Source organism: Cricetulus griseus, chromosome 2, assembly GCF_003668045.3.
Source record: "Cricetulus griseus strain 17A/GY chromosome 2, alternate assembly CriGri-PICRH-1.0, whole genome shotgun sequence".
Classification (NCBI taxonomy): domain Eukaryota; kingdom Metazoa; phylum Chordata; class Mammalia; order Rodentia; family Cricetidae; genus Cricetulus; species Cricetulus griseus.
This window is the reverse complement of record NC_048595.1, coordinates 397,595,697-397,656,644: the sequence shown is the minus strand read 5'-3', so window position 1 is coordinate 397,656,644 and position 60,948 is coordinate 397,595,697. Positions and strand designations below refer to the sequence as shown.

General features: G+C 46.2%; 1 protein-coding gene across 1 annotated transcript; it reads right to left on the bottom strand.

Moving 5' to 3' along the window:
* Window positions 1-5,304: 5,304 nt before the first annotated feature.
* Acvr1b (activin A receptor type 1B) lies at window positions 5,305-44,695 on the bottom strand. Its single transcript, XM_027396623.2, has 9 exons — window positions 44,543-44,695; window positions 23,052-23,291; window positions 21,984-22,232; window positions 18,408-18,638; window positions 14,684-14,851; window positions 13,649-13,805; window positions 12,263-12,387; window positions 7,552-7,682; window positions 5,305-6,544 (listed from the first exon to the last, which is right to left on the bottom strand). The coding sequence occupies exons 1-9, from the start codon at window positions 44,631-44,633 to the stop codon at window positions 6,419-6,421; spliced, it is 1,518 nt and encodes a 505-aa protein (XP_027252424.1). The 5' UTR covers window positions 44,634-44,695; the 3' UTR covers window positions 5,305-6,418.
* Window positions 44,696-60,948: the final 16,253 nt, after the last annotated feature.

The following is a 60,948-nucleotide window of genomic DNA, read 5'->3' as shown; positions in this document are numbered from 1 at the left end:
CCCATGCACTAGGGTCCTGGGCTCCCTAAAAAGGAGAAACAAAGATGAGCACAAGCTGTCATTGTAGTTCCCGAGTAAGCAATGTGACCAGCTGCATCTCCAAGTTCCTGCCATCAGGATAGACTGTGCTCTCAAACCGTGAACCTAGATAATCTTTCCCTAAGGTTGCTTCTGTCAGTATTTTGTAACTAAGAACAGGTAACTAATACAAGGGCATATTCCCAATGACTTCCGCCTGTTGGACTCTTCCCAGTAGCACTGGGGCTGGAGACCAAGCTTTTAACCATGGACCTTTAGGGGACATTTACCTAAACAACAGCATTTCTACAAATGTGGGTGGGTTTTCTATAGTTGAAAGCCTTGAACTGAGGTTCCCAAGGAAGGGCTCTGCCTTTAGGTTCAAGACTTTAGGTTCATTTTTTAAATTTTTGATTTGCTAGCCCTCACAATTGACTCGGTGCCTTAAAATCTCTCTCTCACGCGCATGCCTCTAAAAACTTCCTGTTATATTGGTTGTTTTTCTGCAGAACCCTACTTCCATCATTACTGGCTTAATTCAAAGCCTTTTCACTCACTTTTGTCACATCCCTTTTATGGCCCCCAGTCAGTGGCTTGAATTGCAATTACTTCTCATTTTGCTTTGTGTTTAGCAAGCATATTCCCAGGACAATAAAAATCCAAACATATATGACCCAGGCGTCAAAAATTGCTGCGAAACAAAACACCAAGTGAATCACCCTTCAAATAACTTCAATGTCTTTGGTGTCACAGGTGTTTTTTTTTGGGGGGGCGGGGGTTTCCGAGACAGGGTTTCTCTGTATTATTTTGGAGCCTGTACTGGAATTCGCCCGGCCCAAAATCTTTATGTATTTTTTAGGTATGAGTGCTCTGTATGCATGTATGCCTGCATGCCAGAAGAGGGCATCAGATCCCATTATAGATGGTTGTGAGCCACCATGTAGTTGCTGGGAATTGAACTCTGGACCTCTGGAAGAGCAGCCAGTGCTCTTAACAGCTGAGCCATCTCTCCAGCCCCGTCACAGGTCTTACTAGAAGATGTGCCACAATGTCTGCCATTCTGATTTTCAAGTTGGCAAAGCTGACCCTGCAAACCATGCCTAGGTCCAAGACAGGCAAGAGACTGATCATCCATGGGATGGGATGCAAGGAACTACATCTAGGTCCAAGATGGGCAAGAGACTGGCCAGCCATGGGATGGGCTGCAAGGAACTGCACGAGGCCAAGGTTGAGTTCATACAAACCTGTCTTTCCTTCTAGGAGTTAATCGATCAGACTATCTTGAACTTCAGCAAGGGCCTTGGGCTTCTGCCATGACCTCTGATGAGAGAAATGCGGTTAGGACACAAGGACAAATTAATTACTAGCTGACTGGGTTTTATTGGGGCATGTAGCAAACTTAAACTTCTAGAGATTGGTTACTTCATTTTTTCAGCTCAGCTATCACAGATGGGAGAACAATAAAAAACCCTGGGTAACAGACAGGCGGTAGTGGCACATACCTTTAGTCCCAGTACTCAGGAGGCAGAGGCAGAGACAGGCAGATCTCTGTGAGTTCAAGGCCAGCCTGGTCTACAGATTGAGTGCCAGGACAGGCTCCAAAGCTACTCAAGAGAAACCCTGTCTCAAAAAACCAATCTATCAATAAATCAATAGAACCCGGGTAAGAACCAGAACCCAGAACTCTGAAACTGTGAGAAGCTGGAGCAATGGGCAAGTTCTACAGGGACATTTTAATGAAGAGATAGGGACCTGGTCACGTATAGAAAGGGGAGAGGGCTAGATTGTCAAGAGGTGAGCTGGAATTTCAGCAGTGGCCTTGGGAATCAAGCAGTCTGTAGTGTCCTGCTCTCTTATCTGACAGTGACTACTTGGGACAGTTTTCACTCTTGCCAGCCTCGGGCTCTAGTGAGGACCAGGAAAGCAGCCATCCTGGGTGAAGACGGCTGTATGGGGCAGGACCATGAGCTAAATGGTCTTGGTCAATTTATTTGACTTCTCTAAGAACTATCCACTTTATAATCCATAATGACAACAATGCCTGCTTTGTGTGGTTGTTTTTTAAGGATTAAACAGTTAACACATAAAGCAATATTTGGATTTGGCACAAACCATGTTTAGCAAATTTTGTTTTCAGACAGGGTCTCTCTATGAAGTCCTGGCTGTTCTGGATCTTGTTATAAAGACTAGGACAGCCTTAAACTCACAGATTCTCCTGCCTCTGCCTCCTGAGTGCTGGGATTAAACTAAAGCTTTAGCTTTTATCATTATTTTAATTTATTGTATTGTGTGTATGTTTGTGTGTTTGGAGGGATGGTGGTGTGTATGTGTGCAGTCTGTAGGTGGAAGTTAGAGGACCCTTCTCCTGTTTCAATCTCCTACCTCACCATGCAAATGCTTTGACCTACTGAGCCATTTCCCTGCTACTCAATTAAGTTTTCAACAGGCCTTTGCAATATTAATTGAACAATATGACAGTTACCTTCAAATGTTTTTATGGGCTTTACTTAGCTAGAAGAGAGAACAAACACGCTGGAAAATCTGCAGGAGGCACACAGGAGTTACAAGTCCTTTCTACTAAACAGTACAGTCTAGAGATGGAAGTCGTGGTCCTGGATGTTAGAACATGATGCTACAGTCATCTGTTGGGACAGTGCAGGCTAACTGGGTGGAAGGAATCCTAGGGACCATATCTAAACCTGAGACTATCCTTCTTGCACTTACTTTTTTGGATCTCCTTAGCCCAGAGGTACAGATCATTTACACACAGCCTGTTCGAACAAGTCCAAGAATGGAGCTGGATGAGAATTATGAGTGCTGGTGAGAAAACTCAAAGAAAATAAGAGTCGTGGGAACTCAATTTCTTCAAAAACTTGGAATTGTTCTTGGAATGTGTTTATGTGCCCCTCCCAAGTGTAGCAGATAGAAGTGAGTGTAATTCAGACTATTTGTCACAACTGGCTGCTGTTATTTGCTTACATGCCCCTATGTAAAAACATGTTTTGTCAAATGCAGCTTGTCCTTGTGATTGTATATAGGCTGACCTCAGGAGAACTTTACTCAGGTGACCTTTCTTAACCCTCAGAGTATAAACTGTCTGATGCTCTGAATAAAGTGGGCCTCATTTTTAACCTTTGCCTTTTCCAGGTCCAACCACCAACTAGAGCGATGAATTATCAGCCATGCTCTGAAAATTCCAGCAAAACACTGAAGTCTCACCTGAGTCTCCTAAGTACCCCAGAACTTAGTTACCTTTAGTCTAGGTGATGGAAATGAAACTAGACAAGCTCTTATTTTGCCTTGGAGAATCAATGGCCTGTGAGCAACCAGGATCAACATCCTTTTTTGTAAATAGCCAAGACACTAAAATATAACACAAAGCAGTCTCTGATACCTCAGGCCACTTTGGTAACACAGCAAGTCCCAGAAGACATAACTGCAGGTCAGTGCCACACATAGGGGACCCAGCCAGTCATTACATGTGGAAGGCAGAAGGCGGCAGAGCAGTTCTGTGAATAAAACTTTAATGATGTACAGCAGAAATTGGACAGGCTCGTTCTTATATTAAAACAAAAAATTTCCTATATTACAATATATTTACATTTGCATACTGAAGAGGTAAAGTGTCTAAGTGGCTATTTTACAATCCTTTCTAATAAATTGTACAAAAAACAAACAGAAGTACCGAGAATGCCGTTCAAGGGCCTTGACAGCGGCAACCTAAGAACGGGCTTGGACTTGGTCTGTGAATCCAGAATCCAGAATCCAGAGGTGCAGGTAGCCCTGTGGATCAGGGTAGCCTCAGGGAACCAAAACACAGCTTCGGTTTCTCCCAACTCTCAGCTTAATGTAAAGAGTAGTGGGACAGGGGTGGAGTTTCCCCAAAACCTGCTCAAGTCTTCCTGAGAGGCGGATGAGCTGGACTCCACAATGGGGGCAGAAGGGCCCCCAGGAGTAGGGTGGTGGCACAGGAGTCACTGTGTGGGTGTATGCTGAAGGACAGCAGAGGATTCTACAGTTCCATCGTCATCTGTAATCATGAAGGTGCAGCTGCAGGGTGGGGGTGAGACGTCAGCAGGGGTGGGGTAAGAGGTTCCCCCAATGACACAATTAGGACTCAAGGGAAATTGTTCAATGGCCAGTAAATTGGCCCAAAGAATTAAAGGAAGATCCCCTTTAATGCAAGGAAAGAAGTTATACATCAGGAAATAAATAGAAAGGCTAAGAGTATGGGGGGAACAAGGCCAGAGAAGTGGACTGAGGCAGTTTCCCTACAGGTATATACATACTCATGCCTCCCCTGGGGCAGGAAGGGCACACAATCAAGGCAGTGCTTTGGGGTCTCACCTGGGTTTCTCAACTCCAGGCCTCATTGCTCACCAACGGGTCTCTCTGCCCGAGGGGATACAGGCTCCTCTCTCCTCAGTGGTCTTAAGAACAGTAATCCTAAGCTCATAAAGGCTCTCAGTACCAGCCATGGGCCCTTCTGGTCTCAAAGTGGGTGCTCATCCACTCATGATTCCGTTTCTCCTTCCATGCTCCAGGTGCAGCACCCAAACCTGTCTCGCTCGCAGAGGTCCTCCCAGCTCCAGCACTCAGCAGCACTCAACCCAAATATGCTGAGCAAATGTCTGGAAAGGGAGCAACCAGGTGGACAATGCACGAGAGGCTGAGGGTGCTCAGGGATGGGGATGTGCATGGAATACAAGCCACCAAGTCCCCAGGGGGAGGAGGAACTCACTGCTGAGTGGAAACAGGCTCAGGTGCAAAGACAAACATTTCCAGTGACTGAACTATGTGCGTTTGATTCTAGAGAATTTTTTTTTTTGTGGTGTTTTGTTTGTTTTAGGGATTTCTTTAAAAACAAACAGACTAAGAGGTAATTGTCACATAGAGATGGTTTTCCTTTTACAAAAACTTAACAGTATTAAAGTTAAAATCCTGACCCTCCCAATAAAATAAAATAAAATAAAATGAATTAAAATAAACCACTCCAGTTAAAAGTTATGGCTTCAAAGTTATTATATACCTAAGATATGCTGACCAAATCACCACCCACAGCCAGGCTTCTAGAATTCATTAAATACTACATTTAGGTTAAACACCATATTCAACTCAGATTGCTCCCTTCAGTGGGGACCCTGAAGTGGATGCGAATCTCTCATCTTCCCTCTACCCTCATCAGAGACTCCAGTACAAGAAGGCTCATGCAGATGCCTCCCTCCCACCCTTGGCTCCCTCCCCACCCCCTGTAGCCCATCCCTTCCCACCCCAAACCCACCACCACCACCACCACCACCACCAAAAATATACACTGCAGTTTGCAGAATCTGGGGTGGGACAAACAGATGTCACATTCCAATCTGAGTTCTAAGATCTGGCTTCAGATCCCTTGGCCCCTCCTCACTGCGGTTGAGGAAGATGCCCTTGGGCTGGCTCATTCCCATGGCTGATGCTGAAACACAACACCCAAGACTTGCTCAACATTCTTCCTTCCTCTGCTCTTCCCCCACCCCCTATTGTGACCCAAAAGCCTCTCCTACCATGGACAAGTGGGCCAGCTTTGGTTCTGGTCTGAAAGGAAGAAGAGGGCCTGTGACACAGGGCGGGCAATCAGCCTGCTGAGAAGAGGGCCACCCTGACAGGAGCTAGGGACAGGAGGGACCTTCAGGAGGGCACCAGGTTAACGAGATGCCGCTCACTGTGACAGGTGCCAGCACTCAGAGACAGTATGGCCACCACACCCTGGCCTGCACATGCACAGAAAGCTCAAGCAGATAAGTGTGCACCTACAGACACACAAACACACACGTGTAAGGGCGTGGCACAGACCAGGCACAATGTGGGACACACCTCGGCACATGCACACTTGGCTGGACAGACAGGCAGCAGGTGGTATCTCTATTGGCAGTCCCTCCAGATGTCCATGAGGAAGGGGGTGGTGTGGCTCAGGACTGCCTGTGAGAGGGGCTACACTTCCGGTTCCTCTGAATACCTTGGTGCCAGGTTGACTGGTCCCTGGAGGAAAACCTGCAGTCCAGCAGACCACAAGGTATAGGGGCTGCTCCGGGGAGAGCCCAGCACCCCTTCACATTCCTGGCTACAAGCCAGAAGCACTGGGTTTTGTGTACTTCCCACTGCAAGCAGTTTGACTTGTGGCATCGAGTTCTCTACATAATTTGCTCTCAGAGTCTCCATGCCATCAGGAGGTAAATATAAAAAGTGTCTGTGTCTCAAACCCAATATGGGAGTGTGCGAGTCTCCCAGGCTCTGTCCCTCTTGCAGGCCAGGGCTCTGGCCAGAGGGCTGGGCAGAAACAAGAGGTAGGCCTCCAGTACGCTTGCACGGTGGCTGCAGTCACCCTCACTGCCCAGGTTCGTTGTGCAGGCAGAGGAGCAGCTTAGATCTTCACGTCTTCTTGCACACTCAGCTGGGACAGAGTCTTCTTGATGCGCAGTGCCGTCAGGCGGGCTGCACCATTGGCATACCAGCACTCCCGCATCATCTTCCCCATCACCCGCAAAGCCTGCACAGAGAAACGCACAGTGACCCACAGAAGCCTTGGCCACTGGCACTGGCTCCTTGCTGCCTCCCTGTCAGTCAGATCAGACCCGCCCACAGTGTTTTGGATGCTTTCGTCTTTCGGCTTTTCCTTCCCCAAGGGGCAGGTGTACAGGGAAGAAAATGGCAGCATCGGAAGGCTGGTCCTTTCAGCTCCACACTCAGCTAAATCCACTTCCAGGTGCCCAAGGTACATTCTGGGAAAAAGCCCCCTAGCGGCCAGGCTCTTTAAGAGCGAGGCGAGCTCTCTCTACTGGCGGTAGGGTAAGTATATAGGGAGAGAAAGCCTTTAACCTGCAAGCTTTGTAGAATTAGCAGAGCTTAGACCTCAGAGGTTCTTATTAGCAGTCTTAAAGTTAAGTGGGTAAATGAAAGGGGTGTTAACTGGCTTGACTGTGGTACTGTTCACAACCTACTCTGGATGTGAAGTCAGCACAGGAAACCTCAATTTTAAGTTTGGCAAGAGCTCCTTTTCTTCTAGGCTTCTCTTCCAAGGGAATACTCTAAAATGGCCAGAAAAATGACTATAGCAGCAAAGAACTGAGTGGCACAAACTGAGCACCCCATGTCTGAAATGCGTGGGACAGGAAGTGCTGTGGATTCTGGATCCTCTCAGAGTCTGTAATATCTACATATACATTTACACAGAGAAGGAACTAGAGCCACTTCTGAGCAGGAGACTCACCCATGCCTCCTATCTACTTTAAACTCACAGTCTCAAGGCGATTCTGTGTTAATATTTTCAATGTGTCTGCATATGACTATGACCCATTACATGAAGCTAGGCAAGGAATTTTTCTAGTTGCAGCACTATCTTAATGATCAAAAGGTTTTATATTGTGGATTTAAAGACAAAAGATATACTTAAATGCAAACCTGGGAGTTGGCCCATTAAGAAATAAACAAAAACCCTTCTTCCAGTAGAGAAACTCGAAAGATGGAGGAAGTCACAGGAGTCAAGCAAGCGCCTACCTCATAACTCTGCCACCAGTTGGGGACATTGGGCCGTAACTTCTGGTCACAGACGACCTTTCTCATTTCCTCAATGGAAGGGTCGGAGGGCACCAAGTCATAGTATGGCAGTTGATATTCTTCATGGACTCCTAGGAGAAAAGAGAATAGCCTCATTACCACAGAAGGACCCCATGCTGTGAGCTGTGTAACCATTTCTCACCAAGATGAACCCAGTTCTTCTATAGAAGGCTGCTGACTCCAGGCTGGCAACACGCAGCACCCCAGAGCACAGCCACATGCACGCATGCACGCACACACGCGTGCACATACACACGCGCGCGCGCGCACACACACACACACACACACACACACACACACACACACACACACACTGGCCTTTAGTTCCAGCATGTGGGAGGCTAGAGCAGAGTACTGTGAGTTTAAGCTAGTCTCATAACCCCATCTCAAACAGAAACAAAGTAAAAACAAAAACTGACAAACATAGCCAAAAAAGGTCTTAATTCATAAAAAAAAAAAAAAAAGGGCACAGAAAATGTCCTATTACTAGGGTCACGTGAACATTTTCCAATGGGCCAAGTTCAAAACATCTAAATAGACTAGGAAGTCTGATAGAAGCAATATTTGATTTTATTTGATTTTATTGGATGTTGAGGCCGGTCTGGCTTTGACATCTGGATTGCCAGGGTTTACTCGGCTGACCTGGCTGGCTAGGTGAGTGTTCCCTTCCTGCCTTACTGCTAAGCTGCACACTTTCCCCATATGGAGGAGGACCAGTCTTCAGTCAAGTGTACACAAGTAGCTGATCTCCCCTGCTTGAACCTCCAAACAAGCTTTCAAGGTTCTGTTCTGTTCTTTTCTTTTGAGACAGGGTCTTTCTATTTAGTCCTAGCTGTCTTGGAATTCACTAAGTAGACCAGCTGGCCTTGAACTCAGATCCAGGGAACAGTATTTTAACTCATCAGTTCACAATAATACTAGAAAAAGAAAGCTCTGTCTCTCTGTCGGGTGCTGAGAGTGAAGTGGCTCTTCTGAAACCCCCGGGTGTTGGGAAGGAGTACATGCCTCCTGCACTTCCTATGCAAGCATACAGTGTGACAAGCAAACAGGTAAGTGGGTCAGGTAAAGCTGCATTTCATTATTTTCCCTTTTTTTGGTTTGAGACAGGGTCTTATATGGGGTTCAGGCTGGTCTTGAATCCAGAGTCCCCAGCCTCAGTTTCTGAGATGGGCTAAGGGTGTGGGCCAGCATATCCCCTGGCAGTCTTCCTTCTTCACAAGAACAAACACAGTGGACTCACAGGAGGTAAAAATCTGTAATGAAATGCTGGCATGTTGGATTTTTAACCTCTGATTGCCAACATCATAAAGGGAAGGACCAACATTCTGTACTTTGTATTAGAAGCCCAAGCTAATGCCCACAAAATATTTTTGCTCCAAATAAACAAAAAAAAATTTCCAGCCTAGATGTGATTCTAACTGATACCAAACTACCAATCCACAGGAAATAATCTGGAACAGGAGGCCACATGGACTGCACGAGAGGTGAGACATCTGACTGGGTTCTCCAACAGAGTGAAGTAAAGAAGGAAAAGTAGAGGTAAACTTGAAGAGTAAAAAGACTTGAGGGTGTATTAGCTGCAATGATGGCGTCTGCACTCCAATCTGAATTTGTGTGTGTTGTCAAACCCAAAGCCTCACACAACCCGGCAAGCACTCTACTACTACTTTACTACAGACATATGTCCTACCCCACTGTTCCCTTTTGTTTGCAAGATAGAGTCTAGCTATATGTAGCCTAGGCTGGCCTCAAAATCTGAATCCTCCCGTCTCAGCCTCCTGGGTACTAGGATCATAGGTCTGCACCACCACAACCAGGCAACAGGCACGTGCTCTACCACCAAACCACATCCATAGCACTCCTTCACCTCCTGACAGGGTCTCACTAAAATCACAGGGGGCCTTCAACAATCTGTAATCTTCCTGCTTCAGCACCCCATGATTCACTCTTAAAGTGAAGCAACTGTAGTGTTTTAAACCCTTATCTTTTAGATTTACACTTAAGAATCCACAGTGCAGGGCAGTGGAAGCACACGCCTTTTATCCCAGCACTCAAGAGGCAGGTGGATCTCTGAGTTCTGAGACCAACCTGGTCTATAGAGCAAGTTCCAGGACAGCCAGAGCTAAACAGAGAAACCTTGTCTCGAAAAACCAAGAAGGAATCCATAATAAAAAGTTACAAAATCCAAAGCTGGCCACAGTGATGCAGACTTGCAATCCTAGTACTGAGGAGACTGAGGAGAAGTAAGGGTTCCAGGTCAGTCTGGGGTGGAGCGAGACAGCTGTACTCTTCTCACCTTTGTCCCCATTCAAACAACAAACATCCCACTGCCCTGTGCTAAAGGGATACCTGGTTTGTTTATTTTTAGTGCGTGCGTGTGCGCGCGTGACTGTTAGAGAGAGAGACGGGGAAGGTGGTGCACATGCGGAGGTCTGAGGACACCTTTTGGGAGTTGGTGCTTTCTTACTTTGGGTTCTGGGGCTTAAAGTGAGGTTTTCAGGCTTGTAATAAAAGTAACTTTATCTTCTAAGACATTTTGGCAGCCCTCAGGTGAGATTTATTAATTTGATTGTTTGTATATTTATCAATTGTTTTTTCAAGATACAGTCTCTCTGTGTAGCCCTGCAACTCACTCTGTAGGCCAGACTGGCCTCGAATTCAGAGATCTGCCTGCCTCTGCCTCCCGGATGCTGGGGATTAAAGACATGTGCCACTACCACCTAGAAAGAATTTTTTCTTGAAGATTTATTTATTTTAGATGGTAGTGGTGCATGCCTTTAGTCCCAATCTTGGGAGAGAGAGGCAGACAGACCTCTGTCTTGAAACCTGGAAAGGAAAGATTTATTTTATGTGTCTGAGTGTTTCCTCCATTTGTGCACCACATATGTGCCTGGTGCCAGAGGAAGGAGTCAGATGCCCTGGATCTAAAGACAGGGATGGCTGTGAGCTGCTACATGAAAGCTGGAAACCCGGGTCCTCTCTAAGAGCAGTAGGCGCTCTTAACCACTGAGCATCTCTCCAGCCTGAGAGGTAAGATTTTTAAACAGAGAGTTTGCTTTGATAACAACTATCTGAGGAGCACTTGGGAGCTGAAGCTCATGCCTTGACCTGCTAGAGTTTCAGCTACGTGACCTTCATACATTACTTAACCTTTCTTTGACTCATTTCCTTCATCTACAAAATAAGGATAACATTTGTATTTACTTCACAAGTTCGCAGTGAAGATATTAATGAGTGCATGAGCCAATGGTGAAGACACGCTGCAGTTACTGGACATTGAACCTTAGTTTTTGGATGTCACTAGAAAGAACTTCTTCACAGTGTAAGCGTTGTATGACAGGGCTAAGGAGACGGCTCTGGGGTGATGGGCCTGTGTGTAAGCATGAGGAACTCAAGTAACAGCTAGGGCACATAACATCCAGGACATGCCTGTAACCCCAGTGCAGGAGGAGAGATAAAGACAAGAGGATTCCTGGAAAACCTTAGCCAATCAGTCTAACTCATAAGCTCCAGGTTCAGTCTCAAAAACATGAGATGAACTTCTGGCCTCCACATACACACACATATGCACACACATACCTATGGGAACATGTACATCATGGACATACATCACACACACTCAATAATTTTTAAAAAGACCCGTGACAATTTTCTTTGTGGAAAGAGGGATGCTGGGGCTTATACTATACATACATACATACGTACATATACATACATATGTATATATTACATTCTAGCACTACCATTGAGCTACACTGTATCTCCCGAATTTTCCTAACCAGCTTTACTTAGTCACACTGATTACAATCTAAGAGGCCCAAACCCATGAATACCCAAGTATCTCCTCCATTACTTGTATCTAACCACACACACCATGGCCAGAAAAGGGTATGAACAGAAAAAAGGGCCCCACTGGAAAATCTACCAGCTATTTTTAATCCAGCTACTTCCACTGCCCTAGGACCTCTCATCAGAGGTGAAAGGCTGAGGGGGAGGGCTCTAGAGGCTCTGGAAATGGAGCACATGCTGGAATATTTGGAGGCCATCATAAAACACATAAGCTGACAATAAAAAATTTTCCTGCTAAATCTGATGCTACCTTTTCTCCAAGTTTTGACAGGAGCAAGCAACTGTAACTGTCAGGTTTTTGTTTTGTAGTTAAAGAAACTCCTAAGCACTCCTGTCAACCAGGAAAGTTCCACTCTTAGTGCAAGGAGCAAACACAAAGGTTCTCCAGAGATGTGGCTAGGAATGTCTGGAAGGCCTACATGTTAGAACAAACTGCCTCTGATTCCTAAGACCTTCCCTTAAGCCTGGCCCATGTGCATCCTAGGGATTCTCTCCACTGTGACTTAAAAATAAAGACAGTGAAGGGGAGGGGAGAGGGAAAAAGAGAGAGTGTGTGTCACATGTCTAATGAGCTATCAAAATGGTTATCACAAAAAACAACACTATTTAACAAGCTGGTCCCCGGGCTTGGAGAGTATGGAAGAGTCTTGTCTAGTATGAACAAAGCCCCGAGTTCATCCTTAGCCCATGCAAATGAATAAAACACCAGGCTGCCTCTCATTTCAGCACAACTGGCTGTGGAGAAGTGGGGCACCATTGAGTAATTCATAACATTGAAAGCCGGATGAAGAGTAGACAGTACCTCCAGAATTGCATCTTCGAGCAATCTCCCAGTATACAAGTCCAAGAGCATAGATATCAGCACACTTGAAGGAGTCAAAGTGCTTCATGTTGATGGTTTCATCAAGTACTTCAGGAGCCATGTATCTGGAATGGCAAGAGACACAGTTATGCACAGTATATGAGGTCTGGATGTGTAAGAACACTGCTCCAATGCAGCTATCTGAGAAGCAGCAGTGAGCACTTGTCTCTACTGCACAACCTACTTTGGATTCAAAGCTACAAGTTTCAGCATAGATGACTTTTATCGGAGCCTGTTTGGATTTCTTGACACAGTGTGTGTTGTGGGACCATACACGTAGTGACAGCAGGTTGCTACTGGAGCCTTCTCTTTACAGGGGAGACACAGTGATGGAATGAGCTTAAATTCATTCTGAATTTCTGTTCTCTTACCCAGTTTCAGATAGGTGCAAACAATTCTAGAGATGATCAAAATCATACTTGGTGACTCTGAGCAGCAATTGTGTGTAATTATATAATAGTAGGATGCCCCACCTACACTTTGGAGCCTGGACAGATGCAATCTCAGGTCAAAAGGACAAAAAGCAGCATCATAATTAATTCACTTAGCTGCAGCACAGACTTTCTCTTCCAGCCTCCATCTTATGATGTCAACTACACAGTTCCTCCACTTCTTAATGAAGTGGGAAGCAGGCCATCAACCTTCAGTAGCCAGTCCCCAGTCTTCATTAGTTCTGCTCCAGGCTGGTACCCCTGTTCTGTAAGCTCAAACAGGGTACATTCCCTGCCTCCTTCAAGGGGTTCTGCAAGCCACCCTCTGTACTGCAGTGCTGCTTGCTGTCCCTAGGCAGGACTGGTGCCTATCATCCCAAACCCTGCTCCAGAATCTATATTTTGTTTTTTTAAGACAAAGTTTCTCTGTGCAGGCCTTGGCTGTCCTGGAACTTGGTCTATAGACCAGGCTGGCTTCAAACTCAAGAGATCCATCTACCTCTGCCTCTCAAGTGCTGGGATTAAAAGTGTGCACTACCACTACCCAGCTTCTTTTTGATTTTTAAATAGTTATCTTCATTTTGTGTGTGTGTGTGTGTGTGTGTGTGTGTGTGTGTGTGTGTGTGTTGGGACTACAGGCATGTGCTACCAAGCCAGGCCTCCTACTCCAAATTCTTTCTCCATTGCCCTTTGCCAGGGCATAGTACACAGTTCTGTGGAGCTTATACTCCTGGCACTAGTGCTTGTTAGATACTGCTGTGCAGTGTTCCAAGTGAGGCAGGGAAGACCAACATTAGCCATTCAAGGACAAGGAGATGTCTCCTCCTTCATCTCCGCCTCTGTGGGGCATCCAGGCAAGCTGATGAGTGAGGGCTGGAGCCTAGGGCCTTCCTACCGTTTGGTTCCCACCCTCTGATTTGGAGCAATGTCAATGGTGTCAGTAACCGCATCATGACGGACAGCCAGGCCCAGGTCTGCAATGGCACACATGCCATTCTTCTTCACCAGGATGTTCTTTGACTTTAAGTCTCGATGAGCAATTCCGGGCTTCCCTGGCAGGGACAAAACCAGGTACATTTAAGGTTGATGCATACATGGAAAATGCATAGATTCTGAGCCAGACTCTGTGGGCCAAGTCCTGGCTCTGCCTCCCACAAGCCAGTGATCCCACGAGCAGCTGGACATTAGAATAATGGCACTTCATGGGAATGTGGGGAGGATAAAGCATTCCCAGAAGGAGTTGACATGCCTCAGAATGACATGGTTATTACTGAACACTAAACCACTACCGCTCACCAGCCGCAAAGAGCCCACATGGGTCAGGTGGACAACTCAGCGCACAGAGCTGATGGCGCTGAAGACTGGGAGTGCCATTAGTCCTGTAACACTAGGGCCTGACTGCCACGCTAGTTTCCTACCTCACCTAGTAAGAGCCACTGCCCAGGGTCAACCAAGTTGCTGGGGCAAGCCCAGTATCTAGAGGGAGATTCCAGTATCTGGAGTGGACAGGACCATGTAGCATAAAGCCTGGGTCCTCTCCAGGAAAACCTGCAGAGAGGTGGGCCCCGTGTCTTGTCACTGCCCAACCTCAGCACGAGATTACTACACTCCTGCTTCTGATGCGCAGGCCTCTTCTTAGTTCCACTCCTTCACAGTGCACCCCAGCATGCTGTTTAAACCACACTGTGCCACATATTAACAGCAGCCAAGCCTTCACCTCACACCTTCCCTAGGGGAGGGTTAATGACAGAGCCAATGGAGAAACCCCCTTTGGCTTTTGTTCCTGCTCAGATAGTTTGGCACTCTGTTTCTCAGATGAAAGTACCATTCCCAAAGTTTGACTCCAGTGACCTCAGTGAGGAGGACCAAATGGCGATGGACAGGCCTTTTGTCTCAAGCTTCCTGCTCCTGAGCTGAGTTCACTACCCACCTTGAGTGCCCACAATCTCCATGTGCAGATGTGCCAACCCACTGGCTGCAGACAGGGCCAGCTTAATCATCCCCTCAATGGTCACTGTGTAGCGGTTCAGATAATCAAACAGGGAACCATGCTCGTGATAGTCAGAGACAAGCCACAGCTGGGTCCAGGTGCCATTGTCTGTAGAAAACAAAGAAGGTCTGAACAGAAGGAACAGTAAGCAATAAGGAAGAGGGCCTGTCATGTAAACAAACAATGCCAGGTTCAGGAAGACCCTGAATTTACATTTCTTGCCTCTATATTTCTGGCTGCCCCTTGAGCCCAATTCCCTATAGCAACCTCCAGGGAAGACAGGGGACTTTTTTTAGGCCTGTTCCCTTATCCAAGTGTGGTTGTATGAATGAGATGTCCCCCAATAATCTTGGGCATCTGACTGCTTGACCCCCAGTTGGTGGCTGTTAGGGAAGCCTAGGAGGTGGGGCCTTGCTTGAGGAAGTTATGTCATTGGGGGCAGGCTTTGAGGCGTTCAAAGTCCTGAGCCACCCTTCTGCTTGTAGTTCAAGTTGTGAGCTCGCAGCTTGCTGCCTGCTGCCCCTGCGTCATCATCATGGACTCAACTCTGAACAGTGGGCACAAAGGAAACTCTTCTCTAAGTTGCTTTGGTTGTAGTGTTTTATCGAAACTACAGACAGACAAGTGACTGGGACAGCTGGGAACACTGAAAAGAAGCAGGGACAATTCTAAACAATATAACATTTTACTGCAAAATTTGTAATGTGGGGCATCCAGGAAAGAACAATCTGTGATTAGGGAAAGCAACAGGTTCCAACCCTGATGTGAGGCTCATAAGGCTACTCGCACCACTGCCAAGAAGTAACACCTCAAAGGCCTCTTCCCTCCCCGAATGCTGTGTGACCTTTTGATTATAACCCAGCCCAGCACTCGTCTCACTGGAAATGTTTCTTTGCAGCCTATGGCCATCCTCAGGCTAGGAGCCACGGTGACAGCAGGAAGATCTCCTTTGTACTGTTACAGAACCAAACATGCTTTTCCATGCATGAATAGCCCACTCTGAAGTATCCCGGGAAGCCCAACTTGTCCTTCAGAGAAGCAATGCAAGGTGGACAGCATGCATTGCATTTTCTCTCTTCTCCACAAGCGGCAGCAGGAAGGTGGATGGCAGAGGAAGGGAGGGAAGAAAAGGGCCAGGAATCAAATGAGGCTACGCTGTTGTCACTGGGAAGATTAGAAATTGGACTGACTAAGAGCTTCCAAATTCTAGGCTGGTGCTAGTTCCAGGGCATCACCCTACACAGATCATGGTAAAAAGGCAAAAACAAAGGAGCCTGACTTCCCTCCTCCTGACCCTAATGTGGCGGCACCAGCCGAGGTCACAATTCACATAATAATCAATGGACAACAACTGCTGGAAATGTCTGCACCTCGTCACCTCTGACTACAAAGGCCACACTCTTAACTAGCAACTACTTCCTGAAGGCCCACTGGTTTGTTACAAGAAGATGGTTTGCACCTTCTAACGATTCTAGGACATTTGGAAGTGGAGCTGCTTCCTCAGAGGGCTGACACACTCCCTTCTTCCCCTATATTTGAACCCACAACTCTTCAGCTTGGGGGCAGCTGGGGCCATCACCAATCCCACAGCATCATGAGGAATGAGCTCTGTTGTTGCCTTAGCAAAACCAAAGCTGAGCATTTCCCACAGGCTCGGTGGCAACTAGCCTCTAAAGTCATTGTGACACAGAGCAAGAGCTGTGTCTCAAATGCCAGACACTTCTAAAACATGGCCAATTACCTCACAATTTCTGTGTCACAGGTATATTACCTGCCAGGTGTCTGTCCCCTTGTCCCATGAGAGCTCTGTGTATTTCATTTTTATGATTTGGAAGACTGGTAGAGGCCTCTTATCTCTTTTGGACAGTGTTCTAATTATTACCTCTGTGATCAGTATCAAATACAATCCTCTCAGTGTTTCCTTAAAGTGTTTGTTGTGCAAACTTGAGGACCTGAGTTCGGATTCCCACCACTCATATAAAAATATGACATTGTTATGATATGATAAAGTGTGAGGAACCTTGGCAGATTCCATGGCAGGTGAGGGTGACCGAGGTGGGGTACAAACATGCCAGGCAGACAGAGCTTAGTGAGAAGTTTTATTAGAAAGGGAAAGGGGCAGGGGGAGAGGAGAGAGAGAGAGACAGAGAGAGAGAGACAGAGAGAGACAGAGACAGAGACAGAACGGAAGAGAAGAGGGAGACAGGAAAAGTCCTGTCTGCCCAGGGGAACAGCAGGAAAGAGAGCCAGCATAAGTAGGCAGGGTCTTTCTTTTAAAGGGGTCCTTTGCACCTGCATGCTGACCAGGGTACTGCCTGAGTACATTCTGCCAGGTGACAGGGGCAGGCCTGCATAATGCCTGAATCCTTACAGGCATGATACATGTTCCTGTAACACTAGCATTGAATTGGGGGTGGAGATAGGAGGATCACAGGCTTGTTGGCAGCTAGTCCAGCCAATCAGTGAGCTTTGGGTTTTGTGAGAGACTATCTCAAAAAATAGGGCAGAGAACAATACAGGAAGACAAAGACATTGACTTCTAGCCACCACACGTGGGCATGCGCGAGCTTGTTGCGTGCACACACACACACACACACACACACACACACACACACACACACACACACACAGACAGACAGACACACACACAGACACACACACACACAGACAGACAGACACACACACAGACAGACAGACACATACACAGACATGCACACCCCCACACACCCCTACACAAAAGCCCAGCATAACCTGGTCTCTGTCTACCCCTCCACTGTTTCCCTCATGTTAACTGCAGAATCCCAAACACACCTCACCTCTGTACATGTACAATGTGCTTTTCCTTTTTGTCCAGTTTCTGCCACCTTTGTCAGGCTCATATGTGACCTGCCTTCGGTATCACTCATCTAGACTGGCTTGTGCTTGCCGCCTACCATCAGTTGTTAGTTTATCCATCAATGAGGTCCTCAAAACAGGGATGCGTCTGGGCACAAACAAAAGCCTCAAAACTGTAGCCAGACAGCTGAGTGTGGTCCACACATCTGTAAATTTCAGCACTTGAGAGGCTGAGACACAAAGGCTACATCTGAGGCTAGGCTGTACTGTACTACCACCCTCCCTAACAAAGAAGCAAGAAGAGAGAGAGGAGGGAGGGGGGCAGGGGAAGGGAAATCAGCAGCAGCGGCAGCAGCTCAGGGGCCTCAGACATACAACAGACCAAAAACCGAGTTCCACAACTACTAGGTAACACTGGGGACAGGAAAGTCTTTGTTCTTGGTGGCTGCCATGACAAGTGTACACAGTGCTGGTTGTGTTGTAGAATGTGACTGTGTGCATTTCTGTCACCGTTCTTCCCTGGGAGGGCGAAACCATAATTCTTTATTGTAGAGATTTTCAAAATAAACAAATGGGAGCCCCGACAGTGACCACACTGGGAGCAGGTCTGAGAGAAAACCGAGGCGAAGCGCTTGCAGGGTGAGGGTGAGTCCCTTACTACCTGCTAATAACCCAGGGTTCCATGGGAGCGTCTCTCGGCAGAAGAAGCTCCACATTTTAAAAGGGTTTGAAATGATGGTCTTATCCAGACTTCCTCTGTGTGCTGCAGAGCAGCAAGGTCTCTCGAGTGCCCCCGGCCCCATGCCACTAACTTTAGGACATTTTGTACCTTTATTGTCAGCAGCAATAAATCCGAGGATGTTTTCGTGGCGCAGCATGACTGTCTGGTAGATTTCTGCTTCCCGGAACCACGACCGCTCTTCACGAGAAGAGAAGATTTTCACAGCCACATCACCTCCTCGCCAGCGGCCACGCCATACTTCCCCAAACCGGCCCTTGCCAATAATCTCTTGTAAAACAATGGTTCGGGCTACCGTGCGCTGGACAAAAAGGGGTAACCCTGTGGGCCAAAGAATGAAGAGAAATCTGACATCACAAATCTGCTAATCTTTGGGCCTGCCACTCAGTATATGTCTCCAAAAAAGCCCTCAACAAGGTGCCTCTCCAGTCTCCCCTTGGCCCAGTAGCCCTTACAGCAAGGCTCGAGCCTTGTGGGCTAAGTGTAAGTCAACATAGAAAAACACATGTGATTAGCTGCCCCTTAGCCAAGAACTTCTCAGGTCTCTGTGGATGAGAAACCCGCATGTAAATCTTTTACCACATTTACCAACGCACCAGTATCTGCTTTATTCTGATGGTAGCAGGTCTCCTGAGGTGGACACTGCCTTCCTGGCCACCCTGCTCACTAGCCACTAGAGGGCGATGCTGTGTGGCCAACAAGACCTAAGGTCTCATAGGGTACCCAGCTCTCTAGAGAGAGCACTAGTCACTGAAAGGCCCCAGGTGTAGACTGGAGACTACCCATATTAATTCAAGACTCACTTTACTGTCTTGTAGGGCTCATCACTGCTCCATTTGACTCTTCCAGTGTCTATCTCTCTGTCTATCCGGTCACCCTTACCATCATGCCTGACTTTATCTTCTTCCATTCCAATCCCTGGGTTTGATAGATTTGCTGTGTGCTTATTATGCATGAGGCTCTATGCCAAGGGTTTTACATAAATTACCTCATTTCTTCATGTTCAGTAAGGCAGGCATTGCCATTATCCCCATTGTACAGGCAAGAAAACTAATAAGGCTCAAAAGGGAATAATATATAACTCGATCAAATTAATACAAACAGTTAAAGGCAAAGCAGGAATTAAACTCTAGGACCTGACTCCAAGGTTCATGCTTTTTAACTACGCTGGAAAGGACTGCCAAAAGCTTCTCTAGTCAGACTCAGCCTTCCCCTCAAGCTTGTGCCCTGTCCTTCTCTGCTCCTTTTTAAAGACTACCAACTGGTCTTTCCACCTCATCGTACTCTGCCTTTGCCCAAACACCCACATGCAGTCCTGCTTCACCCCACCCTTTCTTACAGGAGACTGGTAAGTAAATAGATCTATCTTCCACACCACTGCCAAAATTTCATTCCATCCAAAGGGAAAAAAAAAAAAAAAAAAAAAAAAACAGCCTTCATTTGCCCATGTGAGAACTTTCAGGAAGCTCTGACCTACAAGACAAAGTGTATCTGGCCAGCCTGCTCTAGGCATACCATGCCCGACTCCTTATTGTGAGTCTCTAAACACACTGCGAACCTTCATGGCTTTTGTTCTTTGCATTTAAAGTCTGTTCTGCGGCCTGGAATGTTCCCTGCCTGCTTACCTCACAATCTCAACCTGTTCTTCAACACTTCCTCTAATGTACATGCCTCTGTAAGATTCTTCAATCATTCCATCAGCCTATCCAATCACAGGCCAGCTTCTTTTCAATCTTTGTTTCCAGAGGGCATTCAGCATACATTTGTTAAAACAAAAAACAAAAAACAACCCAGAAGTCATATCCATAAAGACAGCATTATTAAAAACTCAAGAGCCAGGCTAGTGATGGTTCAGTGGTTAAGAGCACATACTGAGCCAGGTGTGGTGGCACACAACTTTAATCCCAGCACTCGGGAGGCAAGGATCTCTGTGAGTTTGAAGTTAAGCTGGTCTATGCAGGGAGTTCCAGGCCAGTCAAGGTTACATAGTATGATCTTGGAAGGAAGGAAGGAAGGAAGGAAGGAAGGAAGGAAGGAAGGAAGGAAGGAAGGAAGGAAGGCAGGCAGGCAGACCATTATTCCAGAGGATCCAAGTTCAGTTCCCAGCACTACAGTGGATGGGTCACAAAGCACAGCTCCACTAGATCTGACCCTTCTGGTGACCCTCCAAGGGCAACTACTCACCTGTACATACCTCCTCCTCCAATACACACACAATTAAAAAAAAAAAAAAAACTAAAAACAAGACCAACACCTTGGAAGCTGTCTCTGTACACGCTGTACCAAAAATGGACTGAATTACCCAAGGGGAAATAGTCATTAACTATTTTAGTCTAGACAAAATGTACACCAAGACTCCCCAACCTCAGCTGGCTCAGAACTCAAAAACTCTGGAACACTAAGACTATCTCTCCCAGGCACTTCCAGCCACTGCCCTGCCTTTGGTGGAAAAGCACATGCCAGATATTTTCTAGGTTTCTAAAAATATGCAGCTTTTAAATATATTCATGTTGGTGCTCTCTCCTGCCGAGCCTCATAACGGCAAAACCACTGACATTCAGGAGATGTCAGGCCTCACAGGACTCCCTGTGTTCTCGAAGGGCATCTGGCCATGACTGATGGCACAACCTCCACCATAACCACAGTTCAACCCATGGCAGGGAAACAGAGTCACAGTGAGACCTGTGTTCCAGTTCACATGGCAACACACTGCCCTCTCAATGTTTTTCTGTGCCAGAGAAGAATGGGATAGCTCTAAAATGATCACTTATGTCCATTACAACAGCAACTACACTCTTAGTCATATTCACATCTGAGTTAGTTGGGCTGGGTTTTTGAGACAAGGACTCACTGGGTAGTCCTGGTTGGCCTGATACTTGCTAGGCAGCCTGTGCTGGCCTTGAGCTTGAGGCAATTCCCCTGCCTCAGCCTCCTGAATGCTAGTGCTGGGATTACAGATGATTTCAGCTATGTTCTGTCACACCCACATATTTAACTTTTTCTGTTTTTGTTAGCTGAGCTATTTCCTGAGACCTGAGCAACCTCAGCTCTCTCCATCCTGAGTTCTGGTTTCATGTCAAGGTCCAATGCTGAGTTCAATGCCTCATCTAAGAAAGCCTTGGACAACAAAGGCACTACAGGAAATGGAGGCCAAACTATGCTGGAAGCCCAAGCCGCCTTTCCGATAACTCTCACCAAAAGCCCATGGGCAAGGGAACAAGTCAATGATTCACCAAATCTTCATTCTAAGCTTTGCTCGGTGTCCTCAAACTCCCCTTGTGGCAGCTCAGAGATCAATGATTAGCTGTCAGCACCTCACAGGAATCCAGCACACTCTTGTTTCTCAAAAGGAGCCCTTAAACTGAGCATGCCACTGCTCAGACAGAACCAGCTCAATTTTCACAGACACACAGCTGCAAAAGCTGCACAGGGGCAGAATCTCTGCAAGAGAAAGTTTTGCACTTGACCTCTGGAATCTTGGGGAATGAAAGATTTTCGGTGTAGCCATTATCATATCGTATTACATGTCAGACTCCAGATGAGGGGAATTATGAAATCAAATGACTCAACACAGCAGGGCCCCCCCGGGCCTTCCTCATAAACACTCTCTGTTGCTGGGAACCAGTTGTGAGGGTCAACAAGCACAGTGCCCAGAGAACCCAGTACCTGAGCCAGACCCTGACGTGGAGAGATCGTAGACAAGATCCTGCAGTGTCTTGTCTTTGGAGAGGCACATCTCACACGAGGGGTCCTCCATGTCCAGTCTCTGGCGGTTGTGGTAGACACGCTGGTGATAGTTGATCACAAGGAAAACGATGATGATGATAAGAAACAGGAGGAAGACTGGGCCAGCAATGATGCCTACCAGCTCCACAGGGCCCCACATGGAGGGGTGCTCAGGCTCCTTGAGGTGCCCTGGGAAAAAGAGTGAGAGGAGGGAAGAAACAGTAAAAACAAGAGAATGCTGTGTCCCGATTTATCCCTGAAACTGTACCTCACATAAGACCCTCAGTTGTAGGTTTCCTCTGCTCTTCCTGGGCTAGCCTATGCCTCTCCTCTGATCTTCCTGGGCTAGCCTGTGCCTCAATGTTCTCAAATGCCACCTTTCACTAAGTGAAGCACCCCTCCAACAGTGGAACCAAAACCACTCTGGAAGTTCAAGGCACATCAGAATTGCAAGCTTGGCCCAGGCTCCTCCAGGCTCTGGTTAGTCTCTTGTAAGAAAGACCTGCTATGGCAGACCTGCCCAAGGAGGTGTCTAACACTGCTCCACTGTTATCACCACCGTTTCTTTTCTTTTCTTTTTTTTGTTTTTGTTTTTTGAGACAAGGTTTCTCTGTAGCTTTGGAGCCTGTCCTGGAACTCGCTCAGTAGACTGGGCTTGCCTTGAACTCTCAGAGATCTGCCTGCCTCTGAATCCCAAGTGCTGGGACTAAAGGTGTGCATCACCACTACCTGGCCATCACCTTTCTAATTCTGGCCTTCCTCACACCAACTCATCCTGTCTCCAGAGCAGAGCCCTTCACATGGCCCTGCTGCTAACATCCTCTACCCACAAGTAGCTGGCAGCTCTAGGACTCTAGGAAATCTGCTCTTCTCATCTTCTGGGCAAAAGGCCTGACTAGGAAGGAAGCCTAGCCTTTGTCATCACCTCAGGGAGCAGCTAAAGACCACCTTTCCCTATCACTGAGCCAAGGGACTGGGGAAGAGCAGAGAAGAACAGTGTCCACTCACCACTGGGCACCCTGAGGTCAATCTTGTTGCAGAAGTCAGTATAGCAGCAGTGGGTGTTACGCAGGTCCTCAGAGCTCAGACAGTAGAAGGGCTTTCCAGCAGGAACCAGTTCTACCTTTGGGATGCAGGTGCGCACATGGTGCTCCATGCCATCCAGGTTGAAGATGGAGACCATGCAGGCCCCATCTGTTTCACACGTGTAGTTGGTCTGTAGGCAGCTGGTACAGGCACACAGCAGAGCTAAGGACATGAAGGAGCAGATATTAACAGAAGCCCTTCCTTCAGTTCCTCTTCCAGACTCAGAATGACCTGTTGGCATACTTCATAGCCCCCAAATAAGTAGCTTTTATAGAAATGGGTCAGGAAGACAGCCTCAGCAGAGGCACCTCTGCACCTCATTCAGCTCATAGACAAAGCTTTGTAGGTCCCACCATTCCTAACTGCTCTGTTCTATGCCAATGAAAGACAAATGAGCCACCGACTCCTTCCAAATGATCCTGCTGGGTGGACAGAGTCTTCCCTTTGGAGAACAGGTGCTCCCCACACTCCACACAAAGCTACCCAGGATTCCTTGACGCCAGTCTCACCTGATCTGTTCTTGGGGACCAGGCATCCCAGTTTCTGGGACATAGCATGCATGCTCTCATATATCCTTCCACTGCAATGATAGTGTTGTTTTGTTTGTTTTTTTTTTTTTTTTTGCCTAAATCCTTCAAAATTCTGCTCAATTACCACTTCCTTTGAAAAGCTTTCCCTGGCCCTCCATTATCACCTCCTCCCTTTAGTCCATGTTTAGTACCCTTCTCGTGAGGGCCAAAGAACATGTTCTCCATAGAGAATTTGAATGTCCACTTCACAAGGTTACTGTGAGGAGGAAATGAGATCATGTATATAAAGTGTGTAAAAAATTTAACCCATACCAAAAGGCCCCAGGCAGCACTTGGCATACGTATGTGCACTCATGTGCATGTGTGACACTCCCTCCCCCTCCTGTCCCCCCTTCCTTCTTCCCTCTCTCCTTCCTTCCCCCCATCCCCCCCCTTTTCAACTAGGCAGTGTACACAGTCCCCACTGGAACTAATGAGTTTTGCTGGGTATGTACCACACATGAGTGTGTACCACTAACAGGAAATCACTGTAAATGAATTTGGCACCTCTGAAAGCTGCTCAGCAGTCCTGGAATCTGCAATCCTTTATTTATCTGGCTCACAAGAATAGCACAGACAGTTGGTACTCCTCTACTGTCTCCCAAGCCTAACCTAGCCCTGACCTCCTGGGATGGGCAGGAATGTAGCATTGGCTACAATACTGAAGCTGGTACTTGCAGTGCTGAATGAGGCACTCACTAACGGGGGAGAGAAAGAAAGGGTGCCAGACTTCCATGGCACACTCTGTGGGAAGACCTGCACACTAGGCCTCTAGAGAAAAAAGGTTTGGGGCCAATCCAAAGAAAAGCCTAGGCTGCAAAGAGTTTATCTTTACCTACTCACTGAAGCTTTGCAAATCCAAATCCAACCCAACCTACCCCACACTGTCTATAAATGAGGCAAACCTTTGCTGGTCCCATTCAAAGACACAAGAGACAGACGGTATGGGGGAAGGGAGAGGATGAGAGGCAAGCAGGTAGACAGACAGCCCTTCCATGCACGGCCTGTGGGTTTTTTTTTTTTTTTTTTTTTTTTTTTTTTTTTTTTTTTTTTTAAACAGTGTTTATGAGATCTCTATCTTCTGAGGCGAATTCCCAAACATGCAGCTACCTGCCAACAGCTTGGGTCATACTACTTCTTACAGGCAGAGAGTTTGAAGTAGGTAATTGTGAGACAAGGACTCAGATCATAAAAGGAGCTTTGGCAGCAAGTTTCCCCTCAATCGTAGTTTTAACTTTCTAGTCATAAGACAAAGAAAACCTAAAATTTTCCTCCCAAACTTGCATTTGAAAATTCTTTCTCATTCTGTTTCTGTTTGACACCAGTTCACTAAGTAGTTCAGCTGGCCTTGAACCCTCCACTCTCCTGTCTCTACAGTACTAAGATCACAGGCCTGGGCCTCCAAGCCAGGCTCTGTCTTATTCCTCCTTAAGAACTTAAAATTTATTCAAGTCTCAGAAAACTTGGCAGGTCCCCCCTTTCTTCCTCCAGGAGTCCTGCTAACCCAAGAAGGCGCCTTTGATGACTCCCTTTTGTGTCCCTTCGGGGTTCCCTACAGGGAGCACACCTCTTAGTACCCATGTTGTGACGTCCAGCAAACAGAACAGCATTGGGTCTATTTTGGGAGCTAGAAAGGGAAATTAACAACTTCAAGAGATGACTATTCTGAGCACAGTGAGACACATGGCCAACCAAACCCACAGCCGCCTTTTAGAAAGCAGTCACTTCAGAGTCCATCAATTAGGGGCAGAGTAGTCAAGGGTCCCTGGTTTCTGCCATTTGTTCTTCTTTCGCTGGTGCTGGTCTCATTCACAGTGATTCATTCTGGAGAATGAACACACCCACATGTGGCTCATTATTTTGGGGAAGTACTTAGACAATCTTGGTGAAAGACAGAGAAGAGCAGAAGTGGCAAAATCTATGCTAGCAGGGGCTGAGGATAAGCTAGGAAATGGACCATGTGGGTTTGTGATAAAGAGCTGGGCAAGTCCCTGAGCATAGCTGGGCCTCAACTATCCAACCAACAAACACCATTTATCTTACAATGACAAGAAAGAAATTAGCCAACCACCTGCAAAGTGCTGGGGCTCCCCTGAGCTAGGCCCACTCCACCCACTGTGTACGTCTTTGCCTTTTGCAGAGCAAGTGATAAGTCCAAACAGACCCACTTTGAAGATAACCATCGCCACTAACCACACTCTGAAAAGACCTAATTTACATCACTAGGAGTGACAGTGAGTATCATGGAGCAACAGGTCACAGAGACAGACCTGAAGCCTAAATGCTAGTTTTAATACTGGCCCCATGACCTGGAACTCACAGTTGGCACTCTTGTACCACTCACACTACTGTACTGGACCGACACAGTAAAGTAGGACTGTTAATGACTGGTTCATAGGACTATATAAACATTACACAAGGTAATATACTTTAAAAGAACTTGAGATAGAATGCACTTGATAAACATGAACTCTTTTAATGTAAAAATTGAAATAAAAAAAGACACAGGGAAAATGCCTCTTACATTAACTAGGAAGTGCTAGTCGCAGTCTCAGGAAGAAACTGCTCATCAGTCATGTGGCCTGTGTGGCTTTGGGCAAATCACCTAACCTCTCTCAACCTCACTTTCCTCATAATAAACCGGAAAAGGATACTGAAGGAGACAACTTCTCAAGCCCTTTCCAGCAACAAGTTCTCTTCTGGGTTTGCTCTTCAGAGCACACCTTGTATCTCCAATTGCTCTGCTCTGGGTCCTTGGCCCTTTCCTAAATGCCTTTAAAGACACATGTCTTGGCTACTTGCCTGCTAATATTTTTCACTGAAACAAAAGAAACAATAATAAAATTACAAGCATGCTCTGAACTTACTATAAACTTAGCATCCTAAATTTAATTCTTTCTGAAAAGCTAAATCTGGGCTAATGACAACAGCCCCTTGTAATGTTTCACAGTGACTCATGAGGTCAAAGTCTGCACATGAGTATAAACAACACGGTGCACCTAAAACACTCCTTATTCTCCTACCAAACATGATATATTAGGAGTGACAACCACAGGGAAGCCACCAACTCACTCTGTGTGTAAACAAGTCAGGGGCTGGGAATTTACTCAGTAGTAGAGGCTTGTCTATACATGCAAGGCCCTGGATTTAGTCCTCAGCACTGCAAATTAAAAAAATAAATAAAAAATTAAAATAAAATGAAGTGGTCAGGACACAAGTAGCCCTCCCCAGAACAGACTTTCTGTTATTAACGAGTCTAATTAGTCAAACCTGAACTGAAGACAAAACTGAGGTGGCAGGACTGGAGCATGGTTAAGTCTGTCTGACTGGAAGGTGGTTTGTGGTAGGATGTCAATGCAAGTTCAATTCAGAAGAAAGGTTGTTTAGAGAAAAGCAAAGTCCCAGCTTGGGCAGACTCTGGGCTGCTGTATGGTCTGCAGATCCTCAGGAGGACAAAGATGCCCAAGCCTCTGTTCAGCTGGGAAGCTCCAGGAATCACCAAGAACTTAGACTCACAGCCTCACAAGACATCACTAGATGCCCACAACCTCAGGGAGTCAGGAGCATACTGCCCAGCAGCCTGCTCTGTCCAGGAATCAGCCATGAACACACCTAAACAGTCCCAAAGCTAGAGCAGCCATGATTCTTAATGTATTCTTTACTCCTTAGGGATGACACACCATGGAGCACTGTCCCGGAGAGGCACATGTCAGATCCAGCAGTCGTTAGGACTCCTGGATGCAGGTGTGGTGATCACATCACTGGGAAGTCCCTACTAAGCAGCATCTAGCCCATCACTGTATGAGCGAACAGCAGTGGTCTATAGTACAGGACCTCACCCAACCTCCATACAGCTTTTCCTTTTTGCTATTGATGCATCCATCAGGGTTGTGTCTGGTGGGTGCTCTTTTCTGATAAGCTGGTACTTTATACTTTTAGAGTCCAGGGCCTCATGCATGGTAGGTAAGAGCTTTACTACTGAGCCATGCAAGTAAGTTCCATAGGGTCAAAACAAAGACACTGGCTTTTGAGTATGGAGGGATGTGTTCAGCTATTACACAGCACAGACTGGCTCCGTTATTCTGTTAGACTCATTCTCTTACATGGTCCCCACAGAACTCAGGGCTGAGGCAGATGTAGCTGTTCCACTTTATGAAGAACAAGGCCTCAGAAAAGGTAAGGGGCTTACAAACGGTATACAAGCGAGAGATAGTGGCACATCTCCAGTCTCCGGACCTTACAAACCAGGAGTTCCCAGTACTCTCTGATGTTCCCCTGATAAGGCCCAGGGCCCCTAACTTTCAGAACCACTGGAAACACCTTCCCAGTTAGCCTCATCATCCTGCAAAATGTATTCTCACCCCACCAGGTCAAATCTGCTCTTGTTTTTCGGAGCAGGGGACCCTACCAAGTCTTCCTGCAGCTTGCCTGACCCTCCTGCCTTCCAGGCAGTGGGCTGTGACAAGCACATCACTGTAGCTGGTCATCTCTATTTTTCAAAGGTAGGTCTGTATATACAGTAAAAGTTCCTTTTTATTGTGAGACAGAAGTCACATGACACATGTCGGTCTTTAACGGTTTGTATTCCATCACCCCACTCTCTTTATTCATAGACATTTTTACCTCCTTAAAAAGCTCCAAACTAGCCAGGCAGTGATGGCACATAACTTTAATTCCAGCACTCGGGAGGCAGAGGCAGGCAGATCTCTAAGTTCAAGACCAGCCTGGTCTACAGGGTGAGTTCTAGGGTGGCCAGGTCTACAAAGAAGCTACAAACTTGTCAGGTCTCAGAGGACCCCCCACAGCCCATAGTCATCTGTCATCAGTGGCTTAAACCTCACTATGGATCCAGTAAACAACTAGGACCAGGTCACTAACAGTGTTCTGGCTGAAATTGACCGGGTTTCATTCACCTCTGTGTCTCCAGGATTGAATAGGAGTAGGCTCACAGTAAATATTTGCTCAAAAAATGGCCATTGGGCTGGTGAGAGGGCTCAGCAGGTAAGGGTGCTTGTTGCCAAGCCTAATGACCCAAGTGTGATCTCTGGAACCTCCACATCTCAGGAGAGGGATCCAGAAAGTTGTCCTCTGATCTAAACACTTGCTGTGGCATACCTTCTCTCAATACAAAATAAATTAAATGACCAATTTATCATGACAATGCTAAAGCCCTTCAGGAGAGAATGAAAAACAATTTTGCTTCAGTTACTCTGGGGGTGCTAATGGACTGCCCCAAAACTCTGTCTACCATCTGTGCCTGGATTCTAATAGCTAAGAGTTTGGGCAGAGCAGGGCTTGCTGGTCCCAGGGTAGCTCTGAGAATCTTCTACAAGGTGCATCTTACACTGTTCATCTTTGTCATTATGACATCAAAATAAAGGACAACACTCCTAACATCTCCTCTTGCCTATCAGTGCTCACAAATCCATTATAATAAGAGATACTTTCAAGAGTTGGTTTGTTCAAATCCGGACCAAAAAAGTTTTCACTGTACTTTGCCAAAAGCTCTTAAACCTGTTAGACCCCAATGGTATTACTTTCAGGAAAAATCACTTGCTTAGGAGGCCAGGTGGTTTATCCTGGAGTTTCCCACATTCTGGATTCTGCTGGCTCTGAGTGGCGTCCATTTAGCATGTACTGCTTCTGAAGCTTCTATAACTCACAGTTAGATCTGAAGGTCTGATTTGCATTAATTCAATAGGTTTTTTTTTTTCCCCCTATCTTTCTTTGAGATAGGGTCTCACACAGCCCAGACTGGCCTTGAATTCCTGATCCTCTTGCCTCTAACTGCTGAGCACTAGGGGGGTATGCATCTTCTTTTAAGATTTATCACTTTCATCACTTTATGTGTATGAGTGTTTGTCTCTGTGGATGTATATATATGATGTATGTACCTGGTGTCTGTATAGGCCACAGGGTGTCAGATCCTCTGGAGCTGAAGTTATAGATGTGTGTGAGCCACCATGCATGTGTTGAGAACGGAATCTGGGTCCTCTGCAAGAGCAGCAAGTGCTCTTAACAGCTGAGCCATTCCTCCAGGACCCATCTTTTGGCTTTTTTCAAGACAGGGTCTTGCTATGTAGCACAGGTTAGCCTTCAACTCCTTCCGCCTCAGCCTCTTGACTGATGGGATTAGTGTATATAGCGCCATGCCCAGTGTCAGTTCAAATTTTAGCTAGAATATTAATGACACATATAATTTTTAGATGTCTTCCTTTGTGACAGGCACTACTGCCAAGCACTGTGTTCTCAGCACTGACCTCCTCTAGCTCAATAGGCACAGTCTTTGGCAAAGATAAAGCATTCCCTCTCAGACTACCAATCTACTAGATTCTATTAAAAATTCAAGACTGGATTCAATGTATTATTTCCTTAGTTGCTCTAAGATTTAAAAGTGGGCTCTTTAAAATGTTTCCCGTGTGTGTGTGTGTGTGTGTGTGTGCGTGTGTGTATGTGTGCGCATGCGCGCATCTATGTATTTTCCTGTGTACATGCATGTGTGAATGTAAGAGGGGAAGAGGGAGGAGAAGAGGGGAGAGAGAGAGAGAGAGAGAGAGAGAGAGAGAGAGAGAGACAGACAGAGACAGAGAGACAGAGAGACAGAGAGAGAGTGTTTGCTCTCACACTTGAGTGAGTTCACACCACAGTGTGCTTGTGGAAGAGAGGACAACCTGAGGGTGTCAGCCAGTTCTCTTCTTCCCCATGTGGGTCTCAGGATATCAAACTCAGGTGGTCATGCTCAGTGGTAAGAGACATCATGCCCATCCCTACAAACAGGCTCCTCCTCGGCCAATTAAGGCCTGCAATCATTCATGTCTGATCTAATTCTGTGGCTTGACCAGCCTCATTATACTGGTCAGGAGGTCAGCATCATATCCGTCCCCCCTAGCCCAGTTATTCCATATATGGACAAGATCTTGTAAGTGGTTTCCAATGTCCCGTCTTTACCAGGTCAGTCTACTTCCTGCTGTGCCTCATGCAGCCCATCTTCCCAAAGGTCTGCAGTCTGACATCGCCACACTATGAGTTGTCCCTCCCAGTTGCTAAGAGAGCCCTGTGCTGTTGATCACGGCCCTCACTTGCTACTAAGCTTCTCAACTCTAGGACTGCACACCGCAGAATTACTTAGTAGAATATCCAGTCACTGTAACACTTACTAAGGCTGTTAGAAACATTGTATGTTTTTATCTTTTAATGCACTTTATCTTTTGAAAAATTTTGTTATTTGTTTGTTTGTGTGTGTGTGTATGAGAGAGACAGAGACAGAGAGAAACAGAGAGAGACAGAGAGACAGAGACAGAGAGAGAGGCAGAGACATAGACACACACACACACACACACACATACACACACACACACACACACACACACACACACACACACACACACACACACACACACACACACACACACAGAGATAGTATGCCTGAGGACAACCTTCAGTTTTCTTCCACTATGGGCTCTGGGGACCGAACTCAGGGTGTCAGGCTTGCATAGCAAGATGATGGCAGCTCCCGAGCCATGCCCCACTCTGAGACAGCATTTCTCTGGGTAGCTCTGGATATTGTGGAACTAGCTCTGTAGACCAGGCTGGCCTGAAGTTGGAGATCTACCTGTGTGCACCACCACCAGGCCAGTACACTTTTCTTGACTAGGGTTGTCTTATTCTTTGCTTTACACAATCCAATCCCTTTCCTTTCTTTAAAACTTTCAAGATGACGGAGAGATCTGGCACTAGGGAGATTTCCAGAGACCTACAAGGATGACAGGAACTGACAATCCAGGCAATGGTGGAGAGGATAACCTAAACACCCTTCCCCTAAAATGAGATTGATGACTACTTTTTATGCCATCCTAGAGCCCTCATCCAGTGGCTGATGGAAGCAGAGGCAGACATCCACAGATATACACTGAACTGAACTCTGGAACTTAGTTGCAGAGAGGGAGGAATGAAGACCAAAGGGGTCGGTACCAGGGTGGTGAAACCCACACAAACATCTGGCCTGAACAAGGGGGAGCACATCGACCCCAGACTGCTCTCTGGGAGGTCAGTACAGGACTGAATCAGACCCCTGAACATGGATGTCAATGAGGAGGCTTCTGCACTCCAGGGGGCCCCGGGTAGTGGATTAGTATTTTTCCCTGGTGTGAGAAGGGACTTTGAGAGCCCACCCCACTGAAGGGATGCACTCTTGTCCTGGAAACATGGGGAAGGGCCCAGGCCCAGCTCAGGATGATGTGGTGGACTTTGCGGAGCCCTTTGAGGGTCCTACCCTGCCTGGGGAGTGGAGGGTGGATGTTGTGGGGGGTAGGTCGGGGGTGGGGGTGAGGGGAGAGAGAGGGAGAAGGGATTGACACGTGAAACAAGCTTGTTCCTAATTTGAACTAATAAAAAAAATAAAAAAAAACTTTCAAGATGTAGATAAATGATGATGGCAGCTCCCAGAACAGGAGCCATAACACCAGAAGAAGAACAGCAGTGCAAACAAAAGCAAGAGTTAAACATCACCGAATACAGGGTGCAGAATCTGGGAGCTCCTAGTTACTAAGGATTTGAGGTATATTTCTGCAGGGTTTCTTTAATGTAGTTATAAGAGGAATTTTCAGAATAAATTCAGTAATACGAAAAAATTGGGAACCTAATTTGTTCACCAAGATAAAATTCTATATAATATATTAAATACATCACTGTATACATATTTTATTTATTTATTTATTTTGTTTTTTCGAGACAGGGTTTCTCTGTGGCTTTGGAGGCTGTCCTAGAACTAGCTCTTGTAGACCAGGCTGGTCTCAAACCCACAGAGATTCACCTGCCTCTGCCTCCCAAGTGCTGGGACTAAAGGTGTGTGCCACCACCACCCAGCCATTTTTTTTTATTTATTTACTAACTCCTTATTTATTTATCAAGACAGGATCTCACTATGTAGCTCTGGCTGTTCTAGAACTCACTATATAGACCAGGCTGGTCTCAAACTTACCTGCCTCTGCCTCCTGAATTCTGGGATTAAAGGCATGAGTCTATGACTAGCTATCATACATACATATATATATATATATATATATATATATATATATATATATATATATATATATAGTGAGTGTATATATATGATTTATTTTACTTTTAATTATGTGTACTTGTATCTGTGTGTTAGTATGTGCTCATGAATGTAGGCATTCTCAGAGGCCAGCAGAGGGCATCAAATTTCCTGGAGCTAGAGTTACAGGCTGAAGTGGGTGCTAGGAACCAAATTCAGGTCCTCTATAAGACCAGTACATATTCTTCTGAACTTATCACTCCAGTCCCAATTATCCTATGTTATACAAAAATATTATATACAAGACAAAACAATACAATTACAATTAAAGTAGCAATGTCCCCCACCCAGTGATAGAAATGCTGACAATAAAATTCATATAAATTATAAGGGATCCTGAATAGTCAAGACAATCACAGAGGGTAGAAATAAAAGGACAAAGTTGAAGGACTCACATTTCCCAATTTCAACTTTCCACAAAGTCATAGTTATGAACTGCTGGCACAAGGACAGACATATATACCAAAGAAATTGAGAGTCTAGAAACATCTATAACTACTTTTCAATAGTTGTGCCTAGAACATTCAAAAGAAAAATTTGTCTCTTCTGCAAATTAACTCAAGGGGGAGAGTGGGTTAAAAAAATAACTAACTCCACTTGTAACCCCATACTCAGGAGGCTGGACAGGAGGGTTGTAAATCCCAGGTCAATGTGGACTACATAGCAAGACCTTTGCCTCCACAGGCAATGTCTGTGAGTTTGAGGCCAGCCTGGTCTACAGAGTGAGTTCCAGGAAAGCCAGGGCTCCACAGAGAAACCCTGTCTGGAAAAACAAACAAACAAACAAACAAACCAAAACAAGCCAGAAAAATGGCTGAGTGAGAATAGGAGCATGCTGCCAAGTCTAGACACCTGAGTTTAGTTCCTGGGACCCTCGTAGCAGAACACCAACTCCCAAAGATTGCCCTGTGACTTTCACATATGCACTCCCACATCTACCCAAAACCAATCAAAATACAAATGTTATTACAGCACTATAGAAAAACAATCTGATTGTTTTTGGTAAGAGAAACAGAACCACCATATATAGTCCAGTAGAATTACCACCCAGTCAAGTGTACTCCTAGCTATTTACCAAAAAGAACTAAAAACAAAAAAAAATATGTACATGAATAGAAAAAATTCCAAATACCTATCAAATGATGAGCAGGTAAGCAAAATGCAGTGTATTCATACAGTGGAATCATTACTCAGCCATAGGAAAGAAGCAACTACCTGACAAGATGGATGAATCCTGAAAACACTATTGAAAAAAGAAACCATGCCATGTTGGTTCCTTAAATGATACACCCAAACACGGACTCAGGGTTAGAAGGCGTTACTGAGGGTTGAGGCACTGATTAATGCGTTTTCTCATTAAAAGTTTTCTTTCATAGTAATGAAAACCCTTGAGAATTCCATAGTGGTGATAGTTTGGATATTATGAAAGGCTTTAATGCTACCAAGTGTATACTTTCAAGTGGTTAAAATAAGTGAATTCTGCTACATGTATTTTATAACAATTTAAAACTACCGTAAATCCACACACCCAAGGCAAACTGTGTAGTATAATCTCAAGTACAAAAACTAAACAAAAATCCTAGTAATATGCACAGGAAAAAGATCTGGAGGCACAGTATTTTTCCAAGTGTTATCTATGTCTTCCACCATGTCCCAAGAATCTCTGACCTCCATGAGGAGGGAAACCAGGGTCCTGTCACCTTGACCCTTTATCTAGCATAGTATTCGGTAAACTCAGTAATACCAAGTCAGACCAACACTGTGTTTGATAAATCTCAGCCCAATAAGTTACATGCATTTCTAGATTGTTATGTTATTTATTTATATATCTATTAATTCTTGTGTTTTGCCTACACACACACTTACACCCCTACCTACCTACCTTCCTGTGTACCAAATATGTGCTTGGTGGCCATGGAGGTCAGAAGAGGGCATCAGATCCCCTACAACTGGAGGAGTTACAGATAGTTGTAAACTATCACATGGGCACTGGGAACTGAACCCAGGTTCTTTACAAGAACAAATGCTCTTAAACACTGAGTCATCTCTCCAGCTGATATTGAGATAGGGTCTCACTGGGTAGCCCTGTCTGGTTCAGAACTTGCTATTTAGGTCTCGAACACACAGATCCACCTGACCCCAAGTGTTATTCCCTACTCAGTCTCTTTTGAGAGAGGATCTCAGACATCCCAGGCTGGCTTGAACTTCTGACTGTCCACCTCTGGGTGCTGGGATTACATCATGTACCACACATGTAGTTTTATCAGGTGCTGGGCTTTCTCCACATCAGTCAAGGACTCTACCAACTGAGCTATGCCCCCAACTCCTATACTGACATTTTCCCCACTGCTTAGAATATGAAAAACAATTAACTACAGATCTAAACAATTGCCGAAATATTTATGAAAACCTTGAACTGGGGGAGGGTGCGATGACTCAGCTGACCTGATGACCTATGACCTGCAACCCTCCTGGAAGAAGAACTAACTCCTGAAAGCTGTTTTCTCCTTGGTGTGCTCCTCCCCCACAAATAAGCAAATAAGTAAAATGACATAAGGAAATCTGAACAGAGGTATCCGACTCACAAATAGAGGTAATGTTTGGTTTGCTTAGGGGAGAAGGGTAAGAAGGCAGTAAATGGGGACAGATACTGAGCCTCACAGTTCTAACTACACTAAGTAGAAAAATCTCCTTTCAGCAAAACAGTTACATGCTATTGGCTACCCCCTACCAAGTTTCATTTTCATCCTTCATAATGACCAAAGGTGAATTTTAAAACAAGATGAAAAGTTCTGAGTGCTGAGACAATACAGCCAAAGGCCACAGTGAACTTGGTGGGACCAAGAAAACTGCTGGGGAAAAAAAAAAAAAAAAGCACTTAGGAAAAAAACGTAACTGGATTAATAAAGGAAGTTTTTGGACTGGGGGCAAACACCATTTGTTTGGGGTTTAACAATAAAGACATTCGATAAACTTGGCATTTAATTCCAGATTTGGAAATGATCTTGGAATGGAGTTTGCATAAGAGAAAGGTGTCTGGAAAGCCAGCCTCACACAACACCATTCTGCAAGCTGCCCTTTCTGAGATCAACTTGGAGACAAACCCAACCCTAGAGAGCTGTTTAAACAAGTCCAACTGTAAGCCTTGGGTGTAGAGAACGAAGCTTTGTTCTCACTCAGAAGAGATGCTTGATGTTTATGCTAAGGAGACCTGTCACTGCAATTCAATTTATGATGGATGGTAAATACCCAAACTGCACACAAGGGCCCACCTGCTGCCCAGGAGAGTGGCAAGAGAAAACTAAGCAGGCATCACTAGGAGGGAGCGTGTGCAAAGCTCCCAGACCTAAACACACAGACTCAGCTGTCGTATTTAAACATTCAGTAACTTGGTTTATTCTCCTTAACTTAGTTTATAACAAACACAGAAAGCAAGTGGGTTTTTGTTTGTTTGTTTTGGCTACACTTGTGTAGACACACTCTGGCTCATTAGAGCTGGGGGGGTTATTTATCACGGGTGTTCTCTTCCTCACCCATTTACTACACTATAGCAGAGAGCAGGGAACCTCACACTTGTGAGGGAGAAGAATGACAGGGACGACTGTCTCTGCCAACTAGGGTAATGCAGGAGAAACAAGAAATCAAGCAAGAAGGAGAAACTAATGAGGTTGAGATTAAGTTCATTTGGCTGCAATAAAATGGATGTGTAAGATCACACATAGAAATCAAAGAGGTGAGGTAAGAAGACATTATTATGTCCAGGTAACTCACAAAAATCACAGCATTTTTGAGTGACTAGGATCCAAAAGATCAAAACAGAACATGGGGCAGGAGAGATGGCTCCGAAGAGCCCTGGCTACTCTTACAGAGGACGTGTATTTGGTTCCTAGCACCCACGTGGCCGCTCACAACCACCTGTTACTCTAGTTCCAGGGGATCTGACATGCTCTTTTGGCCTCCAAAGACACCAGACAAACACACCTGAAGTACATATGCAGACATTCAGGCAAAACGTGCATGTACATTAAAAAAAGTAATTTAAAATCTATCAGGAAATAAATTACAACAAGACAGAATTGGAATTATTTACGTAGGATTTTACTGAGAGGATGGAAAAATGAACAAATTCAGTTAAACAAATTTATTAAGTCCTTAAAATCCACAAGGCTCTATGCCCAGCTGAAGGACCCACTGTTTAAAGGTCAGAGGAGCAGAGCCCTAAGCAATGTGCCCCCAGCACTTCCAGCACAAGGAAAGGTGCTCACTGGAAAACACAGGAGGATAAGAACCTTGTATTAGAGAAGAAGGGAGAGGAACAGGAAAGGCGTAGGGCGATGAAGATACAAGACATACTAGGTCCACACTGAAATGGCAATGCCAGCAACGGTGCCACGGTTCCAGCTAGAGACAAGGGCTGTAAGAAGACCAGGGCCAGATGAGACACATGATGCCAATTTTAGTGGCCTGGAGTTGATCCTCGAAACACACAGAAGCAGCAGGCAATGGGACAGAGCCGGTAAAACCTTGCAGTAGAAGTCAAGGAAGACTGAGGCGGCGGCTGGGTTAGAAGCACCTTAGCAGGGCACATGCCTTACAGTTCTACCACCCAGACGCTGTCCACCTCACAACATGGAGCTCAGCGCAGTGCCTAGGCACTATGCTCCCACTAGATGAGATGCCTTTATTACCACCATCACCCCAGTGCATGAGGAGGTTCTGAACTCCTGCAGTTCCACTAGAATTCCAGCAATGGAAGAAAACTGCTGAAGGGCAAGGATATCCCTTTAAATTCAGCTCCAGGCCAGGCATGCCCAGGTTTTCAGCAATGGACACTGCTGCACTGATTCAATCTTACCTACTGAGAGTGTTAAGTGAAACATAAAAAGGCATGCTAAAACAATGCCTAAGGACTGGGGACAAAGCAGCTCCCCCACAGATTCTCAGAAACTCCTTCAGTCAATTCAACCCAAGCTAATCTGGAAAGCACACAAATCCCATTTCCCCTCCATATAAATTCTAAGCCAGCCTTGAACTTGGGGTGATCCTCCAGCCTCAGCCTCCTGGCTGCTGGGAGTACAGACATATGCTATCACATCACTGAAAGGGCTTTCACATCTAGCAATGGGATGCTGAGCTGCTAGGCCACATCCTAGAACCCATCCTGGGTTACTTCCCATCATTCCCCCATTGCTTCACTTTCCCCACTGCTGTCTGACTCACCACACTTGCACATGTATTAAAAAAAAAAAAAAAAAAAAAAAGCAAAAAAACACTTCTTTACTATTTCAGTTTCTACAGGTCAGAGTCCAAGTCGGATTCTCCTCTAAGATGGCTGTTTTCGAGATCCACTGCCTGGCAGATATAAGAACTCAAAGCTCTATTTTTCTCCTACTATCAGAAAAGGACTGACCACCCTCAGCTCTTAGTCTGTCTGCCACATGCCAATTGTGATAGACGTTCATAACATGGGTGTTCGCTTGCTTCCAAGCCAGCTGGGTCATCTCTGACTTCCTTTCCGAAACAGACTGAAAAGCCAGCCTTTAAACGGCAAGTTCAATGACATCAAGCCTACCTTCCTGAGCATCACTGACTGAGACCTATCTGTCAAATCCCCAGGCAGTAGTATCAACACCACCAGTGTTAGAGTGAGTAACTGGGTACAGGTGGATAGACATCAAGTCCCAGGGCTCCGTGGGAAACAGAGGGTGGCAACAGGAAGCACAATCCCCTTGGCTGTCCATCTCATTTGGCAGAAGGTAGGCATCGTGAGGAAAAGCACCCCACCAGTGCTAAAGGAATCTGTGCACCAACAAAACACACTCAATAAGTATATGTTTATCTACTTATGGGACTTCTAGATGTATTACAATTCTGGGGGCTAGGAATGTAGCCCAGTGGTATAGCGCTTGACCAGTATTCACAAGACCCTGATTTCCATCCCCAGCATTGCCCAAAACCAATAAAGAATTCAGGTGCAATGACACCAAGAGGAACCTTAGGGACTTGGAAGACAGTCCACTGACTGAACTGTTCCCTGCCTGGTCATGAGAACCTGAGTTCAGAACCCCAGCACACACATAACACCAGGTGTAGGGGCACAGGTCTGTAACCCAAGGACTGGGAAAGGATGAGGTAGGGAAACAGGCAGACCCTGTGGGCTTGCTGGCCAGCTAGTCTATATGAGAAACCCTGCCACCAAAAATAAGGTGGACAATGATGGAGAAAACCCTTGGCATCAATCTCTGGCCTCCATAGATGCATTCATGAACAAGGGTGCCTGCTCACACATATGCACACACTACACACACACTACACACACACACAAAAAGCAGTTCTTAACATTTTACGTAATGTAATTTATCTCTAGAACATTTGTTTAACTAATGAAATTGAACATCATTATTCTGATTCCATGCATATGAATTTGCCTACTTGCTAAAAGTTATCTGTGACCCCGAAACACAATGCTTGCAGTCCTTTCCTGGTCATTCGAGGACATGCACAGAGAATAAAAGACTTGAGCAGCCCAACACACATGTTCCTACTGGAGGTCAAACAAGGCAACACTCTTTCTTTCAGCTCTCATACTATAAACACATGTTCTCTTGGCAGTATACTTAGTGCCATACTTTTTGTTGATGATTTTGCTGTGTAAAACGGTCGTCCCCAGGCACAGTGCTGAAGTGTTGTCTGGTGTTCCCAAGCACAAAAAGGCAGTGACATGCCTTAGAGAAATGATGCGTTAGGTAAGCTCCATTCAGGCAACAGTAGTTACAGTTCTTGCTTGAGTTCTATGTTATGCCCAACAATATGTATTAAATAGGGTGTCTGCACTGAAGACAAGGTCATCTATGGATCACCTAAAGACAAGGCTGTGATCAGCAATGGCTCAGTGGGCACTTTATAGACCATAACTCCCAAGCAGTCTCAGCCAGGCTTTACGGAGCACACAGTGAAGCAGACAGAGGATGGAATGGCCGTTCTGGGCATGCTCTAGCTCATCTTCCTCAGAGCACCCAGCCAGTAATTGTGTTTACTTATTTTTAGTTTAAGCCACAGTGATTTTAAGTTCCACACCAATAGGGATTTGGGAACTTTCGTTCATCATATTTTGTGTTATCTCCTTATGCCAAAAGCTGTTCTAGGCATATACCCAACTGAATGAATAAAGAAATATCCTATATGTAACTATGTAGATATTAGAGGTGAAGTGATATTTACTACTTTCATTGTGTTAAATCCAAAGTATTCAGTAGGACAAATGCAGGCTTGAGAGTGGATGGGAAGAAGAAGAAAGAAGAAAGAAGAAGGAGAAGTAGTAGAAGAAGAGGAAGAAGAAGAAAAAGGCGACCACAGACTCAGGAGACAGAGGCAGGCGAATCTCTGTGAGTCCAAGGCCAGCCTGGTCTACAGAGCAAGTTTCAGGATGGCCGAGGCTACACAGAGAAACCCTATCTCAAACAAAACAAAACAAAAAAAGGTGACCACATGGCCTCAGGTGATGCTACCTCTGCGATCTGGAGAGAGGGTAAGATCTGCTGGAATGGAAAATTTCACCACTAAAGCAAACTAGCAGTTCTAGAGTGGGAAAGGAGGCTGCTCGCAGGACCACTGGTGCTCCAGGTCCCATTTTTCCTGGATGGAAGCCAGCAGGTATATAGCAGACAAGAGTGGAGATGGTGCCTCTGGAGTCCAGGCTCAGAGTAAGCCATGCATGGGGTAGGAACACTGAGATGAGCAAACACGGAGAGCAGGTATTCAGATCCAGCCATGGGTCAAATGGAGAGAAATTCAAGTCAGACTGTAGAAGCCAAGGTGCCAGAGAGCTGATGCTCCAAGGCTGTACATCCCCAGTCTAGGTGGGATTGATGGCTGAGGATCCCTGTGGCTCAGCCAGCACTGTAGACTGGATGAGGATGCTGGCCAGGACTTTTTGTAAATATGGAGGAAAACAAGATGATGCCCCATAACAGACAACGCAAGAACTCAGCACAAAGAGGCAGGGTCCCAGAACTACTGTTGACTGCTGTTCCAAGGCAAACTTCAGAAATAGATTTTAAAATTAAAACACAACAACCATACCAGTATTCTAATTTAACCTTCAGAAATAAAGGGGATCTAAAGTGCCATGAGCTGAGAATTCCATTCCCCCATGACACCCTGTACTCCCGAGTGCTCAGGGGAACAGACTGCAACGCAATTCAACTCATGTTCCAAAATGCAACAAGCAGCCTCAACAGGACATGCTGAAAGCAGCAGCATGTCCCTCCTCTCCAGATCTTCTTTACTGAATCATATTGTGATAGCAAGGTTACAATTAGCTCACCGGTGGAGAATAAACCTATTTATAACATGGCAATGCCCCCCCCCAACACTCCCCGGAAAAGCACAATCATCTAAAAGGGGTTCTAGAGGGAAATAAAGTGCAGCTTCTTCCCCTACTGTCTGCAGACTCCCAAGTCTAACCTTCCTGTGTTCACAGTCACCATTCTGGCCACCTCTCAGGCTCCATGTTCTTATGTAACATTTACATAGTACCATAAACACACCCAGAGTTGCATAACATTGCCAACCAATAAAGCCTAAAGCAGGTCACTCCCTCAGCCTGTCTTTGATTAGCCCAGGTATGCTGCCTGGCCTATGAGGAAAAAGCCTGCCAAAGGCAGAAATCAACTGGAAGAAATATGAACCCTGACTATCAAAAAGCAGAATAAGAAAGGAGCCACACTGACATGTGGTGTGTCTATCAATCAAACTATGTTATTCTGCCCCATAAGATAAAAAGTAACCCAACATTGCTTATTCACGGAAGTCAGAAACTGTGTCTAAAAATACCCTCCCTGCCAACTGGCTATCAGTAAGTCAGCCTCACAAATGTCCCAATAAGAGTGGCACACGGGATTTTCTTTCCAGAGGGAAAATTGTGGCAGTAACAGGTTAAGTTACTTGTTCAAGGACAACCTGTAAGGAAACAAAGTTCCTGAGCACCAGCCTCCTCCCTCCATCTGGTTCTAACCTTTAACCAGAGTAGCCATTTTCCTGTGCTTTATCACATCTGCCCCAGGAGCTGTGTGAACAAACTCATCCGAGGCTCCCTTTCCCTCCACAGGAGCTCTCTTTCACTGCCCACTCAACAAAGTTACAAGGCTCAGGTTGGGATTACATTTTCAGGCTGTTCACAGAAATGGAAAATGTTCCTATCAGAACCTCAAATGCCTCTCTTGCTGCTTTTGTCTTTAAAAAAATGAATGTCATGTTCTGCTACTAACTTAATTTTACATTTTATAACACTAATGTGGAAATTCCTGAAGTAGGTCTTAAAACACATACACCTATCACATGGACACTGTTTCTAGGGTGACACCACTCTCCTTATCACTGGCTTTGTACTAGGCCCCAGTTTTCATTAATTAATAGAACACCTATCTCTTGCTGCCCTCACATGGTGTCCACACCCCAGGCATGAGAACCGCCTTGCTCTGTCACTTCTCCAGCCCACACAGAGGAGCACTGTATAGGAAATGCAGGGGAGGGAAAAAGTCAACTTCTTGTTATCCCAGCCTCTACTTTCCCAGAAGTGATGTTTCACTTTAAGCCTTTTGCAACAGTGGTCTCTGTAGCATGCACTGTTGGCAACTAGATGTGTCCGGGGGAAAAAACTGCAGTGTCTGGCCAAGAAGTTTAAAGGCCTTGCAGAGTGTTTGCTGGACACACAACCGAATTTCCCATTTACCAAAAAAAAAGAACCCAGTTCCCTGCTATACCCACCCACCCTCACCCTAACAAACATCCATTTTAGGGAGGGTGCAAAACAAAAACAACACACTGAACTCTGCTGCATTCTAAACCAGCCAGATTACCAATTAAACGCTCTGAACTATGTTAGCAACAAGAAAAACCCACAGGCGGACTCACCAAATCAGTAAGGAATGACTACTTCAATATCTTGGAGATGCTAGAGGCAAGATATGAACACCACTGGAGGGACTATAAAGATTTATTTATACACACATAGCATGACAAACCTGAAGAGACTCCTTATTTTGACTATCCTACTAGAGAAATAGCACTGTCACACGTTCCAAAAAACACGGCCCGTAAGGCCCAGCAAACATTCTGATTTATGAAAACCATTCTCTTCCCACAAACCTAAGGCTCTGTCCATACACCTCCAGCTTGTTTGCCAGTCTCTAGTGCAGTTCATCACCTATGTCAGAGAGGCAACACGGAGAACAGGGCACAGTGCCTGACAGGAGCATTAGCCTGTGAACAAAGACCCCGATGCACAAGCCCCACCACCGTGGGAGAGAACACACAGAAGCAGGAGATAATGAGCTTGTTTTTGAGACTCCAAAGTAGCATGGTGTCTTCTACAGAGGGTCTGAGTTACTAAACCAAGGCCCACCTGAGAATCGAGTGTGTGTGTGTAGAGCTCCAGACACACACCCTTGATCTCCCATTGCTGGAAGGTTGGGGGCCGCTGAGACGTCAAAGTAGCTGGCTTTTGTACAATGGGAGTATAATCCTAACTGCCCCACCATCTCCATCTGTGGGTCAATAATCACTTCAATGTATCTGCCAAATATAACCTTCATCTGCAACCCCAATGCCAAGACACATTTGAGAATACTACCAAATGAAATATGTTAGGGTTTCATGTGCTCTTCCCAGCCCCAAATGCCTCATAAACAGCACAGCCAGAGGAGTGTCTCACAGAAACGTCTCCACCTTTGTAGTGGGAAAGGTGGGGGTGGGCCTGGCCAGCACAAGGCCCTGCGGGTTGGAAGGTAAGGGGTGTATGTGGTGGGGTACTGGGAGGAGGGGCTGTGTGCCATGGCAAAAGTACTAACCAAGGGCCAGGGAGATGGTCCAATGGTGGGGTCTTTAAATATTTGGGGGTGGGGGGGAGACGTTCCAGGGTTTCATCTGAAAACATTCTCAAAGTGATTAGTTGAATAGGACCCCTGTGGCGGGGTGGGGGGATGCGAGGGAGGAAAGCAAATACAAATATACCTAGATTGAGATTAACAGCTGGGAAACTAGGGTTTCACAGGGTTGGGGTGGTTTCTGAGGCCAAGCTCCAAAAAAGATTTAGGGGCCTGCTTGCCCCATTTCCTCCAACAGCTTTTACAGGCATTGATATCCGAGGTGTGTGTGTGGGGGGGGGGTGCCCTGCAGAACCCAAGGGAGTGAGCGAAGGAAGGGGAAATGTGTCTCGGGTGCCTAGAACAGCAGGGTGGCAGGGGAGGGAGGGTAGGGGCACCCCAAGCTGAAGGGAAGGTTAGAGACCCCCTACCCTTGTAGCCTAGGGTTCGCATGGGCTGTCGGCATCAGGTCACCTCCGAGAAACAAGCCCCCCCCTTCGCCAAACCCCACAATCTTGGCGGGAGAAAAGGCGCCCCCAGGAGCATTTGCTGGCAGGGAATAACCCCCCTCGCATGGACGTGCTGAAGGGCAGGAGCCAGGGACCTCCACATCTCCTCGAGGAAGCCTGGGCTGTGAAAGGAGGGAGCTGAGGGTGCTGGAAGCGCGACCCCGGAGCGCCCTGGTCGGGCTCCGCCTGGAAGAGCGTACGGGTCCCCAAGGCTGACCCCCGCCACCCCGGCCCTCTGCGCCCCCCGCCCGGCCATATTGCGCCGCTGGGGAGGGGGCGCGCCCGCTCGAGCCCCGGGGCGAACGCGAGGCCTCGCCTGGCCCTCTGCATCCCGCGCCGCCCCCTCCTCCCCCCGCAGCCCGGGACTCACCCTGGATCCCCCGGGGCCCAGACCCGCCGCTGCCGGCGAGCAGGAGGACAACAAGGGGGAAGAAGGAGGAGGCTCCGACCGACTCCGCCATAGTAACCGCCGCCGCCGCAGCCCAGCAGCGCCCAGCGCGCGCGCGCGCGCCCCCGGCGCCTCCCTCCTCCCGCCCGCCGGCGCTCGCCTGCTCGCTCGCTCGCACGCGCGCGCGCGCGCGCCCTGCTCCTCCGCTCCGCGCCGGCACGTGAGCTCCCGGGAGCCGGTGCGGCGGCCGCCGCGCGCGCCCCCGAAGGGCGGGGCCGGGTGCGCGCGGGCGCCCGCCTTAAAGGGGAGTGTCCCTGTTAAAGGGGCGGAGGGTCTCGCCTCGGCCAACCTCGCGCGCCGGTGCGAAGCCGAGCGGAGAGCCGGGGAGGCGGGGTCCGGCTGGCCTCCTCCCTCCCGCCGCCAGCGCTGGCGCTTGCCCTCCGTCCCAGCCCCGACCCTTGAGTCAGTCCCGCAGTGTTCGTCGCCAGGGTCTCCTAACCCGTGTCCCCGCGAGACTCCCCCGCGCAGCCCTCTGGAAGCAACAACCTGTGCGATCGTGTTTTCGGAATGTATCTAGGCTCGCATAGCTGAGAGCCTCGGAGAGGGTGCTGCCTCAGGTAGAAGAAGGCTTTTGATAAACAGCGTGACAGTGCCTATCAAACGCCTCACACTATGCATCGCATTTGCCGGGCATTTACCCTGTCTGTCTTCAGGAAACAACGAGGATAAATATTTACGCAAAAATGTTCCCTTGCTTATTTATTGTTGGGAAAGCTGGAAACTAGAGAAGCAATAATAGAAGCATAGATAAACTATGGGCTCACCCTTGTGAGGGAACACTGTTCATTAAAAATCGGTTTGCAAAACTAGTGGCAGGAGAAGATGTTATTCCATGTTTAAACGAAAACTCAAAACACCAAACTTTACGATATTAAAATTTTGTGGATGATATGTATGTGTAGGAGAAAAGGGAAAGGTATTACTCAATATTACCACTAGGGTTTGTTGTTGTTTGAAACAGGATCTCACTATGTAGCCCAGGTTGGCCTCAAACTCATTGAGAACCGCCTTCTTCTGCCACCCAAGTGCTGGGACTAAAGGTGTATGCTACAGCGCCAGGCAGAAATAATGTTTTCCTTTTCCTTTTCAATATTCCAGTAATTTCTAAATACTTTTCAGATAAACATTACTTTCAAATTTAGGGAGAAATTGCAAATAAAAGGTAAAGTAAATGATCCTTATCTTTCTGAAGAGTTCACTTTCTTTAGCTTGACATCGTTGAGAGGGTAAGGTGCACAGAGTCAAGAGACTCTGGTGTCTGTATTCTTCTTCTACTAAACCAGGGGGAAACACAGACCATATCTTAACCTTGCTAAAGCATAGTTTAGTTTCATGTGTGAAAAACGGGGGTAGAGAAGATGGCCATGAGGGAGGGAACTGTTTTGTAATCCTTACCTTGCCTTATAAGTTGTCTCCAACACAAAGGACCTGAGGAAAAACAGGACTACAGACTTCACCCCCAGGTACAACACACACAAATATAAAGTCAAACAAAGGCTTGGTGAGTAGGTGGATGAGTAAGCACCATTATTCTTATTCTTTTTACCCTCAACTGCCCCCCTCCAAGAATTAGCCTGCTTCCCCAAGTCTATCTAATTGGCCTCCCCAACTGTTTTCTATCCTCCTTTAGTTCTCCAGCTACTGTGGGTGGGCATGGTATTTATTATAGGTCAATAGGCCAAAGTTGGCTTTAAATAACAAATATATTCTCTCCCTCCATTCTGAAGCCTAGAAATTAAGAACCATGGTGTTGACTGGGCCAGGTTCCATCAAACTCTTCAGGAATGACTCCTCCCCTGCCTCTTTGAGCTTCTGGTAGTTCCCAGAATCCTTGGTGCTCTTCAGCTGCTGACAGCAGTGTGACTCCAATCCCTGCCTCCATCTTTACATGGAGACCTTCTTTTCCAGTCTGTATCTAAAACTGGGGAGACGGCTCAGTTGGTAAAGCACTTGTCACACGCTACCACGAGGACCCAAGTTCAGATCCCCAGTCCCCAGATAAAAGCCAAGTACACAGCTCAAATCTGTAGCCCTGGCATTAGGAGGGCAGGGACAGGCAGACACCCAGAGTCTTGCTGGCCAACCAGTCTAAATAAAACAGCAAGTTTCAGATTCACTGAAAGATTGTGTCTCCCCAAAGAAAGGTGGGGTTCATCGGTTCAGCAGGATAGCAGGATAGCTCAGCGGGTCAAGGTGCTTGTCACCCAACCTGATGACCTGAGTTCCATCTCTGGAGCCTATGTAGTTGAAGGAGAGAACAGACTCCCACAAGTTGTTTTCTGACCTCTATATATCCACCAGGACATGCAACACCTTTACCCCTAAATAAATAAATAAATAAATAAATAAATAAGGTAGAGACCAATAAAGGAAGATACCTTTATTCATGCCTTTACACATATGAATATAGCACACATGAGTTAAAGAAATAAGTAAAAAAAATCTCTCATCAGAATAGCAATCATCAACTTAGGGCCCTCCCTGATCCAGCATGATTTTAAGTCCTTCCTTTTGTCCTTCCTTCCTTTTGTCCTTCCTTCCTTCCTTTCTTCCTTCCTTCCCTTTTATTTATTTTGAAACAGGGTCTCCTGTAGCCCAGGCTGCCTGTGTGATCATGGCCTGATCCCCCTGCCTCTGCCTGGGTGTGTGGAGATGACAGGTGTGCCCTGCCATGCTGGCAGCCCCGGTAATTCTAACTTGATTGCGTTAGCTCTGACTTCCTAGTAAGATCACATTCACAGGTTTGAGGGGGTGGCATACTGGTTAACCCTGTGCAATCAGCACTTCTGCAATTGGGAAGGGGACCCTGAATCCCCAGGAGCACCAGTCTGAGATCATTCTTCCTTATGCCTTGCTATCACTGTGACCTCAAGACCAGTGCTCACAGAGGGGGCCTATAGTTGCTTCACTTCTAGACAGTAAGGTCAGCCTAAGCATACAGAACAATGACCTAAGACCTAGGCCCCCCAGATCAGCACACGCGTCATTTGCTTATTTGCTAACATTTGACTTTGGCCAGGAGGTTTTACCTCCTTAAACCTCAGTTCACTCATTTATGCAATTTCTCCTAGGGATGTTGTGAGAATGGGTTAGGGTACTGCATGTAAAGCACTTAACTGTTGACTTTGACACAGGAAACAATGTAAGAGGAGTGGCAGATATTATCACACCCTTTGCTACCATCCTGTGGAGTGGTTGAGGCGTGCCTGATTGTGCCCCATTTGCAGGTGAGGCTACTGAGCCTTAGAGAAGGTGCAACTTGCCTGAGCTTGCACATAATTAGCTGTTAATGCCATGGCCCACTGCACTTGCACTTTGTTCAAAACCACAACATCTTATGCTTTCCCAAGGATGAACCTTCAGAACCAAGCTGAAAATGAAAAATGGGATTTGCTGGGATGGGGAGAAGGGATAATTCTATTTCTCACACCCTTTTGTGAGGCTGTGGGCTTCAGGGTGACAGAATGTCCAGCTCACACCCATAATCCTTTGCTTCTTCCTGTGGCTGGACCCTCAGATGCCTCCTTCTAGTGCTCCTGATCATGCCTAAAGACTCAGAGAGGTGTCCTTGTTTTCTTGTGGTTTATAAAACGTGTTTGTATTTTGTGGTATCGTGACATTTCTATACAGGCATATACTGTGCGATGACCAAGTCAGGATAAACATGTCTTCCCAGACATTTACCACATTTACAGTAGAAGCCTTCAAACACTTTTTCCCTGGCTTTTTTGAAAGACGGAAATTCTCATTATCTGCAGTTACTTTCTTGTGCAACGGCACACTGGAACTTCTCTTATCTAACCGTCACTTAGTACTGTTTATTGACTTTTCCCCATCTCATCCTCCCTCCTACTCTCCACAGCCCCTGTAGCCACACTGAACTGAAGTTCCTTAAACTTCAGGCTAGACCTCTTCATAGTCTAGGGACTTCTTGCCCCCACTACTACTGTGTCCCTTTGATATTCAATCTCTCAGAACTCCTAGAAGTCACTTTCCTAGGGAAAAAAAAATAAAAACCTTCTTCCCTGTGCTCTAGTGACTAAGTGATCAGTGTGACAGCTTCCATCTTGTTAACAATTCACCAAGACAACCTTGAGAGGACTCACCTCGGTTTACCTGGATGAGCAGCATGAGCACATCTAGAGCACCTACAGTATATCAGACAACATACACACCAGCACTTATGGAAATACCTACGGTACACCAGACAATGCATACACATGGCTAAAGTCTTGGTTCCTTGCTATCATAAAACTTGTCATCTTATACAGACAAGCTTGAAAGAAAAACAACAATGGTTTGTGGACACTATGGTGAAGTCAGTGGGGCATGGCAAGGCTTCATTCAGTAGGTCAGCTCTACAGGGAGCTGCTGAAGAACTGGGAGTGACCAGGCAGAGGCCACAACTACAGTTGATTCTTGGATAGCCAGTGTTCCCCATATAGACAGATCTGTGTGGAACAGGGCTGGGGAGGTGTCTCAGAGGTCAAGAGCACTTGCTGTCCTTGCAGAGGACCTGTGTTCAGTTCCCAGCACCCACATTAAGCAGCTCACAACCACTTGTAACATAGTCATGGGGGATGTGGTGTGCTCTTCTGGATTTTGTAGGTATCAGGCATGCATGCGGTGTACATACACATCTGTAAGCACTCATACATGCACATAAAATAAATGTCTTTTTTTAAAGATCAATTTGCTTATCCAAATCAACTAAAACTTGGTACAGAAGAGTATTGGACTGTGGCAAGATTGACACCAGGAAACCAAAGAGGAGGAAATTTCGATAGCTTAAACAGGAGAAGCAGAAGAGTGGATCCCAGACAGCAACATTGAAAGGGAAAGTGCGAAATGGATTCAAGACACTAATTTAGAGAGGTGGAAGCAAGATGGAAGGATGTGGGAAGGGAAGGAGAGGATGGTCTGCTAGAATTCCTGGATGACTTGACATGGATAACTGGTACCTAGCTTAGGAAGGACGGTATAGGAGGAGAGAAGTGAAATCCCCATCAAGCATCCTGACTTTGATAGGCATCATGTACCTGGAGCCACAGAGAGGTGGATTCAGAAGCCAGGAGCACAGCACACAAGTTCAAACAGCTCATGGGAGCATAGGTATACCAGAAGCACAGCAACATAGCACAAAAAAAATTACCTCTTGGAAGGAGGGAGCCTCCCAAGACCCAGGAAGCAAAATGTGTGAGAATCACAAGGTCCCTCCCTGAAGTTACATAGATGATAAACAATTCCCAGGTGAGAGGAGACTCTTCTGGGAAGTTGGGGCAAGTTGTGTAGGGACTCTCAGAAGTTGTGAGCTTCTCCTATGCTGGGGTGGAACTATTCTGTATGTAATGTATCTGCAAAGTTTTGAGGGACCCATGCTACATTAAGTAACCCTGTTAAATTCATTAGCTCACCAAGATAGACTTGGCTGGAGTCTCTCCTTTAGCTTGTCATTGCTCTCTCTATGTGTAGTGAATAGAAATAGGTTTGTAGGAAAAGTACAGCGACACTCGCAGCATAAAACAAACAAACCCCTAAGGAGACAAGAGGAAGCCAGGTGATGGCCTTCCACCTCATGAGTGTTTGCACACCAATAACTTGAAGTATGGTTTTTGTAGGAGACAAAGCCTGGGCCCATCCAGAGAAGAAACCTTCTGCACAAAGCTCTGGCACACAGAAGTCAATAGAGCTAGTGTAAGAACCAACTAAAAGGAATTAATTCCTTTGAGCACCACAGAAAAATTACCTGACTTGAATTTTGCAATTGGGTGAAAGTGGGGCATAAACCTTGCAGGAGAATTCATAAATGCAAGCCAGCTCCATGTTTTCATTCAAAATCTACCCTACCTGGACAGTTTGGGAAACAACACACTATTTAGATTCAAGTAACCGAAACCATGCATGATAGTACCAAAAAAAAAAAAAAAAAAAAAGTGGAATAAATCAACTCTAGAAGAAATCAACCCTTAACTATAGGAGATTCTCATAGTTAGTATTAGATTAAATATGGAGTGAAAAAGACATCACCAGGGCTGGAGAGATGGCTCGGAGGTTAAAAGTGTGATTGCTTTTCCAGAGGTCCTGAGTTCAATTCCCAGCAATCACATGGTGGCTCACAACCATCTGTAATGAGATCTGGTACCCTCTTCTGGCCTGCAGGTGGACATGCAGGCAGACCACTATATACATAATAAATAAATAAATTTTTTAAAAAAGAAAGAAAAAGACATAGCCAAATAGGACTTAGAGAAAAATAAATCAACTTAACTATATGTTCATAGAAAAATGCCTCTTAAAAATGAGTCAAATAAAAAATGTAAGTCATTGCTGACTTCCTTGCATACTTTACAGTTAGGTATTCACTAGCAGAGAAGATGGGTTGTATAACTTCCAGGTTAAGCAAAGAGGAAATAGGATTTAAAAATATAAGAGAGTAAGCAAGTAAATGAAAAGGACAATAGCAATATGCAACAAATAGAAAGAACATAGTAAGTAAAAGCAAATCCAGATATAAACATGAGTGTAATAAATATAAGTGAACTAAATAATTCAATTTAAAAATAATGACTTCCAGACTGGACAAGAAGGGGTAGAGGGATGTCAGCTACACAAAGTGAAAGGAATAATCTTACTTTGTTCTGTTGCTTTACCAAGATCAGAGAGATTCTAGTTTACCTCTAGTGAAGGAGCCAAGAAGAGTTCAAACACAGCCGGGTGGTGGTGGCACACACCTTTAATCCCAGCACTCGGGAGGCAGAGGCAGGTGAATCTCTGTGAGTTTGAGACCAGCCTGGTCTACAAGAGCGAGTGCCAGGATAGCCTCCAAAGCCACAGAGAAACCCTGTCTCGAAAAACAAAACAAACAAACAAACAAAAAACAAAAAATAAAAACAAAAACCAAAAAAGAGTTCAAACACAAAGGAAGATGAAGGAGTAAAAGACAGCCAGAATCCAGAAGAGATGAAGAGCATAGGCTCCAGATGCAAAGGTACAAGGGCCAATTTTGTCCTGGAGGGGAATATTACTGTCTCAGAGACAGGAAAAAGGAGGTGAACAAAAGAAAACGTGTAAACACAATCACGGTACAGTCATTTTGAGGTAATTTGCTCATAAGGATGAATGACTTATGATGGAGAATGTGCTTGAAGGCAGTGGTAATAATATGGAAAAATTCACTCTCATGGAAAAAAAATGAGAGTGATATCCAGGGATTTAGAAAACCAGAAAGAATGTCCAGGTGGCACTGGAGTCTCGGGGACCCTTTTGAACGATACTATTTTTTCTAGAAGTGTTCATCAGCCTAAGGTGGGGACAGATGAGTCTCCTAGAGCCGGAAAAGGTGGAGCTGGAGGATGAGGACGTGTGGGGTGGATGGAGAGTGAGCAGAGGGAAGGCTCCTTAAGCATTAGAGAGAGGTTGAATGTGATATACCTTGTGTCTGAGAATAGGGATGGCCAGAAGGACTGTGGCTTTACCTGAAATGCCTAACGACCCTACTTGGCATCAGCAGCCTACAGTTTGTACACAAGTGGCCCCACAGGAAGAGCTGAGCTGTGGCATTCCTGAAGAATATACCCTTCCAGACTCTCCTTGTTCCCTCTCTGCCCCAGAGGCTACCACATGACTTTAGAGGCGGGCTCGCTTTCTTCAGCTCTCACCCTGACCTCGTTCCACCCCAGCGCCTCTTTGGTAAACAGGCCCTGTGCCCTCAGCAGTGATGATTCAGACTCGAGTTTCTACCTGAGCATGCCCAGTTGCCAAACAGGACTGCTCTCTCTCCTGGCCATTCATTCTCTGGTTGTTGTGAGCCTCAGTTTCTTCCTGTCTGCCTGGTGCCCTCATGACATTCCAGGCCAGAACCTCACAGCACTGTGGGACTGTTGTTGCCATAACCCCTTCATTTCTGGTCACCATTCCCAGTGCTCTGGCCACACTGCCACATACCCATGTCTCGAGAAACCTCCATGCACTTCATCAGCTATCTTCTTCAGAACATACAGGCTTTTTTGTTGCTCAAAACCATGAAGCTCCACATCCAGAAGGGGATTTTAAGTCATTGAGTCTGATCATGTTATTTTTTATTTTTTATTTTTTTGTGAGACAAGGTTTCTCAATATAGCTCTGTCTGTCCTGGAACTCCCTATGTAAACCAGGGTGACCTCAAAATCAGATATCTTATCTTCTCTGCCTCCCCAGTGCTGGGACTAAAGGCGTGTGCCACCATGCTGGGTTTTAATCCTGTTATTTTAGGGTGGAGAAATCTAGGCTCCGTAGAGACAAGTGTCTTGTCCAAAGACAGTGCCCAAATTGGCAGTTAATACACAATGAGACTTACTGCTCATCTAGACTGACCCCTTACACAGTCTCTGGACACCAGCTTGCCTAGGAAGATTGCCAGGTTATGTATCATCTTCACAACCACCTAGTAGTGATACCATTCAGTTCACCGTAGAGAAGAGGAACTGAGCCCCCAGCCCAAGGTCATTCAGCGAATACCTAGTCTAGCAGTTTCTCTGTTGTCTGGTTTCTCCTCCCTATCCTCCCACACCCCTAAGAGCCTTCATACAAAGGTTCCCTCTTACCTGTTGGTCTAGAGTCTATCATGCTCCCCACCAACTCCTGCTTCTCCAGGGGGCGCACACACGGTGGTGGTGGGGTGTGTTGTATGGTCAGGCTTCTCGCCATAGCTGATGGTACCAGGGCTGACTATCTGGACCAAGGAAAAGCAATGTAGAGACTGGCTGAGTTTGTGATTATTTGAACTAAGAAGTCAAGAGAACTGAGTGATTGAGCCAGTAGCAGGTGCCTGGAAGTGACACCAGGGGCCAGGCTGAGCTGGGAAAGCAGTGTAGAACAAAGGTTCAAGGTAAGTGAGGCTCTCTGGGGTGTGTTCATGGGTGTGCCTGTGTATACACCCTCCAACCTCACCCTCCAGTCAGGTGGTATCCAACCCAGTGTCCTCAGGTCTGTGAGACTTGGTGGTACCTCTACTGGTGAGGTCCTTCGAGATTTCTATCTGTCACCTCATTTGAAGCCTGTGACCCAGCAAGCACCCGACTCATAATTCTACCAGCTCCAGACTGACTCCTCCAGGAAGTCTCCCCCTCCTCTGTTCGTCTGTCTTCTCCAGATCACTTACAACCTGACCAAGGCAGCGCCATCGCCTCTTCTTTCCCATCATTTGGTTCTCATTGGTTGATAGACTCTTCTGACTTGGTGGTGGCACTTATTATCAATTTCGTCATTTGAAACTATTTGCTTTATCACTGCCATTTTAAATTCTAGCGATCCATGTGTAGGGTATCACTTCTTCATCCCTGAGTACACATTGAGAATCTGTGAGACCGGTTTTGGCCTAGGTCCTGGGATTGAGTAGGCTTTTAGCTCATAACCTAGGAGGGAAAGCTACGTTCCTCTAGCCACACTTTGGTGTCGTGATCCCAGCTACCCACTTGGATACCCAGCATGACTATTGGCCCTGTCACGCTGACACACCTGCAGATACAGGCTCTATTTCCTGTTTTTTCTTTCTTATTGTTCTTACCCCCTTCCCCTCATGCTGGAGTCCTCTCTCCTTCCCACTCTCCCTTCTTTCTGATCTTCATTCTGGAAAGACAGAGAGAGAGAGAGAGAGAGAGAGAGAGAGAGAGAGAGAGAGAGAGAGAGAGATGAGAGAGAGAGACTTTATGCTATTTTAGGACCCCATCACTTTTCAAAAACCTGGTGAAGAATCCTGCCAAAGCCCGGGGGTGGGGGAGGGGAGGCTGGGCAATCTGAGCCTGGGGCAGGCTGGGTGTCTGGGAAGCCAGGTTACAACTGCCAGCTGCAGAGCTCGGGCTCAAATGGCTTCGCACCCTTGACTGCTGCTTCATTGGCCCCTTCAGGCCCAACTTGACCCGATCCGACCCGACAGGCCCACCTCCTCTTTGGCATGCCCAGCCGTCCTTCCTCCCCACCAGTCGCTTAGGACTCGGCACGCCAGGCACCATGTAAAACTGTTGTGTTTCTGGAAACACACCACACGCCGAGAAGCCTTGAAATTCTTCTTGGAACAGGTCCAGGGGTTTATTTATGAAATTCCCAGGGGGTGGGAGAGACAGAAGTCTGGACGTCGCAGACTGAGTGCTGCGCCGTCATCTCGCCCGCATGCATACCCGCCACTCTAGCCAGCTCTTACTACAGACCCAGCTCTGTCTGTGCTAGGCCGGCAGAAAGCTAGCTCAGGAGTCCAGGACTCAGGAGAGAGAGGGGATTTGGCCATGGTCCCGCACTCTGACCTCCCTACATCTGCCAGCCCTCATCTCCCATCCTCTCAGTCTTGAGTCCTCCCCCTGACCCCTCCTCTTTTCTATAGTGTTATCTTTAGATCACTGGGAATGTAGCTTTGGAGTAGATAGCTTGTCTAGTGTGCAAGGGTCCTTGGTCTCTATCCTCAACTCATCCTAGGAGGAAAACAAAACTTGTCTTTAGTTTCCTGCCTATTGTGGGAATTTATTTAGCCAATAGATTTGTAGTACAGGCCCCTTCTGGGCGTGGTCTGAGGTGCTCTGTGAGGAGGGTTGAATGGAAGAAGTATGTCCCCAGTAAGGGCGTTTGGGTTCTGGTCACATTGGGAGCCAAATAAAGAGAATGGTATGAGAGTCTATGAGAGCCCCTAAATAAAAGGATATCAAGTATTTTATGTATTTGAGGAGCACTCATGAACGGCAATAAGGTAGAGAGCCTCCGTGGTCTTCTGCCCAAGGCCACTGGAAACTGTGATCAGATCTCCCACCACCTCACAAGAGAATGAACACACTTCTTCTCCCCACTCATCAGTCCACAGGCAGCACCTCGGACCATGCCCAGAAGAAGCCGGTACACCAAAAGCTACTGGCTGAATGAACTCCCACAACCCCTGCCTTCTAGGGTGAGGCCAAGAAGTTCAATCCGATGGGGTGATTATCTTCTACAAATGTCACTATCTTACTTCAGGGCTGAATTCACTAATCTGCTAGCAATGCTATAGACAGTTTAGGTCAAGAGCAGCGCACTTGCCAGAGGAGTCGAGGACTTTGAAAAGTCACAGGACACCATCCCCAAACTAATAAAATCAGAGTACAAGTTATAAAGCACATTGAATACTTGCAGAACAGTCCAGAAAATGCCCTTTAAAGATGACAGTCTTCCCTACTCCGAGTAGCCTAGGCCTCCAACTCTGATGTTTAGAATTTGCGATCTGTTTAGAAAGAAGAATGCAAAAAGTTCAAGTGGCTTCACACACCTCCGGAAGTTTCTCCTCCCCAGGAAGTCCCAGACTGATTACACAGAATGAGCTGGGCTGGGGAGACAGGCCTGGGAATGAATAGCCTCTCTCAAGCAGAGCAAGCAAGTGTGGGCAGGCACACCTGGCAGCCAATATGAGGTAGGTCGATTGGGACAGCGTCAGCCTGCCAGGGCCTGCATTTATGCCTGTGGGAGCATGTGTGTATGAACGTGTGCAAATGTACTATGTGGGTTGGAAAGGATTGGCACAGAGATAAAGGCCCAGAACTATAGCCACTCACACCCCTAGGGCTACCTCAGTCAGCCGTGCATCTGCCCAGGCTTGTGGGTTAATGTATTCATGAGAAAGTGTAAAGGTGCAGATATATTTTTAGGAAACATGGAAGAGGATGGACCAAGGTCTCCAGATGTAGACAGATATGATTCAAACCTTAGATCTATAATTCGTTAGCCACTCAATTTGGGGCCCATCATTTAAACTCTTTAGGCTTTTGGCTCCCAATCTGTAATATAGAAATGATTTCTATATTTTTTTAAGATTTTATTTATTTATTTATTATGTATACAGTCTTCTGCCTGCATGCAGGCAGAGGGCACCAGATCTCATTCAAGGCAGCTGTGAGCCACCATGTGGTTGCTGGGGATTGAACTCAGGACCTCTGGAAGAACAGTCAGTGCTCTTAACCGCTGAGCCATCTCTCCAGCCCCTATATATATATATTTTTTTTTTGAGACAGGGTCTCACTGTAGCTATGGTTGGCCTGGAACTCAGGACATAGACCAGGCTGGCCTTGAACTCAAAGATTTGCTGTCTCTACCTTCCAGGTAATAGGACTAAAGGCATGCAACACTGTGCTTAGTGAGATAATGGTTTTTACTTTTGTAGAGTGTATGTGAGAGTAGAAGGAAATTGTCCTTTATCAGTTGCCAGAGATTGTAGAAATGACAGTTGTGCCTTCTGAGAGGCCAAGGATGCCAGTTCTGAAGTCAGGCTGCCAGCTTTAAACTTTACAATACCTCAGTCTTCCCACCCATGGAGCAGGAATAACAGCGGCACCAATTTCACAGGCTTGTCATAAGGCTCACAGAGGTAGTACACACAGCATATTTAGTTCTACCTATGGGGCCATAGCATCTTGCATAGAGCCAGTGTTCACACATCTTTGGTCTTTATCCCAGGACTCAGTCCTACGCCACAGCCCCTGTCCCAGCTTGCCCTGCCTGTGGCTTCAGGCCAGGTTTTTTCCTTACAGTAAAATCTGGTTTTTCCCCAAGCTGGTCCTTCCCAGGCGTGCTGTTGTCATGGGAACCTACAGAGGCTGCCTTGCTTTTGGGGGAGAAAGGGCTTGTTGATGAAAGCCAAAGAATCCCACCACTGCTGTGGCAGCCACTACAATAGGGGCTAGCAATTACAACTCCAGAATACAGCCAGCCACGGGGGCCCGACTGTCTGTGGAGGTTCCCATGCACCCCACCTGCTGCCCAGTGTTCAGTGGGTCCCTAAGTGAGCAGTCGTGACTAGGTGAGAGAAATCCCTTGATTCAAACCTCTCTGGCACCACTTCTTTCCTCCTCCTCCCCCCTCCCTCTCCTTCTTCTCCTCCATTTTGCTTTTCTTGACACAGGGTCGCAGGCTGACCTCTAGCTCACTATATAGCTAAGTAAGGCCTTGAACTCTTACTCTTCCCCTCTCCCTAGTGCTGGGATTACAGGTAAGTGCCCCACACCTGGCTGTCTCTGCCACTTTCTTTCTGAACATCATTGCCTCCTGGTGGGCTTGGAGCAGGGTTTCAGACCTGATCTGCTACTCCTCTCCCTCTTGAACACAATGATGCTGTGTCTGCAGAGCACGTACTCTTGGCTTTGTGGGACAGATGGGCGAACTGAGGCCTCACACACGCACAAGTGACTTCCGGAGTCATGCAGCCAATAAAACAGAAGCATCATCCTTTGAAGTGTGCCATTGCCTAGAAATGCTGAGGAATGCACAGAAGCAAGGTGAGGAAGGGAGGGAGGGACCCAGGAGCTGCTCTCCAGAGCAGGTGCATGCCATCTAATTCTCTATTCAGAGGACAGTCTAAGTCAGTGGTCCTCAATCTACCTAACACTGCAATACATTTCCTCATGTTGTGGTGACCCCCCAACCAAAAAATTATTTTGTTCTACTTCATAACTACAATTTTGCTAGTGTTATGACTTGTAACGTAACTATCTGTTATGCAGGATATCCAATATGAACTCCAAGGGTGTTGTGAACCACAGGTTGAGAACCACTCGTCTAAGAGGACAAAAAGTTGGCCCATCTCCTCCTGTTAAAATTCCACCCCTGAAAGCAAGACCGCCCCCACCTCCTGACCCACCCTCCCTTCCTTTCTTCCTTCCTTCCTTCCTTCCTTCCTTCCTTCCTTCCTTCCTTCGTTCTTTCCTTCCTTCCTTCCTCTCTCAGAAGGAGCAGAGCAGCAATACAACAGGAACCTGTACTAATTACATAAAATTTGAACCTCTTAATTTCACCTAGCAATTGTTTCCAAGGCTCTCCACATGCTTTTTAAATTTTTTATTTGTTATTTTAAATTGTGTGTATATGTGCACGCCTGCATGTGGACAGAGGCACAGGAGTACAGGTATCAGATCCCTTGGAGTTGGAGCTACAGACTCTTGTGAACCACCATGTGGATGCTTGGCTTGAACCCGGGTCCTCTGGAAGAACAGCCAGTGCTCCCAACCACTGAGCCATCGCTCTGCTCCTCTACATGCTTCTTGACCCTGCAACTTTGGGGAATTCACCCAAAGAAATACTGTGAGCAGACATGCTCCTGAAACCCTAGACAAGTCAATGTTCACATACAGAGAGAACTGTCCCTATAAGGCATAGCCTCCTCCCCACAAAGGTTTGTAGAAAGTGTTTAATAGGGGCTGGGATAGATCTCATACTTCGAATCCATACAACTCTGGGTGCAGCCTCAAGAACACAGACATTCAAAAGTAATGGTACGTTTATGATATATAATTAGGGTTGGGAAAAATGGGTTATAAAATATGTACAGTATAATCTAAAATTATACATAAAAGGGATGGAAAGATAAGCAGCAAAATGTTTGCGATCTCTGTTCAGTGAAATTATTATAAATAATTTCTTGACTATATCATCAGCAGCATTGTCTTTTTTTTCTTTTTCTCTTTCTCTCTTTCTTTCAAAACAGGGACTCACTATGTAGACCAGACTAGCCTTGAACTCACAGTAATTGACCTGCCTCTGCCTCCCGAGTGCTAGGATCAAAGGTGTGCACCACCACGCCCAGAAATATCATCATTTCCAAAGATGGCTATATCCTGTTTTTTGTGATTTCTTTTTAAACCAGACACACAGTGTGTCCCTGGGAGGAGGCTTTGGGATATTTATTTATTTATTTATTTATTTATTTATTTATTTATTATGTATACAGTCTTGTGCCTGTATGCCTGCAGAAGGTACCAGATCTCATTGAAGGTGGTTGTGAGCCACCATGTAATTGCTGGGAATTGAACTCAGGACCTCTGGAAGAGTGCTCTTAACCGCTGGGCCATCTCTCCAGCCCCTTGTTTTTTGTGATTTTTAAAAAAATAAAGAACCACCCAGGTGTGTTAGCACACACCTTTAATCCCACTAGGTGAAGTTTGAAGCCAGCTTGGTCTACAGAACAAGTTCCAGGACAGCCAGTGCTATCCAGCAATACCACGTCTCAGAAAAACAAATGGAAAAACAACCAAAAAAGCCACCACCACCACCAAGAAACAAAAACAAAAAATCAGCCCCACCAAAAGCTAATTTATAATAGCCTTACCCACAAAGCATGATTATACTAGAAAAAAGTATGTGTGTACATAAACATATATATGGATTTATAAATTACATAATAAACTATTAAATATTATACTATCATTAGAATGATTACAAACACTTTAGAAATATTTATGAGATGCTAACTGAGAAACACCAGACACAAAATGGAATGTGCACCAGAGTGCTAAGCATGTGCAGTATGTATCCAATGAAACAAACGGCTTCCACTTAGTAGAATTGAGAATGTGCAATTTCCGCCCTCGTTTTCAAAATACAGTACTTCTCCTTTTCAATAAAAAGCAAACGGCCAGGTGGGGAATGATGGCTGACTCCTGTAATCTCGCACTTATAAAGTGGAGACAGTAGGATTAGGAGTTCAAAACCATCTTTGGCTACATAGAGGGCTCAAGGCCATCCTGGGCTATAGAAAGCTTGTCTTGTCAGGAAAGACAGAATGGTGCATACCTGTCCCGAGGCGAGAAGGATCATTCAGGTGTCTGCAAGGTACACTGGTACAACTGTGGTACAAATTTTAGGGGAGTAGCCAACCACTTTTTGATTGGATTTGAGGCCCACCCCATGAGACTGACCCCATACACACTGCTAAAGTGACCAAGAATCTAAGATAAGTCATAGGCCTAGGAGAAAACCTACTATTGCTGTTCCGATAAAGGAGCATAGCAATACAATGACTCCCCATATGCTATGCTCATAGATCAGTTATTTACTCAGCCCTCGTCAGAGAAGCTTCTTCTTGCAGTAGATGGGAATTAACACAGAAACCCATGTCTCGGCTATTTTTCTAATTCCATGATCAAAGCAACTTAGAAAAAAAAGTGTTTAATTTGGGTGCTTATGGTTTCAGAGAGTTAAGTCGGTGACCATTATGGTGGGGACCATGGCAACAGGCAGGACGGCATGTCACTGGAGTAATACCTGAAAGCTTACATATTGACCCACAAGCACAAGGCAGAGAGGATCTAACTGGGAATGACAGCCTCTCTCCAACAAGGCCAACCTCCTAATCCTTTCCAAACAGTTCCACAAACTGGAGAACAAGTATTCAAACATATGAGCCTATGGGTCCATCGTCATTCAAGCCACCACAACCCACAAGTGGACAATATGCAGAGAATGAGACTTTGGAGCACTCAATCCTGAACGGGATGTCTCCATCAAACCCATCCCCTCAAGGCTGAGGGATCTTTTCTGAAAAAGAGACAAAAAGATTGTAGAAGCCA

Bases quoted from the DNA above. Each gene is read 5' to 3' on its own strand.
- Acvr1b (XM_027396623.2), bottom strand. From the start codon at position 44,633: ATGGCGGAGTCGGTCGGAGCCTCCTCCTTCTTCCCCCTTGTTGTCCTC. The intron at 12,388-13,648 runs GTAGGAAGGCCC...TTGCCATTCCAG, and splicing joins CAGAGGGTGGGAACCAAACG to ATACATGGCTCCTGAAGTAC. The intron at 6,545-7,551 runs GTAGGCGCTTGC...TTCTCTGTGCAG, and splicing joins ACTGGTGGCAGAGTTATGAG to GCTTTGCGGGTGATGGGGAA.